General features: G+C 46.7%; 3 protein-coding genes across 4 annotated transcripts in view; 1 reads left to right on the top strand and 2 right to left on the bottom strand.

Annotated features, from left to right (window-relative positions):
- Positions 1-5709: 5709 nt before the first annotated feature.
- On the top strand, positions 5710-48829 carry col2a1b (collagen, type II, alpha 1b). 2 transcript variants are annotated; one of them, XM_047024650.1, is made up of 54 exons: positions 5710-6061; positions 9241-9447; positions 10907-10923; positions 11385-11417; positions 12507-12539; positions 12838-12891; positions 15138-15239; positions 16126-16203; positions 18312-18356; positions 19538-19591; positions 20997-21050; positions 22047-22100; positions 22604-22657; positions 22881-22934; positions 23102-23146; positions 23540-23593; positions 24003-24047; positions 24458-24511; positions 27190-27288; positions 27578-27622; positions 27765-27863; positions 28019-28072; positions 28617-28724; positions 28981-29034; positions 29722-29820; positions 31354-31407; positions 32111-32209; positions 32518-32571; positions 33428-33481; positions 33896-33949; positions 34982-35035; positions 35335-35379; positions 35649-35747; positions 36804-36911; positions 37034-37087; positions 37508-37561; positions 37896-37949; positions 38103-38156; positions 39287-39394; positions 39736-39789; positions 40083-40136; positions 40278-40439; positions 41924-42031; positions 42542-42649; positions 42786-42839; positions 42980-43087; positions 43456-43509; positions 43904-44011; positions 44223-44276; positions 44424-44531; positions 44830-45118; positions 45511-45698; positions 45909-46151; positions 46445-48829. In XM_047024650.1, exons 1-54 carry the CDS (start codon positions 5968-5970, stop codon positions 46589-46591), a joined length of 4473 nt encoding a protein of 1490 aa, XP_046880606.1. In that variant the 5' UTR covers positions 5710-5967; the 3' UTR covers positions 46592-48829. The 2 variants fall into 2 exon arrangements, with proteins under 2 accessions (XP_046880606.1, XP_046880607.1); XM_047024651.1 differs by lacking the exon at positions 9241-9447 and having other exon boundaries at positions 5711-6061.
- A 1455-nt stretch (positions 48830-50284) lies between these two features.
- Positions 50285-53928, bottom strand: LOC124471170 (leucine-rich repeat-containing protein 3-like). The gene has a single exon (XM_047025541.1). It carries the CDS (start codon positions 52039-52041, stop codon positions 51139-51141), a length of 903 nt encoding a protein of 300 aa, XP_046881497.1. The 5' UTR covers positions 52042-53928; the 3' UTR covers positions 50285-51138.
- Positions 53929-58976: 5048 nt separating this feature from the next.
- Positions 58977-62611, bottom strand: part of myg1 (myg1 exonuclease) — a 9729-nt gene continuing 6094 nt past the window's right edge. The window contains exon 7 of the mRNA XM_047026273.1: positions 58977-59545. Coding sequence (XP_046882229.1) covers positions 59356-59545 — 190 coding nt within the window. The 3' untranslated portion in view covers positions 58977-59355. The remainder of the gene's footprint in view (positions 59546-62611) is intronic.

Genomic DNA, 62611 nt, shown 5'->3' with positions numbered 1-62611 from the left:
CGCCCTTTCTCTCTCTCTCTCTCTCTCTCTCTCTCTCTCTCTCTCTCTCTCTCTCTCTCTCTCTCTCTCTCTCTCTCTCTCTCTCTCTACAGCATCTCTCACCTCTATATCTCTCTAGAATGTCTTTCTTTGTCTGTGCACCTTCTCATGATTTCTCTCTACTTCAGTCCTGCTGCTGATGTCATGAGCAACTATTGTTTTTGTCAGTGGCAATTTCATATGGCACGAGTTAAGACTTTTCTCCTGTGCTCTCCGTCTCTCTCTCTCTCTCTCTCTCTCTCTCTCTCTCTCTCTCTGTCTCTCTCTCCCTCTCCCTCCCTCCCTCCCTCCCTCCCTCCCTCCCTCCCTCCCTCCCTCCCTCCCTCTCCCTCCCTCCCTCCCTCCCTCCCTCCCTCCCTCCCCCCCCCTCTCTCTCCCTCCCTCCCTCCCTCCCTCTCCCCCTCCCTCTCCCTCTCTCTATCTGATCTGTGATGCTCCCGCCACTCCCCTCGTTGAGCGTTCCTCTTTCTGCCACCCTTTCTGTTAACCCCCTCCCCTCTTCTCTGCATTCCTTCCTCGACGGTCTGTTCCCACCCTTCTCACCTCTCTACCTCTCTCTCTCTCTGTACCTCCCTGTCTCTGCCTCTCTCTTTATCTCTTGCCCCCACCTCCCTCACTTACTCTTCCTCTCTCTCTCACTCCTGTCTATCCCCCCTCCTTCCTTTTCTCTCTTCCCTCGTTCCCTGTCTATTTTTCCTCTCCTCCCAGATACTGTGATTACCTTTCCAGACAGTCCGTTTCCAAACGATATTCAACATTACATCTCACAGTTCTCTTCAAACCGGGCAGGTTAGAATTAAGGCCTGCGACACGTAATGCACACCAATGGTTTTACATGAATTTAGCATTTCCAGCACAGAACCGATCTCCTGGTGCGGTCGGGCCTGCCTCGAACAGACAGAACTCCTGATCCGAGTCACTGTACCGTGCTGAACCATAACAACAACATCTCCTTCGATAATGAAGATGTCAAACAAACCCTTTAGTCCCAGGCTGGAGGTAAGGAGGTTCCAGACAATGAAGCCATTCTCCGCGGACCAGCAGTGTTATTCGGGCCGCGTAACTCCGGGGCCAAGCTTACTCAAATGACACACATTTGACGCTTAAAGTGCAAGTGTTTATTTTCTCTTCCATTTTTAAATCGCCACGCGACTCCTCCACCCCTCACCTCTCACCCTGCTGGATGAGGAGGGGGGGTGGGTGTATGTCTGCTCTGGTTAGCTCAATCTGGACATGCTGATCAATGACCGGGCACAGGACACCTCGGTCACAGCGGACACCCTCAGTCTCCGCTACAAAGGGACTGCTTGTCTAAGCTCCCCCCTAATGGGCCTTAGACACTCACTCACACAGCCCCCGCCCCCCCCCCCCCCCCCCCCCCCCCCCTGTTCCTCTGTTGAAGCTCAGACGAGGAATAAGAAAATATGAAGAGTTTTCATAAACCCTAGGTCTCAGGAGGGTGTCATTTTCAGGAGCATTGTATGGGGGTTGCCTTTTTCTCTCCTCCTCTCTCCTCATGTTATGCTTTGCTGTAATCTTTCTGGTGGGCGCCTTTGATGGCTGCCTAGGTAGGCTCTCCTGCCAAATCAAATTCCGTGTCTGTGCAAACTTTCATGGCCAATAAACATCAATTCAATTCAATTTCAGAGGAAGTGGGCTTCAAAGAGCCCCAGGATCCTCACAGAGGGCGTTCAGCCGCACACACACACACACACACACACTCACACACACACACTCACACACTCAAACACAAACACACACAGTCTGGTATGAAGGAGTCTTGTTTTAAGAACATCTACAGTATGAATTGGATTTGTCCGAGATGTCACACTTTAGTAGAACTTTCTGTTGTGCCGGTTCTGAAGCGCCTGCCAGTTTAAAATGAGGAGCTCCAGTAGGCTTGATTCCCTGCCGCCCCAGTGTGTACACAGTACGAATGGTTAATCACTAGGTTTGTTGGCCAGGGCCTTTGATCCAGAAGGCCAGAGGATTGAAGAATAAGCCAACATAGTCAGTGATGAGAGACACAGCTACTGAGAATCCTGCTATACATAGCATTTAATGAGCTGTTTGTGCTGTTCTGTGCTAAAAACATGTTTCTACGCTACCCAACCTACATAGCTAACTGCTCACGAGAAGAAGATGATCAATTGGTCTCCTGTGTTTAGTCATCCAAGACACTCCACATCTCAGCCCTCCATGACGAGGTCGGCTGTGTAAGAGACGCTGTCTGCTCGCTCGGGGGAAAGACCAGCAGCTGCCACCGTAACCAATAAAGTGTGATGGGTCAAGAGTCAGGGTTCAGAGGTCAGAGTTCACGGCCTCCGTAGAACCTGTGTGGTGGATGGCCCCAAAATCGTCCCTCTGAGCCTATAAATAATTAGCCTGGCTGCCAGCCCAACTTCTCCCCGACCCCAAAACAATTTTGTTGGGAAGTTGGGTCTGGAGGGTCTCGTATTGGGGACCAACTACAGAAAACCAGAATCTGGGCGAACCAATGAAATTGCCAGGGCGGGCTTTATACGATGATGGACAGATGATCAACAGTAACGTAATCACCCACGACACAAAAAAGCGCTTAAGTTGAATTAGTTTTGAACAAACATGGCTACCGCTGGAGATCTGGGATGTTATGATTCTGCCATCGAGTCTGTTTTAGAAGACATCGACAGCGCATTAATTTTGAAAGAGGAACAGAGAGACGCAATCAAGGCATTTGTCGATGTAAAATATGTTTTTGCCGTCCTTCCTACGGGACTCGGTAAAAGTTTAATTTATCAGCTGGCCCCGATGGTCGCGAAGAAGATGGGACACAATGAAAACCCAGTGGCCATTGTATTGTGGTTTCTCCTTTTCTTTTGTGGAGTTGTAATCCTAAACGGAGAACTTGTTCGTATATGCATTGCCCTTTATTGTTTGGCTCAAAAAGGTTGACCGTGTGAACAAGTACTCCCCCTACCCTTAAATTAATTTTACAACACAGGCAAAAATCGTTTGTATTCATTCTTCAAGCATACTTCAAGTCTGCTTGCAGTTTAGTCAGTAAAGATTTAGCTGCCTCTCAGTTTAGTTCTGTCGACAACAACTATGCGGCGCTTAACATACGTCACATACTCTGTTGCTCTGATTGGTTGTAGATCTATCCAATTGAGCGAAGAGGCATTTGTTTTCCAGGCTCGTTTGAAACAGGCCCCGTAGTCAAAGCCCAACGGAGAGTTCTCAGACTCATATTCTGACCAGAATTATGAGTATGACAACGTCAGGCTAATAAATAATCCCCCTTTGCTAAGGCTTAGCCAGTTAGGTAGATAGTTTGCTCTAACAAGTCGGTTACAGTAGACGGAATTAGGATAGCTGTCCTGGTACCTAGCTGATTTAGACTAGCTAGTTTGTTAACTAGCTGATTTATGTTCGCTAGTCTGTTAACTGGTTTATTTATGCTAGCTAGTCTGTCACTGTAACTAACTGATTGACACTAGCCAGTCTGTTCACTACCATATGACTGCTAGCTCGCGGTGCCTAGAAGCCACATCTAACAGGCAGGGCTGGAGACCACAGCTTGTCGTGGTCCTAGGGTGGCCTACCGCAGCTCACCCTGGGCTCTATTTTAGGTTGAATGAGTGTGATTAGGGCCGGGTAGAGAGCCCAGTTGCTCTCACTGTGTGTGTGTGTGTGTGCGTGTGCCTGTGTATGTATGTGTGTGTGTGTGTGTGCGTGTGTGTGTGTGCCTGTGTGTGTGTAAGGGTGTGTGTGTGTGCCTGTGTGTGTGTGTGTGTGTGCCTGTGTATGTGTGTGTGCCTGTGTGTGTTGGGTATGGCATGGCTTTTGATGCAGTTATACATCGAGGAGAAGCTTTCTGAAACTGTGGAGGAGGCTTGTGGAGATCAGAGGTGAAACCAAACACAAACCGAACACAAGATTACAAGATTCCGGAAAAAAACACTGTCTGCCTCCTCCTGATCCTTATTTCACCCTCTTAAAGTTTACTGTGTCAGTTTTATTGTGTTCTATTTCGACCTACATTCTCAATTCCATTATAATGCTTCCAATTGTCAACCAGTGTGACTGTGAAATTACAGTGTAACAATTTCAAAACAAAGTTTAAACTTCATAAGAGGAATGTTCTGTGTTTTTGCTTGCGCGTGTGTGTGTGTGGATTGAGAACTACAATTATTCTTTAAATAATGCAGCAAAGAACTGCCCTCATGACTCCAGAGGTGGGCATACATAATAAATGTACCAAGTGTAAATCAAATGAGATATTGTACTGTATGTTCCACAAGTTCTTCTATGCCCTACCCAAACACCTCACTCTACACCGAATGGCATCTCAATTTAGAACAGTCATACATATTCTAGAAAGGTGATCTATATTCTAGAACACCCGTGTTGCATCCGGAGGAGGTGGCCTGAGATCCTAGATCACATGACAAATAGCAGGACATTGGCTATCTTCATCATCAGCCAGTGTTTATAAGATTTGATGGACGCAGCATCCCAAATATTTTACTTATTTTTATATTTTATTGCATGAATTTGTTTCTTCTGGAGAGCTTGTAAACAACTCCTGATGATCTCATGTATCTCTGTGACTTGCTTCTGTCCATCTTGCAAAACAAAAAGCATATTTTTCAGTGTACAACTGTGATCTATGAACACCATCTATCTACTGTAACCCTCGTTACCCTGGCGACAGTGTTGCACTTCTTGAAAGCTTTCATGGGATCCTTCCTGTCTTCCTTCCCTCTGTCCCATCCCCAGGGCAACCTCCTCTCCCCTGGACCAGCCGACACGCGCAGGCTTTATAGACCCACACCAGACCAGCTTATCTCTGACTGCAGAATGACAGCCAAGCAGGCAAATCAGGTGAGCTAACCTGGCATCTGCATCAATCATTCAACCTCATTGGCCCTTCTGGCTCTTCCTGGTTGGGTCAGCCAATCACATGGGGCCTCATCATTAGAGAACGTTAAACATGGCACAACTAAGCCATTACATTATGTGGTTTTGACCTGCATTTTAGGATTTTGTACAAACCAAAAAAATTGTCATTATTATTCTCTTATTTGAATATCATATTCATAATTGATTGACAGTGTCACCTGCTTCAGCTACAGCATGAAAACAAAAAAAGGTATTCTGTTTTCCTAACTATTGGCTATTAGAATCGTTCATTGATTCGATTACTTTATAATCTATGTTTAATCAAACAGTGAACAGTGCACACCTACAGTGTGTTTACATTTTAAGCTATTATATGCGAATTATTATTAAACTACTGTTTAAATCCCATATGGAGTCAGACAGACGTTCACAGCAGCATCCAAACCGATGAATTGATGAATAAATGTCTATCTTGCATTCACTGCAGGTCATTAAGAACCATCGTAATTAGGCCTGAATCATGATAAATGCGTGTGAATATGGTACGCTGTAGATGAGAACTCCAATCTAGCGGTGCTCTCTGCTGTGTGCACCGAGGAATGGACTGAACGGTGCAGCTAGCGGCGAGAGGGGGAGGGTCGTAAAGTTGAAGCGAAAACTTTTTTTTCCTCCGCTTTTTGGGTACCCCTTTTCAGTAGCACACATGAAGGAGGGGTCTCGGAGAATAGAATTTGGGAGACAGAATGGGAGGGAAACGGGGCTCAGATTTCAGCTTGACAGGGGGTAGGGGCTGGACTGTTATTTGGGAATATACAAAGATTGAAGGGAGCAAGGACATAAAACTACAGTGCCTGGCCTTAAGCGGTCGGTAGCCTACTCAGTTTCTGCAGGGGTCTTGCACTGGATTCCCCATCGTTTTTGGAAGGTTGAATGTATGGTTCGGGGTTGTAACTGGGAACACACACTAAAATACTAAGAGAAGCCTCCGCTCCCTTCCTCCCTTCTTTTTCTCCCCCAAAGGCCCTGCATGTCTAATCTTTAGACATGTTCAGCTTTGTGGATTCGAGGACTGTACTGCTACTTGTAGCAACCCAAGTCGTTCTATTAGCCGTTGTCAAATGTCAAGAGGAAGACGATCGTAAGTGCCAGTTTATTTTCCTTAAAGATTCGATGTATTTTTCATTAACGGTAAATGAACATCATTAGATGCAACTGGAAAGCGTTCTCCTTGACTGTGCAGTACCTGTCAAATGAATGTGCACACGGTTGAGTCGCATAAGCATTATGCATTTGTTTTAGGTTGTGGTCAATTGTTTTCTCATATATTGTGATTTGGTATTAAGTTAGTTTACTGTTACGCACAAAATGTGCACCACCGCTGTGGCAAAGGTCTGAGTAAATGTCTACACTATTCACTGTGTACAATAGATTTTTAAGTGTGTAAACAAATAGTGACTTGTGAATCTTATTTGTTGTTTTTTTTCAATGGTGTGCGTAAAAGTGGATAGAATAGTCAAGTGAAGCAAACACTTCACTTCTTAAAGTGACGCGCCATGCGGTATTCTAGGCAGACACAAGGAGATTTTTCGGCTTCCATTTCCAATGAAAGATCGACTGGTTTAGGTTTAATCCCATTGTTCAAGTCCAGTTATTTTTGTGAGTGCGTAAAGTGGTAGCCCACGGTAGCTCCTGTGCCACATAGCGTACTGTAGCCTTCCGAGTGCTGACGAGTGGATACTGCTCCCCCACCTACTCTCTCAAAGTCGAAAGCGCCGGACACCTGCGGGTACTTTGGAGACATTCCGAGAGCGCTTCTACAGACTCCTTTTTTTAACTCCAGATCCACATCGTTGAGAGGACCAAACAGCCAAAGGTGGTCAGGCTCAAGGGCCTTCAGTGAAAAGCGTTAGCATTCCATCGCTGTCAGAGGGCACCGAGGCGAATCCAGGCTTGTTGGAGCGGAACGAAGATGCCCAAATCACTTCGGAATTATTACACGAATATCCACATCACAAGGGATACAAATGACCCTAATATCATTCCAGTTCAATGTGACCAGAATCATAATTGGCCTTTACCCATTGTTTGGCGTGTTTACTTTAGAAAGTTGGAAATCGGAAGTTATATTGAAATCGATTATAATGATCGTTTAGGATATTTAAGGTATGGAGGAGGGAAGTTGAGTGAAGGTATACCAGTGAGCCATTGCCAGAAATAATGTTCCATTAGATTTTTACTGTTTCCATCTGGTTTATAGATTACCAACAGGCAGGGACAGTCAGAGGAGAAGAGAATTATTGTCTGGCGAGACGGCCACTGGAAAGAAATTACAGAAAGGGGGGTTATTATTGTATTTCAGCGAGGCACATTCTTTTAAACGTAAGAGCATACCAAAGTCTGCAAAATAAAAGAGAGAAGCAGATTTTGGTTGGTGGTGGTTTTCGACAAAAAAAAATAGCTGTGAAAAGAGAAACGTAAAGACAAAAAAAAACAGACGTAATAGTCTCAAGTTACCCTCTCTGAAAGCTAGGCCCCTGGACATAATGCGAGTCCTTCTTTTCCTAAGCGCTACCGGGGGAAATATTTCTGGGACATGCTAAGAAGTCCCAAAGGGGCCAGCAGCAGACTGTGACTGACCCCAGACTAGCAGGCTCAAAGGGCAGCACACAGCAACTGGACAGCGACTCACTGAGAGCGGACTGAGTCTTGCCTGCTCAACTCACTGGCCTAAAGCCACACGTGAGAGATAAAGTGAGAAAGCAAGGCGCGAGGACTGGGTATCTGACTCAAGAAGGCACAGGCCTACTCCAGTACTGCGTGGCAGATGCAGCTGGAGACCAGATAGGACTCCAATATTTCTGAAACACACCTGTGTTCACTTAACAATTTTTCATCCTCCATTTTCTTCCTCGGGCAAATATAAATGACAGCCAACACACGAAGAAAGTAGAAATTATCTATGGGATTGCTCTCAAAAGTATTTATGGCAGCTGCTTGCCCCGTCAGTTGGGTTAAATATTATTTTCACGGAGAGGTGCATTCGATCCGAAACCTAATGACGAGATAGGCCAATTCACCATTGACTATTAAAAACTCGGATATACCCTAAGGTATGTGTATGAAAGATGTCCATTATCCGTCTTGTGACGTGTTTGGGCTGGCATTTGAAACAACCTATTGGTTCCAGATGGGAGTTAAAGGTGCCCCGTGTTTGTATAAAGCAGTAGTTCGTGAATTGCCTGCTCTGTCCCCTTCCAGAAAGAACTCATTCATAGCAGGTGAGGTCCGTTAGGTTACTTAGACCTGAGCAGGCCTCGAAGGTAAATATAGCTTGGCTACTGTACTTACTCTTTCCACGTCCAACCCTTAGCGACCCCCACCCGCTTCCTGACTTGGTGTACACGTTGACTTTCTCACCTGAACGGTTCAAGGATCTTAGTAAGAGTTCTACGTCAAGCCTACTTGAGTTCCATCTAATTAAAACCAATAAGGATGCAGATTGAGTGGCAAAAGTTGAGTTTACTTTGAAAACATTTTAAATGTAGTAGCCTATGCTCACTTGGGTAGGCCACAATAGGTACACTGTGTTCTCCATTTGGCTCAGAGGAAAATGTGGACCCTGTGTGTGTTGGTTGCAGCATAATTAAGGGCGTCAGTCTGAAGCATACTAAAACAGACCTATATTTACCTTAAGATGAAAGTAGATTAGAGAGAGAAGACTATAGGCACGGCACGTGCTTCAGCAGTTCCAGCGGCTGACAGAGGCGTCAATTAGAACTTTGCGCGAGATCGAGCGACCGGGGTCATTGAGTGGAGCTCGTGCTAGATCGTGAAATCGCGTTGCCACCGTGTGGTCGGTTTATGAATTGCCTTGCAGGCACATGTCTTGGTCCCTGTGATTGGTCCCACAACCTCAGTCTCGTTTAAGAAACGTCCACACAAAAAGTATTGATGTAAAGATTAGTTGCACATTTCATATATTTAAATTATGTACTTTTGTCTTTTTGTCTCTTATTCATAATGCAGCATTTTGACCTCCATCTGTTAGGCATGTTATAGTACTGTCTTGCCTCTTGATTTGACCAATTCATCTTTCTCTACAGGAAGGTTCATATTCATGATAACTGTACAGATATCTGATGTGTTATCTCTCTCTCCTCCCTCCTGTTATCCGATGATGTCTGTCTGTCTGTCTGTCTGTCTGTCTGTCTGTCTGTCTGTCTGTCTGTCTGTCTGTCTGTCTGTCTGTCTGTCTGTCTGTCTGTCTGTCTGTCTGGCTGGCTGGCTGGCTGGCTGGCCTCTGCCTGGTCAACACAGAGGATGCATTTAGCTGTATACAGGACGGGCAGAAGTATAGCGACAAGGACGTCTGGAAACCAGAGCCGTGTCGCATCTGTGTGTGCGACACGGGCAGCGTCTTGTGTGACGGGATTATCTGCGAGGAACTCAAAGACTGCCCTAATCCCGAGATCCCATTCGGAGAGTGTTGCCCCATCTGCTCTGCCAGCCAAGGCTCTTCCAGCGGTCGTAATTTATTATCTCACACCTCTCATGAAAATAAATTACTCTGCAGTTCATTTTTTTTATTTTAAAGGTGGAAAAACGACATTTCACTTCAGGAAATATCAAAGGGTAGACCTTTTTCATGTGGCCTTACAGACAGTATGTGCCTTCAGTCATCCTTTGATTGAGATGTTTTTTCCCCTTTAAAAAAAAAACGACATGAAAGCGAAGAGATTAACCAAGAGTGACAAAGAGGACACTTCTGTGTTCCTTTCAGGGAGATGCTGACTTAACGGGATTTTCCATCGCTGGTTCACCTTGGCCCCATCTTGTTTGGATATGCCTTCTGTTCCCAGTATCATTCATGAACACATGTGGGAATCATTATGGAAATACCTCACTTTAACAGACATGGCCCTCATAGCAGTTTCTCTCTTTCTCCCTTCTGCCCTCTCTCTCTCTCTCTCTCTCTCTCTCTCTCTCTCTCTCTCTCTCTCTCTCTCTCTCTCTCTCTTTCTTTCTCTCTTTCTTTGTTGTCTGTCTGTCTGTCTGTCACTCTCTCTCCCTATCTATCTCTCTCTCTGCTCTCTGCGGAATTCTGTAGATTAGGCAGGAGAGAGACATGTGACAGGCTATGGAAAGTGGAGGCATTTAAAGAATCGTTGTATTCCTTACAAGACACCCATTTAACATTCCCACAGCTATTCTATCAAGATGTCATTTGAGAATGGAACATTTATCCTGCCAAGTGGGAGCCTACTTTTGACCTGAACTAGCGTTAGTTTTAATATCAATTTATAACCACATTATGGGATGCATCTCCGAAATCAGAAGTGTCACTTTTCAAGGGCTGCATGTTATTTGATATACGTGCTTTATTATCAATGCTTAGATTTCCAAAACAGACAATATTCAAAGCTTGAAATTCAAACCATAACAACCATATGTCAAACCTATTATTTGACAATATGTTTCAAGGTCATTGTTTTCTACATTATCCAATCTAAATGAATACTGTATAGTTTGGAGAACAATGACACATAATTGGCCTATCACTAAATCACACATTCTGGCTTGGAAAAGTCCAAGTCTGCTTGTTACATAACATATTATATAACTTCACATACCTTCAGTCTATCATGCTTCATCCTAGTCTTCATCTACCCCTCCCTCTGCTTGTTTCCTGGCCTAACATTTGGAGCTCTTCAGATGGCGCTCCAACCGACACTTGACCTGTCCTCATGGGCTCTGTGGGGTTGTCTCTGACGTGGTGGTGGTCTGTAGTTCAGAGCAGGCTGTGTGGGGTTGTCTCTGACGTGGTGGTGGTCTGTAGTTCAGAGCAGGCTGTGTGGGGGTGGGCAGCTGGGACTGTGGACAGTTTACTGATGGGCCAGTAAATGTGGTGATCGTTTGCTCTGGTCTGGTATTAACTTACAATATTTTCTTCTGTTCCCCCCTTGACAACTGTTGTGCACAACAGGATCACCTGGAGCTAAGGTGAGACCATGCTGGGTTTGCTGTTTGTCTGTGTGTGTTTGTGTTTGTGTGTGTGTCTGTGTGTGTGCCAGCAGGTGTGTGTGTCCATCTGTCTTTCTTCCTGTCCGTCTGAGACCATGAGGCTGTGCCTGTGTGTCTGTGTCTGTAAGAGTGTAAATCTATTCTTACTGAGGATTAGACTAAGTGTTAGTCTATGCTGAAGTGCTTTGTGGGTTGATGTTTGTCTCTGATCTGAGAGAATTGATAGTAGTGTCGCACCAGAGCAGCTATTCCTGGACAAACAGCACCCTGTAGGTTTTTGCCTGAACTCTCATTTTACATTCTTCCTACTTAAACTTCATACTCGAGGTTAGTTACATCTGGGATCATGGCAAAAAACCTACAGGAGTGCATGGGATGAAATGCTAAATTATGCTTTTCTGTTCCTGGGTTGTAATATTTGTATTTGTCTGTTCGACTAGGGCCAGAAAGGTGAACCCGGAGATATTACTGATGTAAGTAAACATTCAATGTTACAGGTGTTTTTCGAAACAATCTCCCAAACCCACCAACAGACAGTTTCTTTTCCCATCATTGTATATACAGTAACTGTAATCATTCATGGGCTTTCTTAACCCTAGAAACCTACAGTAGAGTCTATTGTGTGCTTACTTATCGAGGCACAATGAGTGTGCAGTATTATTGCTGAGGCTTGCATAACAGCTGGAGTTCAGAGGAAGTGTGCAAGCCTAGGTTTTTATAATGAGTCAGAACAGAAGTCCAGGAGGGCTTCTCTGGCCATTAGGCCCAGTAGCCCACATAGAGGGAACACAGCCAAACACAACAGGACCGCATAAGTATCACAGATGAAGAGGAGAGGAAAGGAGAGAAGATGAGAGGAGGAAAGATGAGAGGAAAGGAGAGGAGGGAAGATGAGAGGATAGTAGAGGAGGGAAGATGAGAGGAAAGGAGAGGAGGGAAGATGAGAGGAAAGGAGAGGAGAGGAGGGAAGATGACAGGAAAGGAGAGGAGAGGAGGGAAGATGACAGGAAAGGAGAGGAGAGGAGGGAAGATGCGAGGAAAGGAGAGGAGGGAAGATGAGAGGAAAGGAGAGGAGAGGAGGGAAGATGAGAGGAAAGGAGAGGAAAGGAGGGAAGATGAAAGAAGGCAAGAAGATGGCATGTAAATGTAAATGTAAGATGAAGTGAAAGGAGCACAGTGTGTGAATACCTGCTTGTCACTGCAGCACACATGGAACTACTTTACCCTGGCCTCCCCTCCTCTCTCCTCCTCTCCTCTCCAGGGAGCTTTCCTCCTCTCCAGGAAATAGGAGGGCATTGTTTGGAGCCTGTTTGTTTTTGGGACTACATGGTCTGAAGAGATTTAGTGATTAGTACAGCTTTCTACAATGGGAAACAAATTAGTCTTTCATCTTCATCTGTCCTGGGTATCCTCAGAAACTGTGAACCATCTAAACACTCCAGGATGTGGACCAACAGTCCTTCTTCTCTCCTAATATACAAACCACCATCTAAAGGTGTTCCTAAGGACTAACATCTGTCAACAATGTTGATCCTGATCTCCATCTTCTCTTTGTTGTTCAGGTGATGGGTCCACGCGGACCTGGAGGTCCTATGGTAGGTTCCTGGACTGCTAACAACAGTCAATTATCAACATTTTCGTGACCAGATTTGGGATCCCTTTTTATATGCTTTTAAGTTCAAAACAGAAAATGTTAGTACTTTTCATGGCTCAAACATCCACAGCTACAACCATAGTCATTTTAAATAAGTGGTTAAAAGGTTTTGAGTTCATGAGGAATTGCTGAAAGTGGAATGGACTTGACCCCGATACTGACCTTCAGACACACACACACTCACACACAGTCCTTTGGTGAGTGGTCAGTTTAGATGCTGACCCCCCCTGTCTCCTCAGGGCCCCCCAGGAGAGCAAGGATCACGCGGAGCACGAGGAGACAAAGGCGAGAAGGTGAGTCAGCGGAAATAAAAACCCCTACCTATTTTTTTTAACACCTCACATCCCTTCCTTCTCTGTGGAAAAACGACGGCCACAACTCCAAAACCTTCCACGTGTCTTCAGCAGGCATTTGATTCGGGTGCCCCTGCAAAAAAATAAGCCGTGTGCTTGCTTATAGCAAGGTTTCGCAAAATGGCCCCCTTTTTAAAGGGGGAGGGGTATTCTTGGGGAGCCTGAGAGTAAAGTGGTGCATACTGTATGCCAGGGCTGCCTGCATGTGTAGTTTCCATGGGCCTGTGTGGTCTGTGGAGGCCTGGCTTGTTAAGCAGATGTTGGAGCCCCACAGTGTAAACATCTGGCTGTCAGAGAAGACTCGGCCAATCAGTGTTGGAGATCAGTGTTGCTGAGTGGAAGCTTTGATCTCTGTATTAATGTGACAACAACTGGCATGTCAATATGGCTGAAGGCTAGGTTTAACGGCTGTGCAGGCTTGGCTGCTGCATAATATTTGAGCGTTTGGTGATTATAAATGCATGTGCAATGAGTGATTTTATATCTGACTCTTAACCAGACGTGTGTGAATATGTAGAAATGTGAGGAATCTGTGATATTGAAGTTTGTTCCAATAGTTGTGTTTGTTCCAATGTTGAAATAGTATGGAACCATTCCACCTTTCAAATGCTTTCAAATAATGTGATTCAATATCCCAATATAGAATTTCTGTATCTACTGTCAGGTTTGGTTAAAAGGGTCATGTAGGGTCAGAGGTCATAAGGTCAGAGTGAATTCTTACCGTTCTTTACTTCAAGGCTCGGTTAAGTGTTGTTCTGTCGTGGTAGATCACATGACACTCATTTTTCTTCTGCAAAGACTGTAACATGTTACAACATATCTTGACAGTGGAATATACTGTTATTTCTGAGAACTATGGACATAGCAAGAATAACATTAGTTTTACACAGCCTTTAAAACTCTTTAATTTGAGTTTTTTTTCCATATCATTCATATCCAGATAGTTGTAAACTTTTATTGGGTCAACTGGGTAATGATGTATTATGTGATAGACTCAAAACAGTCCTCAGAACATCTGAGTGTCTAATAAAATGTGGAGGTTTCTACATTTCAGAATGCCACACACTGGTAAGGTTCCATAAGACCCTTGTTTACATAACAGGAACTTCTGTGCATTCTGTCATGGCATTCTGTAGACAGCGTCTAAGTTTTGGCATTGACTCGATGGTATGTGGAACTTCCTTTGTCATAAAATCCTTTACGGGGTGTTTTCAACAAACGTTCTGTAAATAATGTTTAGGTAGGGAACAGAAAGACAGATGTCAGATAGTTAACCATAAAAAATAATAATTATAGGCTTCTTTCGCTGAAGTGTGTGTGTGTTTGCCAAGGCACTCAGATGAGAGATGTTTGGACAGGGTTCAGTTGGATCTGAACACTGTGACATGATATCTGTTGGCACTGTGGTAGTGGTCCTCTCAGGTGTCTCTGCACTTCCTGCTCCACTTCCTGCTCCACATGTAAACACACAGGGACTGGGTTCTTCTGTTTACAGTTATGGGACCTATTACAATGTTGGCTTTATTAGAATATAAATGGATTATTTTAATGTGTTGAAACTTAATGTGGACGGCTCCTGATATTCCGCTCCTGTTGTGTGTTATGGTGCAATGTACTGCACTGTAGGGGATTTGTCTGATGAAGTGCTGGTGTACAGGAACAGTAATCATTTTATTCAGTATCTGTTTGAGCAAAGGCTTGTGCATTGATTGTTCGTATTGAGCGAATCAACATCATATTGTGCCAGCACTCTGGAATGGAGTATTATGTGTGACTATTAAAACAAATGAGTCTTAGAAGCTGAGAAGCCTTTGTCAGTCCATGGAAGATCAACAGCCGTTCTAGATAGATTACATTTGAACCTCAGGCAAGCTTGAAACTTGTAATCATTTGTGTGTAACAAAATGATGGGGGTCGTAATTCATGTGCCATTCAAAACTTGTTTCTATCAATTGAAAATGATTGAGTTGAAAATTATCATATAATCACCTGTATCACCTGTAATAATTAAGTACATAGTATTTCTAAATATTGTCACTTTTGAAGGCACATGACCCACCTCAGCGTGCTGAGATGGAAGTTTCCCTTTTTCTATTTTGTAACTGTAATATATCAGACTATAATTCCATTGAAATGTGTCTTCTATCCCCTTTTCCCTCTCTTCCCCTCCTCCCCCCCTCTTTCAGGGAGGCTCTGGCCCCCGCGGCAGAGATGGGGAACCTGGTACCCCCGGAAACCCCGGCCCCCCTGGACCTCCAGGGCCAAATGGACCCCCTGGCCTTGGTGGAGTAAGTATCCCAGAAGCAGGGGGGGCGGTGGGGTCACCACGGAGGGTGGTGGTGGGAGGATATGGCTGATTCCAACAGGGAGGATGAACGGAGAAAGGGTGGGAAGGGAAAGAGAAGGGAAACAGAGCTGAGATGTCTCAGAGGGGAGGATCAGAGCACAAAGAGCTGGGGAAGGTCTGCTTTGAAACGGAGGTAGAGAAAGACGGGAGGATGGATAGAATGCTTCTCATTCTTCGGGACAGGAAAGGAGGAAGGGAATGGAAGGAGGACTTGAGGGAGGAAGAGAGAGGGGAGGGAGGGAGGGAGGGAGGGAGGGAGGGAGAAACAAGGAGATCCTTTGTGAGAGGGAGAGAGATGAGAGAAGTTCACATGCCTCTCTTCCCTGGCTGTGGTCTACCTCTCCCTTTCTCTGTCTTGCTGTCTCTCTGTCTTTCTGTCTTTCTGTCTCTCTGTCTTTCTGTCTCTCTGTCTTTCTCTCTCTCTGTCTTTCTGTCTCTCTGTCTTTCTCTCTCTCTCTCATTTTCCTCCACCTATCTCTCTGTCTGTCTGTCCGTTCGTCTGTCCGTCTATTTGTCTCATCTATCTTTTTCCTTCTTTATGTTGATCTCTCTCCCCCTTCCCCTCTTGCCCTGGTATCTAGATCTTGATCTGATCCTTGCATTCTAGAGCCAACATCTATTGATGAGAGGGTGTGTGCGCTCAGGTTATTTGAACTGTGCTCTATGGATCACATCCAGGATAGCACTGGACACATTCTGTTTCTCATTTTGAAGTAGAATGTCATCATGCCTTCAGTCTGGTCTGGTTGACTCAACTCAAGGATCAGTATTGGTGTGCCGTCGGCAAAGCATCTGATGTTTGTCTAACTGTCATCTCTCTCCTGCAGAACTTCGCTGCCCAGATGGCTGGAGGCTTCGATGAGAAGTCAGGAGGCGCTCAGATGGGCGTGATGCAAGGACCGATGGTGAGAGACTCCCAGAACCACAGCTATCTCTGTGTCCGTCCACTGTAGGGTCAGTGGGAGCCAATCAGAAAGGATATAGGACAAATATAGCCCGATGCCGTCATTGCCCTCGGCGTCATGGCGTTTGTAGTCGCTCCATCGCGTGGATGTAGGCTCGGCTACTCATCTCTGGAGTAGAGACAGGAACCCCTGCTCAGATCGAGCACCGCCCCCAGTAGTCTGGAGGAGGTACAGCAAGACTCCAGCCCGGCTGGACTAAACCAGCCCCCTCATGGAGAGGGAGAGAGGGGGAAGAGGCCAAGGGACAGGAGGGGATGGAGGAAACTCTGCAGGTCTTCATTATTCTTCAAGCCTGCTGACGACGGCTCCGAGCTGGCACGACCGGTTGGCAGAGGTGGAGCGGAGAGCTGCTATTTTGGTTTGGAGGCCCACAATGCAGCCGTCTAAGCCAGTGGCAGCCTAGGGTTTAGGCCCATTACCGCCTCTCTGTATGCTCCTGTGCCTGAAGCTGTGGTCTTGGAGCCAGGCAGACGACTGTCTGAGCCCTGCTCTCATCTGCAGGCTGGCCAGGGTCGTGTTGGCAGAAGCAGCTTGAGGCAAAGCGCTGGTTGTGTGTGTGTGTGTGTGTGCGTGTTCACAGCCTCCTCTGATGTATTTTAAGCAGAGACAACCCCCCTACATCCATACTACTTCCCACAACGCTCTTACAGTTTGCACACACACACACACACACACACATCAACACACACAAGCACACACACCACCCCAAAGATAAACGCAACCCCAGCCTGGGAATAGAGACTCATTGATCTAACCCCGAGCGGTGTGCTTCTCCTCTGAGCCATGCTGAAAAGACAACGTTCAGCCCACTCACTGAGAGCCCAGCTCTGTCCTGCTGCCTTCCACAGGGACATTATCCTTGGCTGCCGCCCGGAATCTCTGCCTTCCAATCAGAACACTGGGACTGATGTTCTAGAAGGCTCCAGGACACTGGGACCGATGTTCTAGAAGGCTTGCAGGGGGGATACGAGTGTACACAGAAATCTGGTCATAATCAACGGGTCTTTCAACAGCCATGAAGGACTTTACAAGACGACAAACCCTCTTGGAGTCTATAGTTCCTTTAGGATTGTTTGTTAACAATACAGTTCACTGGCTCCTGCTGCCTAGTAATGGTTTTCCTGCACCTGAGTGTGTGTGTGTGTTTTTGTGTGTGTGCGAAGGGGAGAGAGATTTGGCTCATCACCTCCATAGAATGTGAAGTCTCTTGCTGAGTAATGACCCGTGGAGCAGAGCAGAGAATTGCTTTGACGTGTGATTCCAGTGTAAAGGCTTCTCAGGGCAGATCAGACTCACTCAGGCAAGGATTAACCCTCAGACTCATCTACTGTTGAGGAGATTATCTGGGGAATTACCTGAAGTGAATCTATGGCATATACAACATACATTCTATGTATCAGGAAAGTCGTTTTTTTCATGAAGGATTAACTATTTCAAATAGTTTATTTAAATGGCATAGACGTCAGACAGGGTTCAAGCAGATCACACAAGTGAACAATAGCATTAAGTCTGACCTCTGCACTGGGGGTGTTGCACTGGGGGCATACAGAGAGCGAGAGCGAGAGAGAGAGAGAGAGAGATAGGAAGAGAGAGAGAGAGAGAGAGATAGGAAGAGAGAGAGAGAGAGAGAGAGAGAGAGAGAGAGAGAGAGAGAGAGAGAGAGAGAGAGAGAGACAGAGACAGAGAGAGAGTGAGCGAGTAAGTGAGAGATCATTAGAGATAGTGAGAGAGAACAAGGAGAAGAGAGAGTTTCTTATGCCACTGTGGAATTCCTAAGGATTTATGTTTGGCAGGTAGAGGTGGAGGTACTGAGTGTTTTGCTGCTGGGGGGCAAAGTAGCAGGCAGAGGAGGAGTTCAAGGGGAAGGCAGTTTGATCTTTTTCGCACTTTTTACTATTTAAAACTTAGATGTCACATGTGTGTACAAACTTCTTTCTGCTGTGTTCTTGTGTGGATAACTGTGTGTGTGCTGGAAGGTGTGATTGGTTACCTGTGGTTCTCCTAACGCTGTTTTTCTCTCTCTCCTCCTCCCCCCCTCCCCCCCCCAGGGCCCCATGGGTCCTCGAGGACCACCTGGCCCCTCTGGAGCTCCTGTAAGTTCCTCCTCCTGCCTCACACACACACACACACACACACTCACAAAATGCACATGCATAAACACTCACACACACTTTATGCGGATGGTGTCATTAAACAGGATAACCCGACACATATCAAGCCTATATTATATGATTTACGTTTTCCCCAGTGTCTTTCCACAGACAAAACATTGCTTAGTTGGTTCATTGGCTAATAGTGAGTGTTTTTTGTCTTAAGTCTTAAGTCTTTTTAGGTGCATTTCTTCACATCCAGGTATACTTGTTTAAATGACATCTTCAACTAAAGTAACAGAATCAGTGTAATTCAATAATTGCACACACCTACATTAAGGGCATAGAACCAGATTGTGATCTGGACACCCACCGTCCTGTGTTGTGGGTGAAGGTGGCATGGGCCTGTTTAATCTTCCAGCTGCACACTGCAGGGCTTGAATGCCTCAGACAGGCAGCACCTGACTATTTACCTTTCATAGGGTCTGCTGGGACACACACACGCACACACACACACACAGTACAGCCCCCCTCCTTAATCTCAACCTTCAGTGCTCCACTTACACCTCTTCTCCTCTACTCAACTCTCCTCTCCCTCTCTCCAACTACATTCCCCTGCCCCAACCTGGAAAGTAATTAAGTTGAAGGCAATGCCAGGTAGCTTGTCTCAGCTTGACGGTGTCATCTCAAAGCCTCCTGTATGGCTGTAGACATGTATCCACAACACAGAAGAGGGTCTTAATACTTCCTTCCACTGTTGGCATGGCTAAATCCTTTAAGGAGATATGTGACAATATGAACATGCAATGGTTTACACAAACCTACCTCAAAGAGGATTCTAAAATAATATTAAAAAATAATACTTGGCAGCACTAAGTTATAAGACAAACTGCTTATCCATACAACCCTCCATACATACAACATCCCAGTAGTTTATGGTAAACCATTTAGGTTCTGAGTCTAATTACGGATATGTATTTATCTTCAGATGACCTAACCCAAGTAGATTTGTTTTCTCAGATTAACTAACCCACATTAGTCTTCCCAGATAAACAAACCCCAGCAGATGACTATTCTCAGACAAGCTAACAGATACAGACCCTGTGTCTCTCTTCTACTGTCCCATCTCTGTACCTGACCTCTCTGATCTCTCCCTTTCTCCCCCCCCCCCCCCACCCCCCCAGGGCCCACAAGGTTTCCAAGGCAACCCCGGAGAGGCTGGAGAGCCCGGAGCGTCTGTAAGTATCTCAGGATGGTATCTCACAGTGCACCTCTCCCACCCCCTCGGCCCCCGGCCCCCTGGCCCCCACCGTAGCGGGCTGGTCAGCTCCTGTGGAGCCCAGATCATAACCCCAGAGCCCCAGCATCCGCCTCCCCCACCCCCCCACCCCCCCCAAGTCCAGCCCAGATGGGACGCCAGAGCAGACAGAAACCCCCTCTGAGGTGTCGCCTCTCTTAACCATCCACCTCCAGCAAACCTCTGATGCATCATTACCTGTAATAAGCATCATCCTGTCCGCTGGGACTCTGGCTGCCCTGGAACCCCTCTCTCCACCCCCCTCTCTCCCTCACCTCCGACAGTGTGTCTCTCCCCCACCTCCGTATTTGTGAGGGTCAGGTGGTGAGAGGTTTGGTTTTGGGGTGAATGTATTCTATCGGATCCATTGTGCCAGGCAAGATCACTCAAGCACAGATAAGTACTTGAAGTGATTTCACACAAGTATTTCTAACCTGGTCTGCCCTGCTGAGATTTCCGGTCCCCCGCCCCAATTTCGTCTGGCCACATCCCCCCCACCCCTAGCCCCAGCCCTGAGCCATAATCTCCCCCCACCCCCACCCCTAGCCCCAGACCTGAGCCATAATCTCCCCCCACCCCCACCCCTAGCCCCAGCCTCCGACCACCTCCAGCCTCCCCCTGCTCCAGACTAACAGCCCCTCTGAGCCCTCTGAGCAGACAGGCCCAGGCAGCACAGCTGGCCAACACACATATAGGATATTGAAATATCTGCCCCCACTCCAAACTAATCTACCTGTAAATCCCACTGACTGGAGAGTCTCCTTACAGAGAGATACCATAACCTCTCTCTCTTTGCTGTTTGGGCAACAAGTTACAGCTTGAAGCATCAACTCGGTGTTGAAGAAGAAATATAACTCGACCAAACCGTTCAAAACAGCAGCATGCAGGGTAGAGCTAGCTTGATGTGTTAAGGGGCATTGAATCCGGTTTACTGTTGGCTTTCCAACTCGTAATGTCGATGGCTGTCACGGTGTTGTTCTGTCTTCGTTTTGGCCAGATCAGACAGTTATGTAGTTCAAGTGACCACCCACCTCAGAGAACCAGGACAGACATTGTCAGAGGAAACTCATTATCACAGTCCTCTTGAATCCAGATCCAGTCAAATCCACAGCACAACATTGATTTGTAAAGTAATGATTAAATTAATCTGTGGTTGTGTTTTATCTATCTCATTTGGCATGTGGTCTAAAGAAAAGAGTTCCCCTCCAGGGATGTAGAGAGAAGAAAAAAAAGAAAGAAAAAAAAGCCTTTCAAACGTTGCCAGATATTTTCTGTATATTGTCGCCCCCTGTTGGTTGGAGGTGGTAACTGCATCTCACCTGGTCTGTGTTCGTCTCTTCCCCCAGGGCCCCATGGGACCTCGTGGCCCACCTGGACCTTCTGGAAAACCTGGAGATGATGTGAGTATCTCAGCCAGCGTGCGGAGAGCTGGCCGGCGCAGCCTCCCCTGCTGCCCTGAGGCCTCCTTCCTCTCTGACCGGTCACGGACACCGTTTCCTCCGGGAGCGCTTCAGAAACACGGCTCTGCATTGGCTGAGTTAAAATGCCATAGGTGGGGAAGGTTGCAGTGAGCTAGCCTGGATCGAACACTTCAGTGTCCTCCAGTGTTCCCCTCGCTCCACGGCGCACGGGAGAAGCAGTCAGCAGTCTGAGAAGGAGGTTCTGGAATCCTCATGTGGCTGCATTCAGAACGGTTCACATGACCATGCTGATAAATGGTCGTTTATTCATTCAATATGAACCCAAACTTACATTTACATTTAGTCTTATATTTTTTTACTGTCCCCATGAGTGATTGAATTGTCATAAATCAAATCAGATGTATTTTTGTAGCCCTTTTTACATGCAAGCATGTCACAGAGGGCTTCACATACGCCCATAGAACTGCACCTCAACCAACCTTCAAGGAGGGTCATCACTAACTTAGGGTTAGGGTAACTCCTATGACCCGCCCTTTTAACAGTTACTGTCTCTGAAAGGAATACACTATGAGCAACAGCACTGTGTTTCTAGTGTCCATGCAGTAAATACTAAACAGATCCACAGTAAACAGGGAAGATGTGAATGGGTTCATAATGCAGTACCTCAATTCAACCACTGAGCGGCGTATGGTTGGACAGGCTCCATTGTAAGTATTTGCCAGTAGGGGGAGCTATTTATTAATTGAATCTCAATTTCAACTCAGTCTAGAAGGAACAATTTAATGTGAAAATGATGTCACATTATCAACATCGGTAACTACTTTCAATAGTTCTTATAACAATGAGTTTACATGAAACCCTTGTGCTATGGATAATGCAACACTCCACTAACATAAATCTTTTTTTTCACTCTCCCTCTCTCTCTCCCTCTCTCTCTCTATGTCTCTCTCTCTCTCTCTCTGTCTCTCTCTCCAGGGTGAGGCTGGTAAGCCAGGTAAAGGTGGTGAGCGTGGCCCCGCAGGGCCCCAGGTGAGTTGGTCTCTTGTCCACAGGCATCACTTCTGTCATCACTAGGAGTCCTGACCAGAGTGTAGTTAAGTGTTGTCATACTGGGTAAAGAGCTAATGTAGCAATCTTTTCCTACTGTTCTTTATAGTTATTAAGACAAAGATGTGACAAAGCCATGCAAAGCCAAATACGTTTGAGTTACCCCCAGATTCCAAGTCAGACAGATGCACAGAAACAGAGAATGAGAGTATGCGTGTGTGTGTGTGAGAGAGAGAGGGGGTGAGAGAGAGAGATAGGGGAATAGTCCACTGCTGTCTGGAGGAAATCAGCCCTGATGTCATATGTCCCACTGGCAACTGACCAGGAAAGGAAAAAGCCATGTGGAGGAGGAAATCATTCCATTCTCTTTCTTATCTCATCTTCTCTCTCTCTCTCTTTCTCTCTCTCTCTCTCTCTCTCTCTCTCTATTTCTCTCTCTCTCTCTCTCTCCTCTTTCCCTGCTTTTCTCTTCTTCTTCCACACAGGGTGCGCGTGGATTCCCAGGAACCCCTGGCCTGCCTGGCATCAAGGGACACAGAGTGAGTGTCCTCTTCTTTTACCAGATTAACATTTATTGAGCAGGAATATTCTAGCTTAAGGTTGTTTTTGTTTGACTTTGTCTTGATTATTATGTTAATCTACATTTGAACTAGATTACGTTTCTGCCAAAGGGGGATTTATAACCAGAGAGCGTCAACACTGGTTTCAGTTTGACCTCTGGGTCTTGTGCCTGTCTTCTGACCTATGACCTCTTGTTGCTAGGGCTATCCTGGTCTGGATGGAACCAAGGGAGAGGGAGGAGCAGTCGGAGCTAAGGTAAGACACAGGGAACGACACCTGGACTAGTTTTACTTCTAACCTCCTGGAAGTGGTGACTAAATGCTTAGTTTTATCCATCTGTCTGTCCTTCTATCTATCTATCTATCTATCTATCTATCTATCTATCTATCTATCTGTCTGTCTGTCTGTCTGTCCTTCTCTAGGGAGAGTCTGGTTCTCCTGGAGAAAATGGCGCTCCCGGACCCATGGTCAGTTCATGTCACATCCCACATCAGACACACACACAACGTTCTGCTCTCTCTGAATGCTGTCTTCTGGAAATATGCTAAACTGACTCTCTCCATCTGTCTCTCTGTCTCTCTACCTCTCTCTCTTCCTCTCTCTCTGCCTCTCTATCTTCCTGTCTCTCCTCCTCTGTCCTCTCTCTCTTCCTGTCTCTCCTCCTCTGTCCTCTCTCTTCCTGTCTCGCCCTCCTCTGTCCTCTGTCTCTTCCTGTCTCTCCTCCTCTGTCCTCTCTCTATCCTCTCTCTCTTCCTGTCTGTCCTCCTCTGTCCTCTCTCTGTCCTCTCTCTCTTCCTGTCTCTCCTCCTCTGTCCTCTCTCTCTTCCTGTCTCTCCTCCTCTGTCCTCTCTCCTTAACAGGGACCACGTGGACTCCCTGGTGAGAGGGGGCGTCCCGGAGCGTCTGGAGCTGCTGTGAGTATCAGACCTGGTCTGTGGCCGCCCTCAAGACACCTTGCCACCCTGAACTTTTAAAAAACACCCCCCTATCTAGAACTCTGTCGGACCACCTCACTGTATATATATATAAATAATTATATGAAATATATAATCACCACTCTAACTAGAACCCTTTAAAAAAGTTAAAAAAGATATGCATTCTCAGCCCGTTCACATGTTGAGCTGACTGTGCTCTGTAGCGACAGTGTGTTGTGTTTCTCTGTAGTGACAGTGTGTTGTGTTTCTCTGTAGTGACAGTGTGTTGTGTTTCTCTGTAGTGACAGTGTGTCGTGTTTCTCTGTAGTGACAGTGTGTCGTGTTTCTCTGTAGTGACAGTGAGTTGTGTTTCTCTGTAGTGACAGTGTGTTGTGTTTCTCTTGTTCAGGGTGCTCGTGGAAATGATGGTTTGCCTGGCCCTGCTGGTCCCCCTGTGAGTATTCTAACACTGTAGATATCAATTCACTTAATTTCTATTTTTTAAGATACATTTCCCTCTTGAAATAGGGTAAATCAATAAATACCAGTATGTGCTTGCAGTTAACCTGTACGGCCTTGTGGTGGCAGCAGTGTCTGTTTACCTAGTTACACTATCCCACTCCTCATTCCTCTCCCCCCCATGCCCCTCCCTTCCCCTTTCCGCCTCCTCCTCCCCTCCAATCCGCTCATGCACCCTCCCTTCCTCTCCTTTCTCTCCAGTTCCAAATACTCCTCCCTTTCTGTCTCTTTCTTCCCTCTCTCCCCCCTCTCACCTTTCCTTTCTCCCTCTCGCCCCTCCTGTGTGGATCTAGTGGTTAGAATATGAGAATGTGAGACCAGCCTCTCTCCTCTCTCTCTGTGCAGGGCCCTGTTGGACCCGCTGGAGCTCCAGGCTTCCCTGGCTCTCCTGGTTCCAAGGTAAGACATCCATCCTGCTCTCTCTCTCTTTTACTCTCTCCCCCTTTTTTTCTTTCTCTCTTTCTTTCTTTCTTTCTTTCTCTCTCTCTCTCTCTCTCGCTCTCTCTCTCTCTCTCTCTCTCTCTCTCTCTCTCTCTCACTCTCTCTTATTCTCTCTCTCTATGTCTCTCTCTTTGACTCTCTCTCTCTATGACTCTCTCTTACTCTCTCTCTATATGTCTCTATCTCTTTTACTCTATGTATCTCTATCTCTCTCTCTTTTGCTCTGTCTCTCTGTCTCTCTCTCTCTTTGTCTCTGTGTCTCACTCTCTGGCTGTCTTTGTTATCTTTCCATATTTACAACTCTCAATTCCAGAGACTTAGCATTATGAACCCTCTAAACCTCAAAAACGTACTTTCCCTACTCAACCTTAAACTCTCTCAAATATAAACTGATTTTATCAGTATGAGAAACTGTGAGAGCAAAGATAATCCCACTAGGGTGCAAATCTCATATGTGGTAAATGTCTCTAACTATCCTTTACTTTAAAGTTCAAAAATCAAATTTTCTTTAAAAAAACTCAACCAAAAACCTAATCTAAAAGCTCCTGTGAGCTTACAAAATGGCCGTGCCCAGGCAGAGTCTAGAGGAAAGGAGCCGGGAAACTGGAGACGGTGACATTGAAAAGCACTCAGAGCCTCCATCTGCGTGGAAAATTAGAGGGAGGGGGTTATGGAGGACGTTTTTTTTCTTCTTTTTTCTCCTTTCCTCTGTTCTTTACTCTTCACTTGCTTGGGCCTGATTTATTCCTGCTGTGTGGATATCAGACAAGCCAGGCTGCTGCCTGCAAGCCCTGTGGTGTCGGGCCCCGCTCCACTCCGCTCCCTCACAGGCAGGAATTCTACTCTGGGGTCTCACGTCTGCTTGCACAATCCAACCGCCTCTGAAAATGCTGCGAAGCAACGACTTCTAAACTGTGTGTGTGTGTGTGTGCGTGTGAGAGAGAGAGAGAGAGAGAGAGAGAGAGAGAGAGAGAGAGAGAGAGAGAGAGAGAGAGAGAGAGAGAGAGAGAGAGAGAGAGAGAGAGAGAGAGAGAGGATGTGGCCCATGGGTAAATCCTTTAAACTGTCAGCTACTAAACTCTCCACCTTCAAGAGCTCCTAAACAGTCTGTACACCAAGACAAGACCCTGCTACTGTACATCAAGAGAGACAGACAGACAGACAGACAGACAGTCGCCTGTGGGGTTAAAGAGACATGGAGAAAGATAAGAACCTGCATGCTCAGACAGACAGGCTACTGCATGTTCAGAGAGACAGATAGGTTACTGCTAGAGAGACAGACAGGTTACTGCTAGAGAGACAGACAGGTTACTGCTAGAGAGACAGACAGGTTACTGATAGGGAGACAGACAGGTTACTGCTAGAGAGACAGACAGGTTACTGCTAAAGAGACAGACAGGTTACTGCTAGAGACACAGAAAGGTTACTGCTAGAGAGACAGACAGAGGATCTGCAGCTCTACTGTAGATTTGTCCTCTCATCCCAGCGTAAATTCAAGTCATTCATTCCTGACTATACTCCTACTGGTGTGCAGATTAACTGAACCACACCAGCGTAGATCACACACAGATTCATGTCAAACAGCATTGAACATTTAAAAAATAAGTAACAGGAAGTGGTTAAAATCTCCTCCAAAGTCATATTGAAGCCATCCCTTTCCCAGTGTCTCACTTAGACTGGGTAATAAGTAGCTGGGTGTTCGCCAAGAGCATTGGGCCCCATGAAAGGATTATGCTCTGGCCCCTTTAAAATAGATATTCATCTGTGAGCAAATTAGCCCCAGTATAACCCTTGATGGGCTGTGCCCACCAGGATTAGCCCCCTTTTCATCTCAGAATGACACTTCTCGCAAAGTTCTGGGCAATCCCCTTACACCAGACAGTACTCATCCTCTTTATATAACAACCTCAACTAGCGAACGCATTCTGACTGTGTGATGTCACACTATTGAGTCAGGCTGGCCAGAATGCTCAGAGGGATTCCATTCAGCCCGCCGCTCAAACGCTACGGACTCCCAGGTCTGTGGATGATCAGTATTTAGGTCATTGGTGTGGGATACTGGCCATCTCTACTTAGCCCTGCAAGATATTACTCACTTGGCTGTGGCTTGGGCTATAATAAAAGTGACTAATAAAATAGATTTATAAGTCATGTGTGCCAAAGGTGGCTTTCCAGATATTAAAAGGCTTTTGCAAACAGTCTTTTCTAATTTCATTGGTTTTCTGTAAACAACTTACCACTGTGTTAATTCATTTAACGTTAATGTTTTGTTTAGTTTTTACCATGTCCAATTAGGAACAAATAGTGAAATAGTTTTATAATGTGTTTTTACTACTTCAAAAGCTAAATGTGCCAGGTTAGCCTCATGCTAAAATGTTAGCACATCAGTACAATTCAATTAGCCTAATGCTCATAGATCACAACTGGCTGCAAACCTATCACCTGCCTCATCTAAAATACAGTAGTTCTACAAGCATTTATCAGGATAAAAGCAAAAGTGTTTTTCATATTCCGACGTTCACCTACCATCTTGATTTATATGAATGATTGATAGAGCGACTTGTTGGTTGGGTAATTGATTGATGGAGTCAATTCCTTGATTCACTGTAACCCCTCCTCTTTTCTGCCCTGTCCAGGGAGAGGCTGGCCCTACCGGTGCTCGCGGCCCTGAGGGAGCCCAGGGGCCCCGTGGAGAGTCAGGAACTCCTGGATCACCTGGACCCTCTGGCGCCTCCGTAAGTCTCCTCTGGAGGACTCACACAGCTGTTTATTTCTGGCCTAGTTGATCGATCGATCTATTTACAAGTAAATAAACACAAAGGGGAAGCTGCTTGTGTTGTTTACCAAAACAACACAAGCAGCTGTGTTGTTTTGGCAGTGTTCAGTACTAGTAGAGGAGATCTTGTGTTACTACAGTCTTGGTACATTAGCTGTGACAGAGGAGCTCTTAGACGGTGTGTTGTGTTGGGTGTGTGTGTGTTGGACCACCTCTAACGCATCTGTGTCCCTCCCTCCCCTCTGCAGGGAAACCCTGGTACTGATGGCATCAACGGAGCCAAAGGATCTGCTGTGAGTTTGTAGCATCACTTCCTGTCCACTCCAGTACTGTCTCATCAGTCCTCATTTGTGAAGTGACAACATCTCTCCTCTGAGGTGATTGGGATGACACGGACCGGACATTGAGGGTAGTGTTGTGTGTCTCCCCCTACAGGGTGCTCCTGGTATCGCTGGTGCCCCTGGCTTCCCCGGACCCCGCGGCCCCCCCGGGCCTCAGGGAGCCACTGGACCCCTGGGACCAAAGGGAACATCGGTAGGTACACGGTTTAAAACCCTCGCCTCACCACGGCTCAGGTCTAAACGCTGCCTCAATGGAGGAGAGGGTATTTTATACTTCAGCAACAACTTAGCACTGTGTAAACAGTCTCTCTTCTTCCCTCTCCCTCTCTCCTCTCTCTTTCTGTTCAGGGTGACCCTGGTATCCCAGGCTTCAAGGGAGAGGCTGGACCCAAGGGAGAGCTCGTAAGTGCTTCTACTGTTTAACTATTTAAATGTGATGTAACGAACTACCTCACCACCACACTGAATAGAGCACTAACTTGACCATATGTGAAATATCGTCATGTGCTTGTTCTCCCTCAAAACACCAGAAAACATAATACTGGCAGGATACTACAACACGCTAGCACGTTTTAGCACTTTGGTTTGACGTTAAACTTGTCTTTATCATCATTATCATTACAATTCACTGCATCCATTACAGGCCTCAGGTTGCAGAGTCTTGCTCCTTTCTAGCCTGTCATATTAGGAAGAGACCACAAGGGAGCACTGTTTAATGCACTGCCATTTCCTGTCAGAGATACAGATACAGATTTATTTTCATGAAAATATGACATTTTTACCGATACACCTTTCTCCTATACATTTCACATAATCAATGCTGCATTTCGTCAGCCTGACATCAGCCCTGTCACAGTGAGACACGCTCTCACACAAACACACACAAACACACACACACACATGCACAGACCCACAGTATCACAATATCTCCTCCCGTGTGTGACAGGGGCCTGCTGGACTTCAAGGGCCCCTGGGCCCTGCAGGAGAGGAGGGGAAGAGAGGCCCTCGTGGAGAACCTGGTGCTGCAGGACCCCTCGGACCCCCAGGAGAGAGAGTGAGTACCCCCCCACCGCCCCCCACCGCCCCCCCACCGCCACCAGCTGACGGGGACCCCGGGTCTAGCTCACAGGGTCTGGCACACAGTGGTCAGATACTGGAAAATCAATCCTCTTAGATTTGATTCTTTCCACATGGATAAAACACTGTCCAAATGTTGACTTTAATGCTACACTGCTGTTGTTAAATGGGCTAACTCTCAATCGCTCTCTCTCTCTCTTTATCCAATCTCTCTCGCTCTTTTTTTTCTCTAGGGTGCGCCTGGTAACCGTGGTTTCCCAGGACAAGATGGTTTGGCTGGTCCCAAGGTGAGTATCACCGTGACAACAGCCATCCCAGAATAGACAGCTTGCTGTATACAGGAAATGAACACAAATACATTGCGCCGAGACAGATCGAGCCTGAATGTGCCAGTAGCAGAGAGATGAGATAAGAGATGGATGGATGTGTCAGCAGTTATGGTTGTTTTGAATCGGTAGAACAGTGAATTATTGAACGCATCCCCTGCCAAGAGCTGGTGTGAAAATGACATTCTGTACCATTCTGACAGGCTTGACTCTGCCAAGCTGACTCAAGATAGAGCTGTTGCAATTATTTTGCCAAATTTATAATCAAATTTGAAACCATTTTCCGCTCAGCGGTCTTAAATGGGAATAGTCGCTTACGAATTAAATGAATTAAAAGCACTTGTTTTTTACATTGGCGTGGGTTGAAATACCTGCAGTTTTACTATATCACCACAGGGTGGCAGCATGGGTCTCATACCACTGGCATGCTGCAGCCTTCTCCATAAAAAAAAAAACGCTCAGGTTAACTATTAAGTTGAATAAAAAGTACCTGTCAGAATGAACTTCAGATGTTGACACAAAGGTTTCAAAGATTAAACCCCATCTTTGAAACCTAATTAAACTCATCCCCCCTCAGTATGAGGTGGGAGGCCTCCAGCTCTCCCACCTGAGTGAATGACCCTCTCCTTCCTCCTCCTCCCCACCCAGGGAGCCCCTGGCGAGCGTGGACCTGCAGGTGTGGGTGGTCCCAAGGGAGCCAACGGAGACCCAGGTCGCCCTGGAGAGCCTGGTCTGCCTGGTGCCAGAGTAAGTAGCCCCGCCTCCTGCCAGCTCCTCTGGTGCTCCACGCCGCTGTAGGCAGTCAAGGTTGGAAGGAGATTATACTAAGTGTATACAGTTTAGTTTTTATTGACATACAGTCTACTTATAAACCACCCCTAAAAAAGTCACATTTCAGCAGATTTAGTTAGAGTTTGTTTTGTTTGACAAACCTCTCCCGTCACCCCTGCAGCACTTTTATCAGTATCTGCCAACTCATTAAACTCCTGAATCAAAGCTGGACTGGGGTGGTGCAGATCCATTCAGACTTCTGGTGTCACTACCCATGGTGCACTGCTAATACTCACTACCCATAGTGCACTGCTGTTACTCAGTACCCATAATGCACTGCTGTTACTCACTACCCATAGTGCATTGCTGATACTCACTACCCATAGTGCACTGCTGTTACTCACTACCCATAGTGCATTGCTAATACTCACTACCCACAGTGCAATGCTGTTACTCAGTACCCATAGTGCATTTCTGATACTCACTACCCATAGTGCACTGCTAATACTCACTACCCATAGTGCACTGCTGTTACTCACTACCCCAAGTGCATTGCTGATACTCACTACCCATAGTGCATTGCTGATACTCACTACCCATAGTGCACTGCTGTTACTCACTAACCATAGTGCACTGCTGTTACTCACTACCCATAGTGCACTGCTGTTACTCACTACCCATAGTGCATTGCTGATACTCACTACCCATAGTGCACTGCTGTTACTCACTACCCATAGTGCACTGCTAATACTCACTACCCATAGTGCACTGCTGTTACTCACTACCCATAGTGCATTGCTGATACTCACTACCCATAGTGCACTGCTGTTACTCACTACCCATAGTGCACTGCTGTTACTCACTAACCATAGTGCACTGCTGTTACTCACTACCCATAGTGCACTGCTGTTACTAACTAACCATAGTGCACTGCTGTTACTCACTACCCATAGTGCACTGCTAATACTCACTACCCATAGTGCACTGCTGTTACTCACTACCCATAGTGCATTGCTGATACTCACTACCCATAGTGCACTGCTGTTACTCACTAACCATAGTGCACTGCTGTTACTCACTACCCATAGTGCACTGCTGTTACTCACTACCCATAGTGCATTGCTGATACTCACTACCCATAGTGCACTGCTGTTACTCACTACCCATAGTGAACTGCTGTCACTCACTACCCATAGTGCACTGCTGTTACTCACTACCCATAGTGCACTGCTGTTACTCACTACCCATAGTGCACTGCTGTTACTCACTACCTATAGTGAACTGCTGATACTCAGCCATAGTTTGGATCATTTGTCAGATAATATCCCAGAACTAGTTCTTTGTTACGCTTACTATTAAATTCAACAAATAATTGTACTAAAGAACGAGTGACAGTCAATTATAATATGTAACCACTATTGTTTTCACGGGTTTATGGTACATCATGACTGTTTGATTGATCAACCTGTGTCTATTTCATTAATCAGTTTCTCTGATCTCTGCTTGTAGGGTCTCACTGGTCGCCCTGGTGATGCTGGTCCTCAAGGCAAAGTCGGACCTTCTGTAAGTCTGCCACTTGTCATGCTTGTCATGACAACTCTTCCCAAAACATTGTCTTCAAATTGTCTATCGCACGGATGATGTCACGCTGCATCAAGATTTTACAGATGGACGACTGAGAAGTTAGATTAGGGTTTTGAACAAATATATGTGTGTGACAGATAGACCCAGAGCCTGTCTGTGTGACAGATAGACCCAGAGCCTGTCTGTGTGACAGACCTAGAGCCTCTCTGTGTGACAGTTTGGACTCAGGACTCTTATCAGTTGCTCCTAGGGGTTCTATCTGCTTGCTGGGCTTCATGATAGCGTTCCACCACAGGCTTCCCCTTCACTCTCCTCTTTTATCTTCTCGCCTGCTCCATTCAACAGGGCTCTGACAGGGCTTGACTCAAAGGCAAACAGAGATTTACAATAAGGACGTGTGCTTTTGTAGATTTTTTGAGTTACACTCTGTTACTCCTATTTCATGATAAGCCCACGTTTTTTTCTTTGTGTCAACATTTATGACTAGCAAGGACAACCATCCGTAGATAGAGATGGACATTTGTTTCCTAGACCTGACAGTGTAAAGGTCTTCACTAAATCACCCTCATTCCAACCCTGCTCCAGTTAAGGTTTGTCCTGACTTGCCCCCCATCCTCCAGTGTTGTGGTGCTTGTACCCTGACCCCCCTGTGTGCCCTGCCCCCCCTGTGTGTGTGTCCCAGGGTGCTGCTGGTGAGGATGGTCGCCCTGGACCCCCTGGCCCTATGGGAGCTCGTGGACAACCTGGAGTTATGGGATTCCCCGGACCCAAAGGAGCCAATGTAGGTCTAACATGCACTTCCTGTGCATTCACATACAACACATGCGCTCATCACTGTAAGTCTAACATGCACTTCCTGTGCATTCACATACAACACATGCGCTCATCACTGTAGGTCTAACATGCACTTCCTGTGCATTCACATACAACACATGCGCTCATCACTGTAAGTCTAACATGCACCTCCTGTGCATTCACATACAAAATCATCTTCACTTTCCCCCATATACCAGGGCACTTCATTCACAGTCTATTATATTGATTGAACACTTGATTTGATTGGCTAATGCTGTGTCTTCCTGTCGCCAGGGTGAGCCTGGTAAGGGAGGAGAGAAGGGTCTTCTGGGAGCTCCCGGTCTGAGGGTAGGTGTTGCTGCTGATGTCATTATTGAGTTTGATCCTGAAAGGATTCTTCAGTTGCCCCTTGAGAGGTTTAAAAAAACTGTTTAAAAAAATTGTTTGTGATTAAGGGGGAGGACCTTTTATCGATTGAATTGTTGACCATTTTGCTTGAACAAATAATATTTAGTTAGAGTAAAAGAGCTTTGGACATATTTTCTTGTTAGAAGGTTCACCTACAGGGACAATTGGATAATCTAGTGCTTTCTAGGTTGGATGGTATTGTATAACACCATACTCTTTACTCTATTAATACTGTATACTGGTCGTCATTACTGTGGTGTTGCTATACACTCTCAACATAAATTAGCACGTTTTATTGAATCACAATATACTAATCAATCCCTAGGCTGCAGAATATAACCAGTCTGAACAATCTATGTTGGATACAAACAGTTTGTTTATTTGTATCCTATCAGTTTTATTCCACACTCTTAGTTGTGGCTGTCATACAGTACACATTCAGATATCTGCACAGACCCTGTCCGGCTCATCTCCCAGAGCTAGTGATGCAGTCTTATCATCTCCCAGAGCTAGTGATATAGTCTTATCATCTCCCAGAGCTAGTGATTTAGTCTTATCTTCTCTCAGAGCCTGACGAGTTGAGCAGTGACAGCTCTAATTAAAACTACTTGTCTTTTAGTGGATCTCATAGCCTATGGCCTCTAATTGATATTCTTCTACCCTCTGTCTCTTTAATATCTCTCTCTCCACCCCTCTCTCTCTATCCCTCTCTCTATCCCTATCTCTCTCTCTCTTTCTCTCTTTCTCCATCCCTCTCCCTCTCTCTCTCTCTCTCTCTCTCTCTTCCTCCCCTCAGGGTCTTCCTGGTAAGGATGGAGAGACAGGAGCTGCTGGACCTCCTGGCCCCGCCGTACGTATCCCACAATCCCACAGTCTCTCTGTCTTCCTCTCTTCGATCTTATCCACCTTTCTCAATTGGCTCTCTTGACTCCCCATGTGAACTGTGGCGAGGCAGGGAGCTAGTCTCCAATGTCCTTGATAAGAAAGTAATGAGAAGTTCACGTGTTTTGGAGACACAGCTAATACACTAAACACAGGGTGGGCAGCTGCATGATAAAGACGTAATCAAGGCTTTTATATCAATCTATCTCAATCAGCTTCAATTAGTTATAGTCTTGTTAAATGTCCCACTCTTAATTTAACTATCTAACTAAGATGTTTTAGTCAAGCTGATTTGATAATAATAGTGATGATGGTAAACAGACTGCATGGACATCAGCTGGGGTGGTTGTACCTTACCTCACTGTGTTTCCCATCACCGCAGGGACCTGCTGGAGAGAGAGGAGAGCAGGGGCAGCCTGGACCCTCTGGATTCCAGGTGAGTCTCCATCTGTACCTGGGAATGCTGGGATGCTACTGTGACAACCTGCTTTGTAGCTGTACTCTTACCTGTACTAGCTATCCTCTTACCTATACTAGCTATCCTCTTACCTGTACTAGCTATCCTCTTTACCTGTACTAGGTATCCTCTCACCTGTACTAGCTATAGTCTTAGCTGTACTAGCTATAGTCTTACCTGTTCTAGCTGTTCTGTCACCTGTACTAGCTATAGTCTTACCTGTACTAGCTATCCTCTTACCTGTACTAGCTATAGTCTTACCTGTTCTAGCTGTTCTGTCACCTGTACTAGCTGTACTCTTACCTGTACTAGCTATAGTCTTACCTGTACTAGCTATACTCTTACCTGTACTAGCTATACTCTTACCTGTACAAGCTGTACTCTTACCTGTACTAGCTGTACTCTTACCTGTTCTAGCTGTTCTGTCACCTGTACTAGCTGTACTCTTACCTGTACTAGCTATAGTCTTACCTGTACTAGCTATAGTCTTACCTGTACTAGCTATAGTCTTACCTGTTCTAGCTGTTCTGTCACCTGTACTAGCTATAGTCTTACCTGTACTAGCTATAGTCTTACCTGTACTAGCTATCCTCTTACCTGTACTAGCTATAGTCTTACCTGTTCTAGCTGTTCTGTCACCTGTACTAGCTGTACTCTTACCTGTACTAGCTATAGTCTTACCTGTACTAGCTATACTCTTACCTGTACTAGCTATACTCTTACCTGTACAAGCTGTACTCTTACCTGTACTAGCTGTACTCTTACCTGTTCTAGCTGTTCTGTCACCTGTACTAGCTATAGTCTTACCTGTACTAGCTATAGTCTTACCTGTACTAGCTATAGTCTTACCTGTTCTAGCTGTTCTGTCACCTGTACTAGCTATAGTCTTACCTGTACTAGCTATAGTCTTACCTGTACTAGCTATCCTCTTACCTCTACTAGCTGTACTCTTACCTGTACTAGCTTTCCCCACAGTTGGGTTGTTCTTGAATGTGTGTTTCCTGTGTGCAGGGTCTGCCTGGACCTCCCGGCCCCCCAGGTGAAGGAGGCAAGCCTGGTGACCAGGTGGGTGCTTATCCTCTGACCCCTGACCCTTGAACCCCGACCCATCATATTATAAAGCAGTTTCTCAACAGAACAGGGAGAACCAACCCTGGAAAATTAGCAACGGCCCGAGAACAGTTCTAGAATGTTTTTTAAATGTCTGATTATGAGCCTTTCTGCATATTAGATATGTAATCGTGTTTATTCACAGCTGACATATTTGAATGACCCCCAGATAACGAATGTCAGGTTAGCCTGTCTAATTTGTAACTATGGCAACGTATTTGCATGACAATAAGCTGTGTCTGCTTCCTGTTCAGGGTGTTCCAGGAGAGGGAGGAGCTGCTGGTGCTACTGGACCCAGAGTGAGTTCACTGACTGATGATAAATAAGCTGCATCAATTGGTTCATTACCCAACAACCTACTAACAATTGTCCAACCATTGGTTCACAGTCCTAGTAGTTTCCTCAAGGTTCTATCCATGAACAGGTTGTATCTGTTGTGACAAGTTTGCATTACGTTAAATCAAAATGTTCTTTGGATATTTTTTCACATTTTGCCAATTCTCTTCGGGTCCCTAGAATTGAACTGAGCTGAGTTGAGCTGAACGTTTGTGTGGTTGGTCCCCTGTAGGGTGAGCGAGGTTTCCCAGGAGAGAGAGGAGGTGCTGGGCCCCAGGGTCTGCAGGGGCCTCGAGGTCTGCCTGGAACTCCTGGAACCGACGGACCCAAGGTGAGTCCACCAACCAACCCAACACCACGTCAGCCCCTGACTAGGCAACACAGTCACAGATGATACACAGAGACTGCTATCTAGTTGTGATGTTAGCGACTGCAAGCTGTAGCATTGCAACATTTGAAGCAAGCTACCAAATGTTAGTTCTGGGAAGTGTAGCAGAGATGTTCAGTAAACGGCTTTAGCTGAGAAACCTTGAACTAAAGCATTGCCAGGTTCTTTGGTGTGTCCAGCAATGAATGTGTTTTAGACAAGGTGTGGGCTGCAGGGTTGGAGGTGGTGGAGGTGGTGGGGATTTCAGAGAACCTAATTACTGCCTTTGATTGGGTAAAGCCTGCTTTGCTGCTGTGTTTCCTCCCAAGCCACAGCACCCCTCAGTGCAAGGCTGGGAGGGGGGACACACTGAGGCTGGGATTAAGGTCCAGGCCAGAGGGAGTAGTATATGATAGATGAGATGAGAAGATGATGATTACAGTATAAGGAGGGCAGAAACACATTTGTGAAACCTCCAGCAAGCTCCTGCTGGAAGCTTCAATATCGGGAGCAGATGCAGGCAGCACACAGCTAGTCAAGCGACGGCAGGCGGAGAGACAACTGATCTCACTTGGAAGGATGTTGTGGGCAACGCTGACAGCCGCGGCTAGGATGCCTCTCTGTGTGGCGTGCTGTGAGCGCACTCACACTCTGGCAGCGCCGTCAGGTGGTTACAGACAAACACGGCTGAAATAGAATCCCACAGCAGGCATTGTTTGAGGGAAGCTAAGATCAGAATGTGAGCGTGGAGATGGCGTGTGGTAGCGGCGGGGAGTGGGGGGGGGTGAAGCCTGGAGGAGCTGTAAACCACAGTGTCCTCACCTCATCGCAAATGTGTTTTTACTCACAGCTACTCACAGATTCTTTTACTCTTTCTCACTCTCCTTTTGTCTTTTCCGACCCCCCACCCACCCAACCTCTCTATCTCTCTCTCTCTCTCTCTCTCTCTCTCTCTCTCTCTCTCTCTCTCTCTCTGTCTTTCTTATTCTCTCTCCCTCCCTTCCTCTCTTTGTATTCCAGGGAGCCATTGGGCCCGGTGGGGCCCCCGGAGCCCAGGGACCCCCTGGTCTGCAGGGCATGCCCGGAGAGAGAGGAGCCTCCGGCATCCCTGGACCAAAGGGTGACAGAGTGAGTCACCACTCTCTCTAACAAAACAATATTTCACTTGCATTCTCCTTCATGGAACTTTCTATGTCATTGGCATCATAGCTTTCCTGTTGAACTTGTGTGTGTGTGTGTGTTTTCCAAAGGGTGACAACGGTGAGAAAGGACCTGAAGGTGCCTCGGGCAAGGACGGCTCCAGAGTGAGTTCACTACAAAATCTTCTTTCAGACACACATGCAGGGAATACAGTCCACAGTGTTAGAAATCATATTTTATACAATCTTGGGCGCACACAGTACACATTTCCCGCTCTTGTTTCGTTTTGGATCCTTATTATCCTGCACACATAACTCAACGTCAATCATGATTCCACTCACCATTCAGTCCCTCAGGAAATGCTTTCACACATGCTCAATTATTCATCGTTTTATGCAAATCATGGACACTGATGCAAAATACCAAAACATCCTACATTACTGTCCGTCTCTCTCTCTGTTTCTCTGTCTCTATGTCTCTCTCTCTTTCCCTCTCTCTCCCTCTCTCTCTTTCTCTCTCTCTCTGTCTCTGTCTCTCTCTATCTCTCTCTATCTCTCTCTCTCTCTCTGTCTCTCTCTCTATAGGGTTTGACTGGCCCCATCGGACCCCCTGGTCCTGCTGGGCCCAACGGAGAGAAGGTGAGAGCTACAGGACAAAAACAAACATAAACAGATGTAAACAAACAGATGTAAACAAACTGGAACATAGTCTGGTACTGTACTTAGAAATATAGACACATTCTACATAGACAGATAAACATCGATTATAAAAATCCTATAGACAGGAGTAATCAGACAAAAACAGTAGTGCTGTAGATATAGATCACCTAGACAGGTGATATCCAGAGACATGTCGTTGATGTATTGTAGACAGACTGTATTATGCGTTGCGAGGCAGACATGGATAAACAGTTGTGTTATGCTGTGGTGGAGGTGTCGCTGACAGCAGCCTCTGTCCTGTGTGCTCCTGTAGGGAGAGTCAGGACCTGCTGGGCCATCTGGGGCTGCTGGGGCCCGTGGAGCGCCTGTACGTATCCTACACACACACACACTTGAATGCACACATACACAGATATACACGCACACACACACACAGAATAATGACGATGAAACTCAGAAGACTTCATGTTGATATTTGTACCCCTGACGTTGACTTCTGACCTGTGTCCTCTCCTCCTAGGGGGACCGAGGAGAGACTGGACCCCCTGGGCCTGCTGGTTTTGCTGGTCCTCCTGTGAGTATCACCAGCTCATTGAACAACCAATCGGGTGTGCTTGATTTGTATTCCCCACGTTAAAGAAGCCACAGGCTCAGACCTGGAGTGCTGAAGCTGTAGGGCAAATCTAACGCACCTCATATACGTTCTTTGACGACTTGTTATCGACCCGTGTCTCGTGTATCCTGTATCCTCTGCGGAACAGCCCGTCTCTGATATCTGCTGAAATCACCCCCATAGATAAAAATGTACACAAACACACAACACACACACCATACCGTTCACAGACTGGGGTCGAGAGACAACATGTCTAACATCTTCTTGTCTGTATTTGGTTCGAGCCTCATTCCTTTGTTTCCTACTGAGTGCTGTTATTATAGATAAATGTTAATGGGTAACTACATGTTGTTGAATTGATCATGTCTGGCAGACAATTCCTGTTTTGTGAAAACAGTGACTTCTATTTTTATTGTGAGTTGCTAGTAGCTAACGATTAGTTAAAAATATAAAAATTGTGGATTCTACAACAATGATAACATAAAAATATGATAACCAACAATGTAGATACATATTTTACCTCAGATAAAGATCAATGAATTTGGTCTCCATTGAATCCGCACAGTAGTATTTCTGTTTCCCTTCAGTCTGTCTGTCGGAACTGATCTGAAGTTATGGATTGTTGGTAATGAGACTATTCATGGTTATGGATTAAACCATGTACTGACCAGCTATTAACAACTTTAATTAGACCAGTTTGATAGGTCTCTCTCAGTAATCGTTAACAACCTGAACATGTGGATGCTTATTATCCAACCACCTCAAGCAACCAAGCCCTCCAATTAGGCTCATGTCATGACCAACCCCTAATGGTCACCATTGTTCAACCCACTTCAATCGACTCCAACTCAGAAGAACATTTAAATGCCTCAGTGGCAATGATGCGAAGTCATTGAATGATGGTTTCACTTGCCAGTCTATGGAAAAGTAATGCAGACGAGAAGTCAATATACGTGTCTAAAATGTTTGGTAAAACTAGGTATCCTCTTCCTGGGAGTGTGTTAAAGTGAGTGCGCTGCTGTCCAGGATGGTTGGCGCGTGTGTGAGTTGACAGAACGGTACTTATGGGTCTCTGTCTTCATCCTCCCCAGGGTTCAGATGGCCAGCCTGGGGCTAAGGGAGAGCAGGGAGAGGGTGGCCAGAAGGGCGATGCTGGTGCTCCCGGACCCCAAGGACCCTCTGGCGCTCCAGGACCTTCGGTGGGTATCTCCTCTGTCTCTGTCTCGACCTCTCTGTCATTCTGTCCACCTCTCTCTCTCTCCCTTTCTCTCTCTGTACCGCTCTCTTTCCCTGTACCTCTCCCTGAACCTCTCTCTCTCTCTCTCTCTGTGTACCACTCTCTTTCCAGCTTTCTCTCCCTGTACCTCTCTCCCTGGACCTCTCTCCCTCTCTCTATCTCTCTTTGCTTCCCATTCTCTCTATCTGTCTCTCTCACTCTCTTTTTCTTTCTCTGTGTATCTTTGTCTTTGTATTCAGGCTTTGAATAAGACTGACCCCCAAGGTCCCTATCATTAGTTAATAATCCTGGCTTACATTTCAGGGTCCAACTGGAGTTTCTGGACCTAAAGGCGCTCGCGGAGCTCAGGGACCTCCTGTAAGTGCTCGTCGCCCGTCTAAAACACATTCTCCACCTCATTAAATCAGGTCGAATATTCAGCATGTGGGATCGTATTTAGATACAATATATGCTGCTGCAGTTAACGTTGTCGTCCTTGTTTTCCTCTTCGCTCTTCTCTCTCCACCCCCCCCCCCCCTCTCTCTCTCCCCCCTCTCTCTCCCTCTCTCTCGCCCCTCTCTCCCCCCTCTCTCTCCCCCCTCTCTCTCCCTCTCTCTCGCCCCTCTCTCCCCCCTCTCTCTCCCCCCTCTCTCCCCCTCTCTCTCTAACAGGGTGCCACTGGTTTCCCTGGTGCTGCTGGCAGAGTTGGACCTCCAGGTCCTAATGTGAGTACAGCAGACCTACTCATCCAGTCAAGTTAGAACTCTGGATTATGAGAAAGACAGTGTCATATCTGTCTTCCCTTCAAAGATCTGGAGAATAGATTCTAATCTACAGACGATCTCTCCTCCTCTTCTTTGCCTCAGGGTAACCCCGGTCCTTCTGGGCCAGCTGGTCCTCCCGGTAAAGATGGTCCCAAGGGCGTCCGAGGTGATGGCGGTCCCCCAGGCCGACAGGGAGACGCTGGGCTGCGTGGAGCCGCTGGCACCCCCGGAGAGAAGGGAGATTCGGGAGAGGACGGCCCACCCGTGAGTTCCCATCCCATCACACTCTTCCCTCCCCGCCCCGGTCCCAACTGGCCCCAGAGCAGTATCACATACACACATTGCACACCTGCCACACCAGCACACCTGCCACACAGGGCAGGAAGAGGAGCCACATCAAACCCAAGGAGAACGCTCTCACACCCCGGGACCTTGGGAAGGTCTTTTGGCACGTCCAAAACACGTTCAGAGAGTCGTCTCCCAAAGCCTTTGGCTGCCTCTGTGTGTCCAGGGAAAAGACGGTGGAGGGTTATTTATCTGACATGACAGGAAGTGCAGCTGCCCAGCCATGCTCACGTCTGCCAGGGGTTCAGCACGGGGGTAATAGCCCAGACCATTTAGAGTGTGGAGACACAACCACAAAGAGATGGACAACATGATTGCAGAGTGCGACTGGAGGATCTTACATGGCACTCACACAGAGAGAACATAAACTGACTGACACCCACATATAGGATGGCTGACAGCAGGCTGTATGGAGATTGTCTACATCACCCTCTCAAGCAAAGAGGACAGATGTGCGGAGAGAAACACTTCTACCTCCGTCACAGCATCTCAGTCCTCACACACGTCACAGGTGTGGAATCACTTATTTATAGCACACACACACACACACACACATACACACACACATGGATGGTTCGGAGAGGGCGGGGTAAGAAGGGATAAAGGAAGAGAGTGAGAGAGATAGAGGATGGGAAAGAAAGAGACCCAGGAGGGAGACAGAGACGGATGGAGGGAGGGAGAGAAAGCGAGAGAAAGAGACAGAGGGAGAAAGAGAGAGAGAATACGTCTAGAAAGGAGGGAGAGGGATGAGAGAGAGAGAGGGATGAGGTGAGGAGCTGATACACTAGGGACAAATGTGACAGAACAGATTAAACAGAGGTTGACTGGAACCAGTGAACCAGAGGGAGCGAGAGATGGAATCTTGGTGTCAGGATGTGATGTTGTGCGTGACAAGGGTTTCTTGTAGGACATGAACCTGCATTCCAGCAGGACACATGAGAACACATTTGACTCTGACACAACATGAACCTTATTGAATACAAAAATAAGAACCTAATAATAGAATAGATTGAATACATACAACATTTGAAAGTGTCTGATTAATGCGATGCAGAATCTATCCGTTAGATTCGAAACGGGTCTCAACCTATTTTTGAAACTCATAGAATACGGCACATAAAATTATTGTGAAAAATAACATCCTTAACACCTCCTTTCCGCTCTCTCTCTCTCTCTCTCTCTCTCTCTCTCTCTCTCTCTCTCTCTCTCTCTCTCTCTCTCTCTCTCTCTCTCTCTCTCTCTCTCTCTCTCTCTCTCTCTCTCTCTCTCTCTCTCTCTCTCTCTCTCTCTCTATATATATATATATATATATATATATATATATATATATATATATATCTATCTATCTCTCTCTCTCTCTCTCTGTCTCTCTCCCCCTTCCTTCCTTCCCTCCCCCTCTCCAGGGTCCCGACGGCCCCTCAGGACCTTCTGGTCTGGCTGGACAGCGTGGGATTGTTGGTCTTCCTGGTCAACGTGGAGAAAGAGGCTTCCCTGGTCTTCCAGGACCCTCTGTAAGTCTCTCTCACACACACGCACACACACAGCACGCACCACACACACACACACTGTACAGAATCTGACAGACTCAAAGAAACAGGCTGTTAGACTGAATGAATGTACAAGCCGGACAGCCACAGTAATGTGTCCCTCAGTGGCAAAAGACTTGGTCTGTATCGATTCATATTTGAAATGACATGATGTACAAGGCAAGATTCTGAAGGGAAAGAAATTCGCCCCACTCGAAGCACATAAAGGGAAAATAGAGAAAGAAAAATTCTAGAAGTCAAACTGATGATGTCTTCCACATGCTAAATCTTTAGTCAGACCATCACATGAAGGCTCACCTTGGGGTTTAGCTTACCAACTTAACAAATCCAACTGGCCCATAACCATTGGAGGATACATCATTTCAACTGATACCACGCTAGGTCCACTAGCTGCTTTCCTACCCTCCAAGTGAGCTGGATCGGGATTGTCGCCCCCTGTTGGTGACTCCGTGCCATTGTATGCTGTGTGTTCAGGGTGAGCCTGGTAAACAGGGATCTCCTGGTGGAAGCGGAGACCGCGGACCCCCTGGCCCAGTTGGACCCCCTGGGCTGACTGGACCTTCTGGAGAGCCTGGCAGAGAGGTCAGTTTGATCGATTGATGGAGATAGACTGACTGATAGATGGATGGACAAAATGATTAATACATTGATTAATAAGAGTCATTGATCAGTGGATTTAACCTAGTTATTCATATGACGCTGTCTGGTTGTCTGACAGGGCAATGCTGGATCTGATGGTCCCCCTGGTAGAGATGGTGCCACTGGTATCAAGGTACGACTCCTCGTCTCCCTCCACTCCAGATGGACAGAGGACCAAGCATGATGTCACTGCAGTAGTGCAGCATGAGCCTCAGTATTATTATGCATTTGGTGTTGGACTGACTGGCCTGCTCTGTGACCTCTGACCCCAAGGGTGACCGTGGTAACACAGGCCCCGCTGGAGCTCCTGGTGCACCTGGGGCCCCTGGAGCCTCCGGCCCTGTCGGCCCCACCGGCAAGCAGGGAGACAGAGGAGAGGCGGTGAGTACCCTCTCATACTGACCTGCTCCACTGGAGGCCTGACCTCTGGACAACAGAACTTTGTCGTACTGACCTCTGGTGTCCTATCCTTTGTAGTACTTATTTCTGTAGTAGTAGTCTTTGTAGTACAACCCTCTCGTACTCATTTCTGTAGTATTGACCTGTGTAGTACTAATCTCTGTTGGGTTGTCAAAAGGGCAAAAAAAAAGGGCAAAAGGGATCTTTGATTGTGTTCGCTGGAGTCTTTGATTGCAAGCCTAGTACTTATTCAAGCTAGAAGGTTCTGTTTATTTGATTGATGTTGGGGGGGGAAACGAGTTCTGGAATGTTCTGATCAGGTTCTAACAGTTCATCTTGCTTTAATCTAGGGAGCCCAAGGCCCTGCTGGACCCGCAGGACCGGCTGGAGCCAGAGGAATGGCTGTAAGTGGACCACACACACCAATACACGTGACACACACACACACCATCACACAGGACACACACACACACCATCACACGTGACACACACACACACAACATTACACATGACACACACACACACCATCACACAGGACACACACACACACCATCACACAGGACACACACACACACCATCACACGTGACACACACACACACAACATTACACATGACACACACACACACCATTACACACGACACACACACACACCATTACACATTTCACACACACAAAGACTTACAATTACACATCTCTCTTGCAGACACATCCTCACAAGCATACGACACACACGCACACACAGACACACAGGTGACATAGGCCTCAAATGCTGACGTTGCATCACTCTCTTGGTTAAGGGACCCCAAGGACCTCGCGGTGACAAGGGAGAGGCTGGTGAGGGTGGAGAGAGGGGACAGAAGGGACACCGAGGCTTCACCGGTCTGCAGGGTCTTCCTGGACCTCCCGTGAGTACCCTGGAACCACAGACTAGGTCTAGTCATGATCACAGATGCTCCACAACTGTCCTATGTATGGATCAGCGGATGTTTAGATGAAGTATTTGTCAACAGATACATATATCATCCTGGATGTTAACTGAAACAGCTGCATTTGTTGGATGGAATCCTTTGAATGGGTCTGTCCTTGTTTCCCATGAACCTCTCTGTCACCCTCCAGGGTCAAGCTGGAGACCAGGGTGCATCTGGACCTGCTGGACCCTCTGGAGCCAGAGTGAGTACAGACGCGTCCGCTCAGATTCAGCCTCGCTCTCCATCCCAGCTGCCTTCACACCTGGGCACACGAAGGCCTCTCCACGTCAGGGTCGTCTCTCAAACCGTGCCTGAGTCGGACTCTGATGCCCATGTTCCGTGTGTTTAGGGACCCCCTGGACCTATTGGACCCGGTGGAAAGGACGGTTCCAACGGTCTTCCTGGACCCATCGGACCCCCCGGACCCCGTGGTCGCTCTGGAGAGACCGGTCCCTCCGTAAGTGTCCCAACAAACTCACACACACACAGGCTTGACACACAGGAATAACACCGACATTTAAAATCGCAGAATGCTTTGTCTGTTACGAACCTTTGAAGGTCCCTTTACTTTCCATATCTCTTTACACTATAAACTGACACATGTATTACTGTCCACTGTACAGTATTAGTATCCGGAGAAGAGGATGTCTCACTGTATTGCTCCTGCCGAGGTGTCGTCTAGTTCTGAGTTCTCCTGGGAGTCTTCTTTAGCCTCGAGCCAACATGCCCGCGCGTGACACTTCTCTCTCCATCAGGGTCCCCCTGGTAACTCTGGCCCCCCCGGTCCACCCGGGCCCCCCGGCCCAGGCATCGACATGTCCGCCTTCGCTGGCCTGTCTCAGCTTGAGAAGTCCCCTGACCCCCTGAGGTACATGCGTGCCGACCAGGCCTCCAGTAACCTGCGCCAGCATGACGTGGAGGTGGACGCCACCCTCAAGTCTCTCAACAACCAGATCGAGAACATCCGCAGCCCCGAGGGCTCCAAGAAGAACCCCGCCCGCACCTGCAGAGACCTGAAGCTCTGCCACCCCGACTGGAAGAGCGGTGAGTGGCACACGGGGGGGGGGGGGGGGGGGGCCACGGACACAGTAGGAACCATTATCCAGGGGTGCACTGATGTAGTAGGACGTGTAAGCCAGGAGCGCACTAATGTGGTAGGAACCATTAGCTGTAGGTGCAATGATACAATGCGAACCATTAGCCAGGAGCACATTGGCGTTGTCGAAGCCAGTAGCCCATGGGTTCAATAGTGTAGGAATCGTGAACCCTTGAGTACATTAACCTGGTCTCTAACATTAACTCTAGAATTCTAGAATCTAGAATTTAAAAAATAATTTTTCGCAAGAAAGAGACTAAAGTTACGAAAAGAAGGAGTAAATATTGTCGGTAAAAAGGGAAGTAGGAACCACAGCTGATCCGTGTGCATGTGTTTCCAGGAGAGTACTGGATCGACCCCAACCAGGGCTGCACCATCGACGCCATCAAGGTCTACTGTAACATGGAGACTGGCGAGTCCTGCGTCCACCCCAAGCCTGCTAGCATCCCACGCAAGAACTGGTGGTCCAGCAAGACCAAGGAGCGCAAACACATCTGGTTCGGAGAGACCATGAACGGAGGGTTCCACGTGAGTCTCTCTGTAGGACAACATGCGCTTATCACAGGCAGTAGAAGTCTCTCCCCTGAACGTTCCCAATCTCCCCTGAACGTTTCCCATCTCCCCTGAACGTTCCCCATCTCCCCTGCTTACCACAGCAGAGCTGTCCAGTGTAGCTCTAACCATCCTCCTCCCCTCCTCCTCCCCTCCTCCTCCCCTCTCTGTCGTCCCCCCCTGCAGTTCAGCTACGGCGATGACAGCCTGGCTCCCAACACCGCCGCTATCCAGATGACCTTCCTCAGGCTGCTGTCCACGGAAGCCGCCCAGAACCTCACCTACCACTGCCGCAACAGCGTGGCCTACATGGACGCGTCCGCGGGCAACCTGAAGAAGGCCGTGCTGCTGCAGGGCTCCAACGACGTGGAGATCCGAGCCGAGGGCAACAGCCGCTTCACCTACAGCGTCATGGAGGACGGATGCACGGTGAGACGGAGGGAGGCGAGGCGAGGCTTGGTTGCCAGGCTACAGGGAGAGGCAGAGGAGGACACGTGCATACTCTGGATGAATGGACGATCATCTCTTTCTTTCTGTCTTTTTCGAACTCTATTTCTCTTTCTCTCTCTGTTACTCACTGTCACTACCTCACCACCGTGCGCTCACATCCTGTATCCCTGCTGTTACCTTTCACGCATAAGAACACGTGCACACACACGCATTTTGTCCCTGTTCCGTGGTTGTGTCTTTGTCCTCTGACCAGCATTTGTTCCTCCCTACAGAAACACACAGGACAGTGGGGCAAGACGGTCATCGAGTACAAGTCACAGAAGACCTCTCGTCTGCCCATCGTGGACATTGCCCCCATGGACATCGGTGGAGCAGACCAGGAGTTCGGAGTCGACGTTGGCGCAGTCTGTTTCTTGTAAAGATAGAGGAATGGAAAGAAGAAGAGAACCGTGAATTGAACAAAAAAAAAAAAGATGAAAGAGAAACACACACTTCAAAAGAAAAAAAGGAATAAAGAGAGAACAGAAAGATCGAGACACTTTTTTTTTAAATGGGACTTTTTTTCTAAGTAAAAAGTGCTTTTTCCAAGTCGTACTCCTAGGATATCTGCACTGAATGGCACCAGCAGCAGTCATCTGAGATTCATCCAGCATCGCCTCCAGTCTCCCCCTGACCCCCTCGCCCCTCTCTCTCTCCCAGAACCCCCCCACGGACCCCCCCACTCCCACCCCTACTCCATCCTGGGCAGCCCTCCCCTGAAGGCAAGGGGACCTCGGCAGGGAGAGACAGATAGAAACGTGATGGTGTTATTTATTTATTGTTTAGGTGTGGGTCCCAGGTGTGTCACAGCCAATAGGAGCAGCCTATATATACTGTACAATAGTATATCAGTCCCCCTCCCTCCACACACACACACACCTTCAGCCCCACCCCATCCCTCTCCCCACCCTTCTCCACTCCCCTCTCCTGCTCCATATCCACATATTATCTTGTTGAAACCAAAAAATCTAGCTATGTAGTAAGTGCAGGTGTTCCTATTTCGACCGCCAGTGTGTATCAGAAAGTTACTGTGTATTATAATAAAGTCAATGGTGCTATTGTTGTAAAACAAGTCTGTATTTTTTAACAACCAGATACTGATATGTAGTGACATGTATATATGTATATATATGTGTGTGTATACACATATATATATACAGTGGTCAGTGAGTACATTGCACCCTGGGAGTTTGTTTTTCAGGGTGACAAATGTCCCTGCCCCCCTGCCCCGCCCCCTCGGCCTGTAGCTGCCAATCAAAAGAGACTTCCAAAATTCCAAATTCCTCCTAGATCCTTTTTTTTGTTGTCATTTTTCGTTTTGTTTTAGTTATGATTTTTGAAGCTACCTCACACTAAAAAGAAAACAACTAAACAAAGTATGGCCTTGACCCAGAAGTTTACAGAACCCCAACCTTGCTACCTGGCACGGGAGACATCTGGAGAGAAGCCCAGAGACCCGTCCAGCATCGGCCCTCCTCTGATGACGTTTACCCCCTCACCCCTACCCGCATCACTTCCTCCCATCAGCCTCCGCTGACCCCTCACACAGGAAGTACACTGTGCCCTGGCAAACACACTCCAGGACCTAAACTCCGCTGCCCTGCCCACCTCTGTGCCCCCTAGTCCAGAGAGATGTATCACTAGACACCCTGTCACCCTCTGTGCACAGAACAGTCCCTAACCCCGGGACACAGTCTATTCATGTGTGAGGGTGTGTATATTTCTGATTATTAATAATATTATTATTATTAATAATAATAGCATTATTATGATGATGATGATGATGATCATGGTTTTGTTTTTGTTACGGTTTTGATTAATGTAAATTGGAAATAAAAGACAAAAACAAGAACAGACTAAAGTTGCTTTTTTATTTTTATTTTTTATTTTTCTCTCTGTTTTCCCATTGAGTGTGCAGGAAGTTGTACATTTGGCTGAATATTTCCCTCCTGGTTCTTCCTGTTCACACCTCACTGTTGGAAGTGTCAGAATACCCCAAAAAAGGAAGTGATGTCAAATCGATTTCCTGTGTTGTACTTCTTCTTATGTATGAATTACATCGATCTACACATCTATCTATTCAGGGGGAAGGGTGGTTAAGTGACAACCTAGGAAGACAAAGGCAAGACGGTTGATTGAGATTGGGCCATTTCATTTATGTTTTATGTTGATGTGGTGACATTAGTAAACAAAACTCAATAATAAGTAGGTTGAGTTGGAGGTAAAATTGATATCATGTACTTTTTGTATGTGTTAAAATAGTTTTTCACAATTTCTTTGAAAGCATGGTAGAGTAGAAATGGGAAACATTGGCAGTCGTGATCAAACACGCCATGTTGTGAATTGATTCAGTCATTCTGTACTTTCTTTTCCTTTTCTTCTAACCTCTCACCTTGGCAATAAAAGGTAGAAGCATTTCTATGAATAAAACACAGCCACGTTTGTTTGATTTTGTTTTTATATTTTAGTTTTTTCCATTTTTCATCTATTATTTATATATTGGTTTCCAAATCTATGATGTTATTTTTGTTAGAATAATTATTGACATAGAGAGAAATAAAATCTAAAAACATCCCAAATAAAATAAATCAATGTAATAAAACCAGCACAGGAAGCAAGCTTGGTCCTTGTTTGTTTGTTTGACTGATGTTTTGACCAGATGGAAACTGAAATCAGAACATAAGTTAATGTATCTGTCTATACACAGTCACACCTACATATTATGAACACCATCTGGACAGAGCACGTCAATTTACACATAAATGTGGACTATAAATTTGATTTCTTCATCTTAGTTCTCTAGTTGAGTTTGTGGACGTCAGACCCTGCCTTAAAACCTTAAAAATATCAGCTTGTTCATATTCATACATTCACAGTTATTTTTTGACATACGTTTGTTTTTCTTGACCCAGCACAACACATCACCACAGCCTTTAGCTTTAAACATCTTACTCAGAACTCCATAGCACAGACATAATAAGCCATTTTAGCCTCGCCTTGAACAACAAACCCCCACCTCTAGGTTAAGCTCAATTGATCAACGTCTTGGTGGTATTGATCATCTAGCATACAAAGTCAGGTCACTTTGTGCACACTGAATTGGTTCATGGACAAAAAACGTACATTCAACACACAGACAGATATTTCAAACACATATACAGTATATGTTACAGAAATAAATCATAACTCAACATAGCTGTCTCTACTGTGTCTGAGAGACTAGCTGCTTGTCACATTGAGTTACAGGATGAATTTCAATTTCAATTCATGTTATTCAAGAGGGAGACTGTACATTCATGAACATTAAAATGTAAATGCACCCAATTATAGCCAAAAAGCTAGTTTCCGTTGGCAGTCCCCCTGCCAGAGTGAAAAAAGGCTATACAACATTAAGTTAAAACATATCAAACATAAAATCTCAACTCACAAACCTCACTTGGTCCTTAACCATGGGTAAAGGGGAAAGAAGAATGGGTACACAAACAAGTGCTAAAACATTTTTTTCTACTGCTTAATCACTAATGATCTCATTTTTGGTTAATTATCAACCATGTTTTGAGATTTCTTTTAAAGCAGTTGAATGAGGTTGATTCTCAAATGTTCATTTTCAACTGAATCATTCTCAGCTGAATCATTCTCCACTGACACTAGACACTCAGATAACAGTACACCTAAAACAGCACACACAGTAGAGTCCGGGTTTGAACCAGGATTCACTCAGGAGACAAGCGAACACCCACAGGAAGAGAAGAGCCATCCTGGACAGACTGATGCTTTCATACCTCTAATTAACAAAGAACGTCTCAATTATTAAAACCCTGTTCTAAATATGGTCTTAATTTCTCTGAGTGTGAGACAGCCACACGTCGTCCGTGCGGTAGACAGCGACACCAGATCGTAGCCTTCGCAGCCTTTCAACGCTCCATTCCTGCCAAACCTCACAACGACAGCGCCTGTGGCTCTAAATCAGCCCCTCCCTCTCTCTCCATCAAGCCCAGATTAGTACCCCCAAGGACCCCTGGGCACTGAAGCTCAACTGCAACTGTGCAGCTCAAGTGCCCCCCCCCCCCCCCAATCATACTTATTTTTTTTACAACAACTTTCATTTTATTTTGATTGGATGATGATCAAGATCGAGGGCAAAGCAAGCCTTGTGTCGACTGTTTTAGTGAAGCCCAAAAAAACTAAAACAAATCTCCCATAATTAAGGGCCCCTCTATGCCCAAGGGCCCCTGGGCACGTGCCTAGATTGCCAATATGGTAGATCCGGCCTCTCTATCACTTCGTATATTTAGATCAGCGGTTAGATGTTCATCACGCTAGCTGGCTTGTTGACCTTCTTTACAAGGGGGCTATAACAGCCTTCCCTGATGACGAGCTTCCTGATTCTGAATTAACATTTACTCAATCCGCTAGCCTGATTGAGAAACACTTCCCTTGATTGGCTGCGATGGTTCCAGGGGCTGTTCTGTGCCAGGAGATGAAGAGGTCAGCTGGAAACGGTTACAACATTATTAGCAACATTATTAGGGCCCGAAATGGAAAAGCAATGAGAATAGTGAGGGATCAGGTCGGGAGAAACAAATGACACATTTATGTTCTACAGTTCCTCCTGATAATGCAGAAGTGCTATCATACAGAAAACACTTTCTATACATTTCAGCATTTTGGCATTCATAGAATAGTAACATTTTTGTAAACCTGGAAACATAACAACATCAAAGACACAACAGCTACAAAAAGAAAATATTGCCCGCTTTTTTTCTTTTCTTTCTTCAACAAATGTATTCACAGTAATTGTTCAAACAGAGCAGAGAAGGTGCGACTCTGTGGCCTTTACGTTGAGAGTCAAACATCTCACCACCCCTCCGCCCTCCCCCACTGTTCGCTGAAGAGGAGGGTTCCAGCAGAACATCGTCTTGACTTCTCAGAAGCCCGTGCTCAGCGTGTCTCCCTCGGTAGGCGTCTTCTTAGGACTAGGTAAACTCTTCAGGTACTCCATGTGCCGTCTGGCCTCGGCCTGGTTCTGCCTGACGTAGTACACCACATACACGATAACCATGAAGAACCACACAAACATGGTCACCAGCATGGCCACGTCAGTGGTCTTCCTCTGCAGGCTGCAGAAGTTCACCCCAGAGTCCAGCAGCTTGACCAGGGGCTGGCCCGCGTGTTCCCCCAGCGACGCCGGGTCCTCCCAGCGGCCTCCCTCGCCCACGCCGCGCACCGAGCTCTCGCACACGATGCCGTTCACCGTCTCCGGCTCCAGGTTGAGCGTCTCCATCAGCTCCTGCAGGGTGCAGTCGCAGTGCCAGGGGTTGTGGTAGAGGCGGGTCTTGGCGCGGGTGGCTCCGAACTCCTCCCGGTTGGCGCGGCTCAGCTGGTTGTGAGAGAGGTCGAGCAGCCGCAGCTCCGGCCCCAGGTGCCGCAGGGCCCCGGAGGAGAGGGTGTCGATGCGGTTGTGGGAGAGGTGGAGGTCCTGGAGGTGCGGAAGCCCCCTGAAGGCGTCCTCGGGGAGGTGGCGGATGTAGTTGCGCTCCAGGTGGAGGGACACGGTGTCTGGGGGCAGTCCCTGAGGGACCTCCCGCAGACCCGCGTCCACACAGAGCACCGTGCCAGTGTCCCAGGCACAGTGGCAGCTGTCTGGGCACTGGCCACACGCCAGGCCACACATGCCCAGCAAGAGGACAAGGATCCAGACGACGACCCCTGACCCCAGCCCACGTCCAGGCCCAAGCCCCTGTCGGTTCCCATCCCACGGCCCCGTTCCTCCACCTCTCCCTCGGCCACCCCATGTCTCACACCAGCCAGTCCTCCAGCCAGCGCACATCGCCTCACCATAGCCCTCCACACACAACAGCTCCAAAAAGAGACACTCCAGCCGGGAGAGAGACCACACCCCAGAAGGACAAACAGGCAGAGAAAGAGACACGTCAGCCACGGGGAGAAACGTCCACCGCAGGGAGGGACACTCCAGCCCAGGAGAGAGAGCGAGCCAAAAAGAGAAACCAGGTACAAAAAGAGACAGTCCCGGAGAGAGCAGATCTAAAGAGACACCAGTTCTTGGAGAAAGCAGATCTAAAGAGACACCAGTCCTTGGAGAAAGAAGATCTAAAGAGACACCAGGGCACTGTTGAAAAAGGTAACAAGGTCAGAGAGTGTGTAAGGCAGACCGACACACACACACAAACACACAGACAAACATGAGCAGACAAGGGAGATTACAGCGGGTTGAAGAGGAGTGAAAATAGGGTCAGTGAGGAAAGAGGAGAAGCAAACCAGATTACCGTCTGAGAGATCCTTTGTTAAACACGTTTACTACCACACCAGTATCCCGCATCGACTTGGCCGGTGCACGACCATTGATCACGCAAAACCTTGCATCGATTATGTTGGCCATGTCTGCTAAATGTAATGTTTACTACTTTCACGGCATTTACCACCACAGGAGATTTTTACACCTTGTCTTGAAGCCGTATCTGTGTGGAACTTGCTGAACAGTTGGAGGAAGACTGGTTTGGTGGAGGGGTTGGTGCATTGTTGGTTATATTGTTTGTTGAATGTTTTCTTCTGACAAGGTAGCTAACACATTCTGTTTTTTAACAAACATATAGTGTGCAATCCATCCGTGCACGAAGCGTATGTCCATGTTTACATTTGGTTCAATTAGATTCATTCATTTCAGGTGTAAACGTCAGTTGAAGAGAAGGGGTTGATATGTTAAAAACATGTTATTTTAGGAAAAAAGATAAACAGCAGCATCCTTGTGTATTTTTTTTTTATAGAGGCAACCTTTCATCCATTATCCAACAAATACATAATGACAGTAAATGATAGGGTGAGGGATGTGCAGAGAATGAATATCCATCATGTTTAATGACAAAACAGGAAGGGTGTTTGTCTGTCTCTCTCCCTCCCACCCCTAACATCACCACACAAGCACACACAAACATTACATTCATAAATACAAGCATTCATTTACTCATTATCCTATTTTTTTTCCCTCTATCCACCATAGTCTTTCATCACATCTTAGAAGGGAGCAAAGCAGTGTGTGTGTGTGTGTGTGTGTGTGTGTGCTGCAGCGGGTAACATTAAAAACAAAATGATCAATAGACCTAAGCACTGCTGCTACACTATTACAGTCTGACCCATCCATCTAGGCTATGTCTCAACCGTGTCAATAAAAGCACCCTAGCCGAGTGGCTGTGGCCTGGGCCACTTCAACCCAGGAGATGCAGCCTGGACAGCCTCAGCATCATAAGAGGAGCTGGCAGATACCTGGAGAGTGGGGTCTGCAGCCTTCACACACTCACACACGGATCAATTTGACTTCCCAGAGGGGTCAATTTCATCTCAGTTTTCATTTTTAGACTTTCTTTTCTTTTTTTATCGAGCCCCTGGACTTCCACAGAAGTACCTTGCTGTTAAACAGTCGCCTCAGATATGGCCTGATATTTCTGAGCCTGTCACCATTTTAAATATTGTATTAAACCTCTCACTGACTGAATTTGGATTTGACAAATGGTGTTCTGTTCACGCAGAAACCCATCCACCTTTCCATGCGCCAATCCATTCAATGGCAAGTCACAATTACTCATACTATCTAAATAGGTCCTCAGTGGTTATTTATCGTTATCGTTTGCCCTCATCTTCGTGCTAAAAGGTCTTGGCAATATACATTACATTTACATTTAGCAGACGCCCTTATCCAGAGCGACTTACAGTAAGTACAGGGACATTCCCCGAGGTAAGTAGGGTGAAGTGCCTTGCCCAAGGACACATCGTCATTTGACACGGCCGGGAATTGAACTGGCAACCTTCAGATTACCAGCCCGACTCCTTAACCGCTCAGCCACCTGACTCCCATATAAAAAGAGGGTACCTGGCCCAAGTCAGGGTGACGTAGTTGCAGTGCCCTACAGGTGAGTGGCATCCTTACCCCACTGCTGTGTGCTGCTGTCAAGCTGAGCCATATCACATGCACAGGACCTGGGGGACATCAAGGTGTACACACACAAGGATGCTCTGTCTGCCTCCAATCAAATCAACTCATGTCCAGCCCTCACAAGCACTGGCAGAGACAGGGTCTACACCACCCATCACGTCGTTACATTTACATTTAGTCATTTAGCAGACACTCTTATCCAGAGCGACTTACAGAAAGTACAGGTCCCCCGAGGCAAGTAGGGTGAAGTGCCTTGCCCAAGGACACAACGTCATTTTCCACGACCGGGAATCGATCTGGCAACCTTCAGATTACTAGTCCGATTCCCTCGTTAGCGACTTGTTGAACGACACTAGGTAAGGAACAGGTGCCACCGATTGTATTTCTGTTTAGTTTGCGTTTGGTTAGGAAGGCAGAGCGGTTTTACTCTGTTTTATTATTTGCCACTGCTCTCCGTTCCCTTGTACCCTTTTCAGGGTTGTTAAGCCTAATAATAAACCACCTTTGTCCATGTATCAAGTGTTCCCTTAATACTTAAGGTAAACCATCTGACAGTACGTTTGGGTTAGCAGTGTTGCATCCCCCCTTCCCCGCCCTAGGCACAAACCATCTGGGGAGGGTATGGAAGACCAGGTCGCAAACATGAAAGCTCACCTCACACAGAGAGAAGTACATCACAGGCGGATTCTTTTTTTTTATGTTTGTGTCACCACTTTGTGTCAAGTGATTCCAAAAACCGAGTGTCGTTTAAAAGATTTAACACTATTGTGTGGAACCACATGACACAACGTTTTTAAGTATATCTGACATTTCATTTGAGAGCAGGTGACCACAGGGTGGAATGACAGGTCTTTCCATCAGTGAGTGATTGATCATTTGATCAAAGTGAGCTAAATCAAACCCCAGGATCAACAGTTGAATCTACTGATAATGAACATGAAAGCCAAGTTATAACACCAATCAACACATTTAAGAATAGTTTGAGGTTTTATTTTAAGTAAGCCTACTCTGAAATATCAATGAGAGAAACAGAGATTTAAAAAAATGTGTGTGTGTGAGAGAGAGAGAGAGAGAGAGAGAGAGAGAGAGAGAGAGAGAGAGAGAGAGAGAGAGAGAGAGAGAGAGAGAGTTGTTATCACTTCCAATTCCCCGACACAGATGATGGTGTGAGAATGATATGTCGAAGAAGGTATTGTTGTGAAAACACCTTTAAGGAAATCTGGAAACCTATAACTTAAGCCTATGAATAGCAAACCTACGCGAATAAATTGTATTTATTAAACATTATCTTCATATTAAAGTATGATTATAATATCATATAATTAATTGCTGGAATCATTTAACGAAATATAACCAAGATGTGGATGAGTTCAAATCCTATTTTTGCTAACGCATAAAAACAATATTCCAAACTATGATTTACAAATATGTGGTCACTAAATAATTTCAACCTAACGTTAATGAGCAAATCGTGCAGAATGCAAACGTTAATATTACCCGTTTTGTATGTCTGTTACGTACCTGTCTTCGATGAATGTTTTAGAAGCTGTATTCCACAAGCGACGATAAAACTCAGACTTTCTTGACAAGTGCGGTCTCCATCCGAAGGTGTCGTAGACTACCAGAGACAATGTTTCCGATAGTTGCAGTGTTAAGTCAGCCCCTTGCAGGTCCAACAATCCAAATAATTGTCACCCTCATTGTACTTTTTTCAACGGAATAAAACCTTGCCATGTTACACAGATAACTAGTACACCAATGTTTGGCATTTGACAATCCAGATAAGAATAAAACTCTCTTTCTCTTTCTCTCTCTATCTCTCTCCCCCTCTCTCTCTCTCTCTCACACGCTCGCTCTTTCCGTTTTTCTCTCCTGCTTAAAGAGACAGTGGCGTATCTCTATTTATCATAGTCAAGAGCACCGACAAATGATGGATTTAGTCATCAAGAGCTTTAGCGACAGGTTAGTCTAGCACCTACCACTAGCAAGCTGTTTTAACTGAACTCAAAGACTTCACTTTATTTCAAAACCCTTTCAAAAAGGCTGTTTAATAAAACCATCACGTTTACACAATACACATTGTCTTTTACTTCAAAGCATAAATAATTGTGTATAAAAAACTGAAGCTCTTACCACTTTATGTCTTCTCTGCTACCCAGCAGACAAACAGGACAGTTAAGTGGCTCTGTTGGAGCTGGATCTGCCCATCCAGAAAGGTGAGACATCTTTTGATCACACATCTCATCCCTTCATCATTCCCATCAAACGAAAATGTATAGTATGTTTTATGCAAAACCTTGTCAAGATCAGTGCAAACCATGGACAAATTAATATTAAAATATTCATTTTGCATAAACAAACACACATGCACACACACACACAAACAAAAATCATGCATACATTCATCCCTATACTGGTAGCCTGAATGCATCAACGTGTATTCCAGTTAATATTCCAGAAGGTATTTACTCAGGAAGTACCTGCGTTGTCCCTCTACAGCCCCCAGGGTGGAGATTGCCTGACTGACAATAACGGTGACACATTTTTCCCCTCTCTTCCACCTCCTCCTAAATGTCATAGTCTGAAGACTGTTAATGATAACAGGGCAGGCAGGAGACCTGTCGAACTGTCCAAATGCCATTCACACTTGACATTAAAATGCTGTTGAGGAGCTCACATTTTGTAGGATTCCCTTCTATCCACCTAACAAGCCCGAGCCATTGGAGACTCTGGCCTGATGTTTATGCAAGAATCTCGAACGTGGTTGCTGTTGTTAGTCCTTGTTTTCCTGATGATCAATGTAGAGGGACTTCATGAACATCCGGGGTTCTGCTGATGGGTGAGCGAATGCCTACCTGGGGCAGGTTGTGGAGCAGCTGAGGCAGGAGATAACGACCTTCACAACCAGGTTAGTCTGGCCTGGAGAAGAGGAAAAGATGTTGAGGGTCTTCCAGCTCTCGTTGATCTTCGTCTCCTCTGGGGGGAGTCTGGGTCGCGTTGAGGCTGGGCTCGTCCCGACAGCAGGTTGTTCGGCTGGTGAGGTCGTGTTTCCGGTGGATGAGGTCAAGGCTGTCTGGAAGCCTATTTTTCTCCTCCAGGTCTCCTTCAACTTGACCACAGGTCATTGGGTCTAAGAGCGTGTTTACAGCGCAGTAGATGTTCCGGGGCCGCGGAGGTTAAGCTCTCTGCTGAACATTCACCAGCATCCGCAATCAGGGGAACACACTTCACCAGGCCGTATACCAGCCTGTAATTGCAATCGCACAGGCTGCAGGACATCATGAAATAGCACAATGTTTTTCTCAAGTGTGTCTGTTCTGAAAATATACAGTCCCTACTGTTATTATTGTACAGCAGAAATGATTTTCACCTCAGTTCCCAGTTCCCAGGATGTGAACAGCTCAGTGTTTGAGTGTACGGTGCTAGGGATGGTATTTGGTCCATTCATGCAGACATCCGTTGATCCATGGGAGCACTGCTCAATGAATTATGAGCACACTCCCTTACTCTGAGGCAGATTAGGATTTCAACAGATTAAAACATAAATCGTGACTGCAAAGGATTGTCTCAGACAGTGATTGGATTGAGACCTTGGCATAAACCCAACAAAGCAGAGATAGGGAAGGAGCATTTATAATACTAAAATGTGTGTGTGTGTGAAAGAGCAAAGCTAAAATGACCCTTCTTGTGAAAAGACCATTGAAATTGTACAAAAACATGAGCCAGTGCGTGAAATTGAATTCAATATTCAGAGGTCCTCCCCATCACCAGGGTGCCACATACTGGCATGATCTTCCAGTTGTTTTTTAACCACTATGAAGAGTGAGAGTACACCACCATGGGATCGCTCTTGGCTTTAAAAAGGAAAACCAATAGTCTGTGTCTACAAGTAGGATTTAGAGTGGTGGAAACTCAATTTTGATTAAGATACGACAGGAGAAACGGCAAGTGAAAAGAGGGGGGGGGGGGCTGTGGGGGGGAGGGGGTAAGGCTGTGTGTGTGGGGGGGAGGGGGTAAGGCTGTGTGGGTGTGTGGAGGGGGTACGGCTGTAGACAAAGAAGGAAGACTTCTGAGAGACGCACCAGAGAAAAGCAGCAGTGATGCAGGGAGAGAAGCAGCAGTGATGGAGAGAGACAAGTTAACCGTACCCGTGAAACACTGCAAAGGACAATCAACGTTGTTGAAAGACTTTTGACAGCCTTAATAAAGAATAAAGCTCATTAATTAAAATGTATTATAATGCAGCGACTGCATACCAAAACGTGCGCGGCAAAGAGGCTTTGACAGACGAGCAGGGAAATAAACGAAGGTATAGACGCAGGCCTGAGAGAGATGGAAAGGCTTGTGAAGAAGACCAAAAAAAAAAAGAAGATTGACTGGGTGAGAAGAAACCCTTCGGGAGTATTAATGGCCAATCCATTACCCTGCTTTATTGGTAGTAAATGGACTGGACGGCTCTCCTCACATCCTGCTGTAACTGGCCATCGCACCGTGTCACAGGCAGCGTTTCTCATGGCATTTGAAAGATTAATTTGAATGAATCTATAGCGGGTGATTATGACGATCCGGTCACACAGCTGAGACGTTTGTCTGTCTCCTTAATGCCGGTGGCAGAATGAAGTCCAAAAGCTCCCACTGTGTCAAGCCAACAGAGCAGAGGGGACATCCCTCTGAAAGGACATTCTCCACTTCCTCTGCACTACTCTACATCCACGAGAAATCATATTAAGATATTTCTAATAATGGCGAAAACCCTTTTTCTTTTTTCTAAACCTTATATGGTACAAAACCCAATGTACATTGATAAGACATTGAAATTGTGTTCAGATTGTATTTTATTACAAAAGAAGTACACGACCCTTTCCCACATCCGGAGCAGTGTGATGACAGTGATGCTGACAGCGTGTGGGGTGTTCATTCAGGGCTAACCCTCCAGTCCATTATAACTCATTTAGTTCTCAAGAATGTAATTCAAATTAGCTGTCTGGTTAGAAGTTGATAACTTGAGAATAAAGAGCAGTAAAACAAAAGAAAGAAAAAAAAGAAACATCTCCAGAATTTTGAGTTCCAAACAGGGAAGCCAAATAGAACGTCTACAGCAGAACGCGTGAATTACAATGGACTCGAGGGCCCTCTCCCTGGTTCCAGCTGGCGTGGAGCTGCGAGGGGGGGGCCAGGCGGCCGAACGCGGCCAGGTCAGCTGCTCCCGTTGGCGGGGGACTTGGCTGCAGCCTGCAGGGTTCTCCTGGCCATCTCCAGCGCTCCCTCCTGCGTCCGGTTCCCACCGATGAAGCCTCCGGCGTGGACGAAGATGCATCCTGGGATACCGCTGAGGTCCGACAGCGCCTGGTCACGAACGCCGCGCCACTCCTCCAGCAGGGACAGCCTGGGACAGACGGCCACACAGACGGACGCCGTGAGGTCGGGGACGAGGTGTGACCGCGACATATGTCACTGTAAGCCCAAACACGGGGAAACATGTCCCAATAACACACTCACTCACACACACACACACTGATAGCTGGACACACGATGAGTTCACTACATTCTTTCCTGTGCTGTGGTATTCCAGTGTTTTCTGGGGTCCAAATCTTCAGACTCCCAAACTCCCAGACACATTGACCCTCCCCCTGCTCCTATGGAACACAGCTACAGTGTTAACCCACTCACCTGAGCCTGCCTTTGTCTAATCACACACTCTGCCTGACCTTATTACAGAACAGTTAAGACAAGAACAACAGCAGCAGTAGCGCATGTCCTCTTAAGTCCCTGGTGAGCACATGGCCCCACCCTGCACCCTCCTCCCTCCACCCTCCTCTCAGCAAATACAGCAGCTCTCATTCTTCTCTAATAGTGCGGAAAATCCCTCATCGACGCGGCCGGGTGGAGGGCGACACGCTGCCATCTGAGTCAATAGGTAATCTGACGGGCTGGAGGAAAGATCGCCTCGTCTCTGGAGAAACCAGCAAAGCGTAGGTTCCACCTCATACTGGATCCAGGCTGCCAATCTTTACTCTCCCTCCCACTAACCACCCGTTCCTCCACCCCTTCCTCCACCCCTTCCTCCAGCCCCTTCCTCCACCCCTTCCTCCATCCCTTCCTCCAGCCCCTTCCTCCACCCCTTCCTCCATCCCTTCCTCCACCCCTTCCTCCAGCCCCTTCCTCCACCCCTTCCTCCAGCCCCTTCCTCCACCCCTTCCTCCATCCCTTCCTCCACCCCTTCCTCCAGCCCCTTCCTCCAGCCCCTTCCTCCATCCCTTCCTCCACTCCTTCCTCCAGCCCCTTCCTCCAGCCCCTTCCTCCATCCCCTTCCTCCATCCCTTCCTTCACCCCTTCCTCCAGCCCCTTCCTCCATCCCCTTCCTCCACCCCTTCCTCCAGCCCCTTCCTCCAGCCCCTTCCTCCACCCCTTCCTCCATCCCTTCCTCAAGTCCTCCCTCCCAGTCACCTAATCTCCCATCAACAACAGCATGATTGGATCGAGGAACGTGTGCTGCTCTACACAGCTGGCACTAATCCAGTCATTTCAGATCAGTGATTTCCTGATGGAAAGGCAGCTTGGGAAGGCTTCACGACTCCAGCCTCGTCCGCGAGGGGAAGGTGATGGTCGGTTGTGACCGTACGATCATGACCGTCCATCAACACAAGCCTGATATGATCAGACCCCTTGGAACAGCTGCTAGCGTATTGAAAGCGTCTTTGCATGGGCCACAATGCATCTGTTTGTTTGCTGTCCACACATACACACATTCCCTGTTCGCTCTCCTCGTTCCAATCAATCCTGTATGTACAGAGAGCTATAGGTTCCCCAGGCTGGCCTGTCAATCACTCTTATAAATAACGTTAGTCCATAATGACAGGTAGCAGGGTGGGAGGGTTACCAGGAAAAGGTCAACATACACCATAATTAAAGAGAGCGGGAGAGATAGAGAGACAGAGGATATAAAAGACTGACATGACAGGATAATAGAAATGTCAGAGAATGACCGGTTCTTTAAGACCCCTGGTGACCAACCTCAAAATAGCAGCACAATTAACAGGCCTGGAGGTTTCCAACATCAACCTAGCAACAAGATGACAGGCGTCACGTAAAAGGTGTGATTAGGATAGTAACTAGCTGGGATTTCCATGTCCAAAAATACCAGTTTCAGGCTCTCATCCTGAAATAAGCAGTGCTCTACAATCATATGTTTTGGGATTGACACTGACATCTTTTTCAGTCGTTTCAGTTATTTTGTGAAACCTAACTGCTGCTCAGTGGCAGTGTGATACTTCCCACAGCCCCTCCCTCTGACACACTCTGACAGACATGCTCACAGACAACAAGAGCACTGGGACACTAATCCACTAACCACTTCTAGAAAGAAAAAAAAGGTAAAAAAATACAATTGAAAATGAAAAAAAAACAAATACATGTTTTTTTTTTTTTTTTTACCCTGTAAAAACACTTTCTCTGTAAAAGATCTGACTGATAACGCATCAAATTGTCCAAGTCAAAACTTTGGAAGGATTGTCGGCTGTGCGCCGCTTGCTTTTCCTCGGTGGCGTGAGATGATATAAATAGATATCCCATCAGGTGCGGCACCAGGGACACAGGTGTCAACAACACCCCTCGTGCACTGATCCTTCAGCAGCTTGCAGAGAGAACAGCCGTCCTTAGACGCTGCCATCTGGAGAGCTCATCTCATCCCCTCGGTCCTCCTCATCCTCACCCGACATCGTCTCGGGTGCCTCACACACTAAACGGAGTCTGGAGAACCACTCCGGACCGCTGAGCGCCATTTCTCAGGGGTCAGGGTTAGGGTCAGGGTCATTCCTGCGCATATTCTGATGAGATACGCAGTGGAGTGGAAACGAGTTGGAAGATAGGGGTAAGACGCAGAGAGAGAAACAGAAAGAGAGACAGAGAGAGAGAGGGAGAGATAGTTTGAGGGGAGGGATGGAGATAGGGAGAGATAAAAAGATAGAGAGAGAGCGAGAGAGAGAGACAAGAACGAGGAAGTGATAGAGAAAGAAAGAGTAAAAAGTCAGAACAAGGAACAATACTAGCCTGATGATTTGAAAGGTGTATTCTAATTAACATACAATACAACAACCTGCCTGCTTTCAAGTGACATAGTGAGTGACTAAAATCAGCAGAAATAGTTAACAATTCTCTCATGCATAATTGGAAACTACAGATGGCTTGATTTCTGTGGCAGAGACAATAATAGCCCACTACCGGAAAGAAAGGCACGCCAAAAACAATTCACACACACACACAGGCTGATGAGTCAGAACACAAGCAGCACTGAAATAGAGAGTATGAATTCCTCTCCCGAGTGTCTGTTGTTAAGGAAAGAATGAATGGTCCAGGAGGCGGCCATCTTGGACAGCCTCCCAGAGGAAGTGCTCCCTCAAACAGCACGGTCACCACGAGAACGTCTCAGCTAGCCACCAATGCACCATGCACA

The sequence above is a fragment of the Hypomesus transpacificus genome, chromosome 9 (genome assembly GCF_021917145.1).
Source record: "Hypomesus transpacificus isolate Combined female chromosome 9, fHypTra1, whole genome shotgun sequence".
Lineage (NCBI taxonomy): Eukaryota > Metazoa > Chordata > Actinopteri > Osmeriformes > Osmeridae > Hypomesus > Hypomesus transpacificus.
Note: the sequence above shows the minus strand (reverse complement) of the source record. Positions and strands in the feature narration are given on the sequence as shown.

Excerpts from the sequence above, each read along its gene's own strand:
- col2a1b (XM_047024650.1), top strand. The coding sequence starts at position 5,968 with ATGTTCAGCTTTGTGGATTCGAGGACTGTACTGCTACTTGTAGCAACC. Across the intron at positions 35,380-35,648 it reads CTGGTGCTACTGGACCCAGA|GGTGAGCGAGGTTTCCCAGG; the intron begins GTGAGTTCACTG and ends GGTCCCCTGTAG. Across the intron at positions 40,440-41,923 it reads CGGGAGAGGACGGCCCACCC|GGTCCCGACGGCCCCTCAGG; the intron begins GTGAGTTCCCAT and ends CCCCCTCTCCAG.
- LOC124471170 (XM_047025541.1), bottom strand. The coding sequence starts at position 52,041 with ATGTGCGCTGGCTGGAGGACTGGCTGGTGTGAGACATGGGGTGGCCGA.